We start from the raw sequence: 72,089 nt of genomic DNA, 5'->3' as shown, positions 1-72,089 counted from the left end.
AGGGAACTTGCTGTGATCACCACTGATTGTTGTATGTAAGTGCTGAATCACTAAATTCTATACCTGAAACTAATATTGCACTATATGTTAACTGAAACTTGAATTAAAAAAGCAAATTGGTAATTTTAGCCATTCTGACTGGTGTGAGGTGATATCTCATGGTGGTTTTGATTTGTATTTCCCTGATGCCGAGTGATATGGAGCACTTTTTCATGTGTCTGTTGGCCATCTGGATGTCTTCTTTGCAGAAATGTCTGTTCATGTCCTCTGCCCATTTCTTGATTGGATTATTTGTTCTTTGGGTGTTGAGTTTGCTAAGTTCTTTATAGATTTTGGACACTAGCCCTTTATCCGATATGTCATTTGCAAATATCTTCTCCCATTCTGTCAGTTGTCTTTTGATTTTGTTCACTGTTTCCTTTGCTGTGCAAAAGCTTTTGATCTTGATAAAATCCCAAAAGTTCATTTTTGCCCTTGCTTCCCTTGCCTTTGGTGATGTTCCTAGGAAGATGTTGCTACGGCTGACATCGAAGAGGTTGCTGCCTGTGTTTTCCTCGAGGATTTTGATGGATTCCTTTCTTACATTGAGATCCTTCATCCATTTTGAGTCTATTTTCGTGTGTGGTGTAAGGAAATGATCCAATTTCATTTTTCTGCATGTGGCTGTCCAATTTTCCCAACACCATTTATTGAAGAGGCTGTCTTTGTTCCATTGGACATTCTTTCCTGCTTTGTCGAAGATGAGTTGACCATAGAGTTGAGGGTCCATTTCTGGGCTCTCTATTCTGTTCCATTGATCTATGTGTCTGTTTTTGTGCCAGTACCATGCTGTCTTGATGATGACAGCTTTGTAATAGAGCTTGAAGTCCGGAATTGTGATGCCACCAACTTTGGCTTTCTTTTTCAATATTCCTTTGGCTATTCGAGGTCTTTTCTGGTTCCATATAAATTTTAGGATTATTTGTTCCATTTCTTTGAAAAAAATGGATGGTACTTTGATAGGAATTGCATTAAACAAGTCAGGAAATGACAGATGCTGGCGAGGATGCGGAGAAAGGGGAACCCTCCTACACTGTGGGTGGGAATGTAAGCTGGTGCAACCACTCTGGAAAACAGCATGGAGGTTCCTCAAAATGTTGAAAATAGAACTACCCTATGACCCAGCAATTGCACTGCTGGGTATTTACCCTAAAGATACAAACGTAGTGATCCGAAGGGGCACGTGCACCCGAATGTTTATAGCAGCAATGTCTACAATAGCCAAACTATGGAAAGAACCTAGATGTCCATCTACAGACGAATGGATAAAGAAGATGTGGTATATATACACAATGGAATACTATGCAGCCATCAAAAGAAATGAAATCTTGCCATTTGCGACGACGTGGATGGAACTAGAGGGTATCATGCTTAGCGAAATAAGTCAATCGGAGAAAGACAACTATCATATGATCTCCCTGATATGAGGGAGAGGAGATGCAACATGGGGGGTCGAGGGGGTAGGAGAAGAGTAAATGAAACAAGATGGGATTGGGAGGGAGACAAACCATAAGTGACTCTTAATCTCACAAAACAAACTGAGGGTTGATGGGGGGAGGGGGTTGGGGGAGGGGGTGGGGTTATGGATATCGGGGAGGGTATGTGCTATGGTGAGTGTTGTGAAGTGTGTAAACCTGGCGATTCGCAGACCTGTACCCCTGGGGATAAAAATATATGTTTATAAAGCTGTAAAAAAAAAAAAAAAAGAAAGAAAGAAAGAAAGGATGAATCCCCAAGTTTTGTAGCAACATGGACGGGACTGGAAGAGATTATGCTGAGTGAAATAAGTCAAGCAGAGAGAGTCAATTATCATATGGTTTCACTTATTTGTGGAGCATAACAAATAGCATGGAGGACAAGGGGAGATGGAGAGGAGAAGGGAGTTGAGGGAAATTGGAAGGGGAGGTGAACCATGAGAGACTATGGACTCTGAAAAACGATCTGAGAATTTTGAAGGGGTGGGGGGTGGGAGGTTGGGGGCACCAGGTGGTGGGTATTGTAGAGGGCACAGATTGCATGGAGCACTGGGTGTGGTGCAAAAATAATGAATACTGTTATGCTGAAAAAAAATAAAAATTAAAAAAAAAACATAAAAAAAAAAAAAAGCAAATTGGTATAATGCTAAACACATACACATCCATTGACTTCTACTGCATGCAACACATTAAAAGTGGTCACTGATACTCGTGTCCCTCTTTATCATAATTCTTCCCTTACTCTGCTTCACTGAATTTTCCACTGTTAAACTGATCACTTAAAACTTGGGTTGGTTGAATTGTTAGTAAGATTATTGGACACCCTCACTTGTACAGACTCATAAAATTTTTAAAATAGCACCTCAAATGATCTTAATTTTCTTTTGAATGCATTATACATGTATATATAATATATATTAGGTGTGTATGTGGATTTATACATATACCTTCAAAGAAAGATAGCATAGAATATCACTGTAAAAAATAATTAGCATCTGCATGATAAGCTTTATAGTTCATGGTCCTCTTTTCTATCTAAAAAACCAAAAATGTTCCCAAACTGTATTGTTCTTCTTCTAATGTTGGCAATAGGTGTATTTATAGTCCCTTACTGTTCAGAATGATATGTTTGAATCATCCTGAAGATAGTCATGTCTACCCCCATTTACTGTTCCCAAAGTTAATTAACTGGCATAAGCTTTTGTCATTAGATTGTATTTTCAAATTTTTAATCTATGAATTCTTCACTTTCAATCTTTCTATGTCTTTTTAAACCCTGAAATATCTCATTAAAATCAGTCCCTTAATTCTAATATTTCCAGTAGGAAATATATGAGGATTATAGTTCACTTTACATGTAATAAATCCCAGCTCCTATGGACATATATTCACTTTTAGGTCCCAAAAACCTTTTTCATTATATTTTATTTTATTTTCCATTTTTGTTGGAAATGATATAGTAATTGAATTCCTTTGTTCATTTAATAACTCTTATAGGTGAGCAAGAAACAGTGAATGTTGAATGTGCTATAGTGTATCATCATGAATCCCAATGTGTCATTTTCATTTCTTTATTCTGCATCTCATCCACAATTCAATGATTTTTTTTCCAAATTAAAAGGTATTTAAATATATCAAACCCTATTTACTTAATTGTTTAAAAATATGATTTATATTTTGTAAATCATTAAATATATTAGATAACATGAAGTATTTGGCAGCAATTTTATGGTCTTTCCATGAGAAACTAAAATCTAATAAAACTATTCACAAGCTTTTATAGATTTCTTGATCTAATAATGTAATCTAATAATTAAGAAATAATGAAACATATTTTCCTCTAGGTTGTATCCTTATTAATATTATCTCATTGATTGAACTATTTCTATATTTGAACTAGAATTCACTCAAAAATTTCACAAAAATATTACTATTTGCTATGGCAGTAGGTCCTCAAATGTTTTTTCAGGAGATGGTCTTAAATGGACCTAAAATTTATATTCCACAGGTAAATGTATTTAGCCAATACTGCATGATCCATATCTCCCTCTAGATTTATAATATATATTGTCTAGCCAGGGCTCTAAGAAATACTGGAGTAAAGAAACTTGTTTTGCTTTAAAAACCCCTCTCAAAATAGTAGGAGAATTAATGGATCAGCATTTTAATACTATAGCAGGCCACTATGATGGGAAATGCTAAACTAATAGGCCATCAGACAAAAGGCACTGAGAACCTAGATACCTTGTTTCCTGCGTGCACATCATGTGAACTAGAGAAAACTTATTTTTAGGGAAAAAAATTTTTAAAGGTATTGTTTACGTATCTGACAGAGAGAGAGAACACAAACAGGGGGAATAGCAGAGGGAGAGAGAGAAGCACAGAGCTCCCCACAGAGCAGGGAGACCATTGGAGGACTTGATCCCAGGACCCTGAGCTGAAGGCAGACACTTAACTGACTGAACCATCCAGGTGTCCTTTAGGGAAATTACTTTAAACAATATTATGTTTTTAGCAGAAAATGTGTAGTTTTAAGTATTTTTGTAATGTGATATAAAGGCCTGTGCTAAAGAGTAAATGAAGTTAAATAATAAAATATCTTAAGTATTTAGAGAAATAATGTCAGATTTAAGATTTAGCTAGAAATCCTTTCTAAGCTAGCAAATCCTCCATCAGTTGTCCCTAAGCTCTATAGATGAACTATGTCACAAATCTTTCCACTTAACTGGTAGAAGAACAACATTTTTCTAGTGACCATGGCCCTTGGTCCAGTTCTGAAAGAAGTCTTTTCCAGGGTGGATGAAATTGAAGGGTTCACAAAGTAGGGGACTGCAGATTAATTAGAGAAACTGTGTGAGGTACTGAACTGACAAAAATCTCCTTTAGAAAGAGTTGGTAATGACAGTAACTGCTACCATTTATTCAAGGTTAACCCTGTGCCAGTGTTTCAACCAGGTACTGATCAAGGGAAAAGGGGGGGAACTTCTAGTTGGGCTGATCTTGATAAAGTGTCACACTGTGTTTGCTTCACACCACCTAAAACATGGCTCTTATCTGTAACTAGTGCCCCCAAATGATAATCTGACATCAGATGAAATTATAATGACTCTGTAACTCAGCACCTGTTACTGTGTAAAGATACAATGGGGGAAGGGAGAAAGTAGCAATAAGAATTTTTAAACAGATTTTTTTTTTCCATGTTAAACAATTCTTACATCTTTTTCAAACCATGCACCACTTAGCTTTGGCATGTTGCATTCTGTTGCACTGCAGAAATGGTATCCAGTGTCACAACAGCATCACGGGAATTAAAAGAGTATTTATCTCTTTTACTCCCTGCCAAGAACCCAATTGGAAGCCTATGTTCTTGAACTAGTAAGTCAAAGAAACTTCTTCTAGGGAATCTTGTTACTCCTTCTATCTTCTCCCATTTGTATCACTGACCTTGGGCTATATTTGTCCCATGTTAATGGGATTTCTTTCAGGAAATTTTTCTGAAATAGAGTTGCTCCAAAATACTATGATTTTTATTACGCTCAAGGTTATTTTAAAGCTTTTTCAAACTTTATCAGATAGGCATTTACATCTTTAGTCGTAAGTCATTAATGTCTTTTTTTTTTTTCCTGGCAAACGTCTAAGTGAGACCACAGTTTTCACATTCTGAGAAAAGAATTCTGCCTTTCTGATTCTATAATAACATATTAAATATTATCAAATTTAATTTATATGCTATTTTTAGTGGGAGATGGAGAGAAACAAACCTGGATTCATAACTGTACAAACTATCAATTGGACACTGTAACCAGAATGCTAATTAAAATGTCCATGATACAATCCTAAAACCAGAGCAACTATCTGAGCATAATCTCAGTTATAACCTGACCTTGCCACTTTTTCATGGGGTGGCCATGGAAAGTTTATTTATCCTCTGCAGTTTGGGTTTTGTCATTTGTAAAATGACACTATGGATTGCCATGTATAAGAGTTAAAGTGGAGGTAGATTTGATGGGCTTTGAGAACTCTCAGAGCACTGAAACTTGAGGTATACAAACAAAGGTATTGGTTAGTATTAATTTTTTTCAAGTAATTAATCACTTTGGTTAGAACATTTTTATTTTATTTTGATCAGAACATTTAAAAGGGACTGGTCACACCTCTCCTAATTTATATAAGTTTTTAAAAGTGCCACTTTCCTATTCAAAAACTGAATGTTTTATATAAAACTAGCAAATACATTGTTTCCCTTGTTCCTTCTATTTTTTTCTGCATTCCTTTTGCTCCCTAGTATACAATAACTATTACAAGGCAATTTATAAACACTTTTTGGAACTGAAATTTCAAAAAGTGTTTCAAACAGCTACTTTGAAATTTTTTCTATCTCTTTGGGAATGAACAAGACTATAGAGAAGAAAATGTTAATGAGTCAAATGGGCATATTGAAAATTCTACTTCACTTTTCATCTTATTTATCCCATCTCATTATTAGATCTGTTATGGCCTGATAATTTCAAATTTCCAGTTTCAATAGAGAAAAAGCTAGACTAGAGAGAAGGAACAACTATCTTCTTTACACAGAAATAAAACACAGTCTTACCTAGCATCATGATTTTCAAGTATTCAGTGAAAATGTGAACAAAATGCACAACTTTTGCGATGTATCAATTACATATCTTAAACTGCTTTATCTAACGTAATAATCAAAGTGTTTATGTCTTCATTACTTTTTTCTAAGGAATCTGCTACCCTAGTTCTTAATTTTGCAATGTAAGGTAGCAACAGAAAGTTTCAGGAAGCAAAAGAAAAGAAAAAGTCAGAGCATTAAAACATCTGAACCAAACATCTGAACCAAAAAGGAAGTGGATAAACTGGTATCTCAATAATTTGCACATTGCACACCTTTTTTCTTAATTCTAAGTCACCAATAGCTCTAAGGTTGGAGTAAGCCCATGTGTGCAGGGTCAGTAGCTCTTTTTTCCCATGTAAGAATGTGGGTGATTTGCTGGAGTTTTGTTGTCAGTTTTTTTTTTTTTTTTTAATTGTTATGTGAGAGTGAGAGGCAAGATGGTGGAGGAGTAGAAGACTGAAATGACATCAGATCCCAGGAGTTCAGCTAGATAGTTATCAAACCATTCCAAACACCAACAAACTCAATAGGAGATAGAAGAGAAGAAGGGCAGCAATTCTAGGAATAGGAAATCAACCACTTTCTGAAAGGACATGTAGAGAAGTGAATCTGAAGCACAGGGGAGGGCTGTGGGGAGGGGCCACCTTCCAGCAAGTGAGAGAGCAGCAGAACACAAAATCAGACCTTTTAGGAGTCTGCTCCACTGAGGGACATCGTTCCAGAGGCTAGACGGGGGTGAAGCCCTTGTGAGGACAGTGTGGTCTCAGGTCCTATGGGATCACAGAAAGATCGGGGGTGTCTGAGTGTGGCAAAGCTGTCAGGTATTGGAGCAGGGAAGCTGGCTGTAGAGACAGACCCCAAGAGTGGGCTTTCAGATCAGGGTTACCTTACATCATGATATAAGGCACTGTCGGACCACTGCTCTTCAACCAAGCACCTCACAAGTGGCAGATCCAGAGAGACTCACTTTCCTCCTCTGGGAGGAGCAGTGCAGCAAGAATCTGCCGGGTTTGGAGACTCCAAACGGGGCTATGTGCCAGAGATAGAAACACTTGGTCACAGGCCAGGTGAGCTCAGAGTGCAGCTGGACATAAGGGACAGAGGAGTCATTGACTGCTTATCTCTGAAGGTGTACTAAGGAGTGGGGCCTGGAGCTCTCTGCTCCCCCCGGTCAGAGATTGGGAGGCTGCCATTTCATTCCCATCCTCCAAAACAGTATGGAAAGCATTCAGGGAACAAAAGCTCCTAGAGCAAACCCAGGCAGATTACTTAGCCTGGTACCTAGCAAGGGTGGTACAATTCCACCTCGGGGAAGGACATCTGAGAATCCTGGCAACAGGCCCTTCCTACAGAACGACAGCAAGAACATCCAGTCAAGACCAAGCTTACCAATCAAGGAGAACAGTGGATCTCCAGAGCTAGGGGAAAGCAATGCATATAATTCATGGCTTTTCCCCCATGATCCTTTAGTCTTGCAAAGTTGATTTTTTTTAATTCTATTTTTTTCTTATTCTATTTTTTTTAACTTTTCCTCTTTCCTCTTTTAACCTTTTTTAACAAGTTTATCTTAAAAATACCTTTCTAAAAAAATCATTTTAAACCTTCATTATTATAGTCATATTTTATCCCTTCATTATATTTAACCTTATTTTTGGTATACTTTTTTTTTTTTTTTCTAAAAAAATTTTGGGATAAGATTTCTTCTAATCCAAATATACACACACATTCATACCTAAGTTTTTCTTTCTTTAAATTTTTGGGAAGTAGTTTGTAGTTTCTTCTAAGAGACCAAAATTCACCCAAAATCAAGTAGGTGGCTCTATTCTATTCACCAGTCTAATATATATATATATATATACTTTTTTTAATTTTTTTTTATTTTTTCCCCATTCTTCTCCCCCAGGTTTTGGATCCCTTCTGATTTGGTTTGTGTACATTTTTCTGGGGTCTTTGCCACCCTTTTAGTATTTTATTCTGTTGTTCATTTACTCTTATCTGGATAAAATGGCAAAGCAGAAAAACTCACCACAAAAAAAAAGAAAAAGAGGCAGTATGGATGGCTAGGGACTTAATCAATATGGACATTGGTAATATGTCAGAATTAGAGTTCAGAAAAAATAAATAAATAAATAAAAGAACTAGAGTTCAGAATGACAATTCTTAAGGTGCTAGCTGGGCTTGAAACAGGCATAGAAGACATTATAGAAACACTTCTGGAGAAATGAAAGAACTAAAATCTAACCAAGCTGAAATCAAAACAGCTATTAATGAGGTGCAATAAAAAATGGAGGCTCTTACTACTAGGATAAATGAGGCAGAAGAGAGAATTAGTGATACAGAAGACCAAATGATGGAGAATAAAGAAGCTGAGTAAAAGAGAGACAAACAACTACTGAACCATGAGGGGAGAATTCAAGAGATAAGTGATACCATAAGATGAAACAATATTAGAATAATTGGGACCCCAGAAGAAGAAGAAGGAGAGAGAGGGGCAAAAGGTAAATTGGAGTGAATTATGTAGATAATTTCCCTAATATGGCAAAGGGAACAAGCATCAAAATCCAGGAGGCACAGAGAATCCCCCTCAAAATCAATGAAAATAGGGCCATACCTCATCATCTAATAGTAAAACTCAACAAGTCTTAGTGGAAAAGAGAAAATCCTGAAAGCAGCTCAGGACAAGAAGGCTGGAATATACAATGGTAGAAATATTAGCAGCAGACATATCCACAGAGACCTGGCAGGCCAGAAAGAACTGACATGATATATTCAGAGCACTAAAGGAGAAAAATATGCAGCCAAGAATACTATATCTAGTTAGGCTATCATTGAAAATAGAAGTGGAGATTAAAAGCTTCCAGGACAAACAAAAATTAAAAGAATTTGTAAACACCAAACCAACCCTACAGGAAATAGTGAAAGGGGTCCTCTATGCAAAGAGAGAGCCTAAAAGTAGTAGACCAGACAGGAATGGAGACAATATACAGGAACAGTCACCAAACAGGCAATACAATGGCACTAAATTCATATCTCTCAATACTTACCCTGAATGGAATAGGGCTAAATACCCCAGTCAAAAGACATGGGCATCAGAATGGATAAAAAAACAAAACCCATCAATATGCTGTCTACAAGAAACTAATTTTTGGCCCAACAACACCTCCAGATTTAAAGTGAGGGGGTGGAAAACAATTTACCATGCTATTGGACATCAAAAGAAAGCTGGGGTGGCAATTAAAAGATCAATTAGATTTTAAGCCAAAGACTATAATAAGAGATGAGGAAAGACACTATATCATACTTAAAGGGTCTGTCCAACAAGTAGATCTAACAATTTTAAATATCTACGTCCTTAACATGGGAGAGGCCAACTGTATAAACTAAAGAATAACAAAATAAAAGAAACACATCAACGATAATACAATAATAATAGAAGACTTTAACACTCCCCTCACTGAAATGGACAGATCATCAAGGCAAAAGATCAACAAGGAAATAAAGGTCTTAAGTGACACACTGGACCAGATGGACATCACAGATAAATTCAGACCATTCCATCCCAAAGCAACAAAATACACATTCTTCTCTAGTGCCCATGGAACATTCCCCAGGATAGATCACATCCTAAGTCACAAATCAGGTCTCAACTGGTACCAAAAGATTGGGATCATTCCCCGCATATTTTCAGACCACAATGCTCTGAAGCCAGAACTCAATTACAAGAAGAAAGTTGGAAAAAACCCAAATATGTGGAGGCTAAAGAGCATCCTACTAAAGAATAAATGAGTCAACCAGGAAATTAAAGAAAAATTGAAAAAATCATGGAAACAAATAAAAATGAAAATACAACTGTTCAATCTGTGGGACACAGCAAAAGTGGTCCTGAAAGGAAAGTATATAACGATACAAGCTTTTCTCAAGAAACAAGAAAGGACTCAAGTATACAACCTAACCCTACACCTAAAGGAACTGGAGAACAGCAAAGAAAGCCTAAACCCAGCAGGAGAAGAGAAATCATAAAAATCAGAGCAGAAATCTATGAAATAGAAACCAAAAGAAGAGTAGAACAGATCAACAAAACTAGGAGTTGGTTCTTTGGAAAAATTAAGATTGATAAATCTCTGGCTTGACTTATCAAAAAACAAAAGAGAAAGGACCCAAATTAATAAAGTCATGAATGAAAGAGAAGAGATCACAACCAACACCAAAGAAATACAAACAATTATAAGAACATATTATAAGCAACTATATGCCAGCAAACTTGACAATCTAGAAAAAAAAGGATAAATTCTAGAGAGGTACAAACTACCAAAACTGAACCAGGAAGAAATAGAAAACCTGAGAGACCCATAACTAGTAAGGAGATTGAAGCAGTCATCAAAAATCTCTCAACAAACAAGAGCACAGGGCCAGATGGATTCCCAGGGGAATTCTACCAGACATTTAAAGAATTAATGCCTATTCTCCTGAAACTGTTCCAAAAAATAGAAATGGAAGGAAAACTTCCAAACTCATTTTATGAGGCCAGCATCACCTTGATCCCAAAACCAGACAAGGATCCCATCAAAAAAGAGAACTACAGACCAATATCCTTGATGAACACAGATGTGAAAATTCTCACCAAAATACTAGCTAATAAGATCCAACAGCACATTAAAAGGATTATTCACCACGACCAAGTGGGATTTATTCCTGGGCTGCAAGGGTGGTTCCACATCCACAAATCAATCAATGTGACACAATACATTAATAAAAGAAAGTACAAGAACCATATGATCTTCTCAACAGACACTGAAAAAGCATTTGACAAAGTACAACATCCATTCTTGATCAAAACTCTTTAAAGCATAAGGAGAGAGGGTACATACCTCAATATCATCAAAACTATCTGTGAAAAACCCACAACAAATATCATTCTCAATGGGGAAAAACTGAGAGCTTTTCCCCTAAGGTCAGGAACACTACAAGGATGTCCACTATTACCACCACTATTCAACATAGTACTAGAAGTGCTAGCCTCAGCAATCAGACAACAAAAAGAAATAAGAGGCATCTTAGTCAGCAAGGAAGAAGTCAAACTCTCACTCTTTGCAGATGATATGAAATTTTATGTGGAAAACCCAAAAGACTCCACTCCAGAACTGCTACAACTCATACAGGAATTCAGTACAGTGTCAGGATATAAAATCAATGTGCAGAAATCAGTTGCATTTCTGTACACCAACAGTAAGACAGAAGAAGGAGAATTTAAGGGATCAATCACATTTAAAATTGCACCCAAAACCATAAGATACCTAGGAATAAACCTAACCAAAGAGGCAAAGAATCTGTACTCAGAAAGCTATAAAGTACTCATAAAAGAAATTGAAGAAGATGCAAAGAAATGGAAAAATGTTCTATGCCCATGGATTGGAAGAAAAAATATTGTGAAAATGTCTATGCTACCTAAAGCAATCTACACATTTAATGCAATCCCTATCAAAATACTAACAATCTTTTTCAAAGAAATGGAACAAATAATCCTCAAATGTATATGGAACCAGAAAAGACCTTGAATAGCCAAAGGAATGTTGAAAAAGAAAGCCAAAGTTGGTGGTATCACAATTCCAGACTTCAAGCTCTATTACAAAGCTGTCATCCTCAAGACAGTATAGTACTGGCACAAAAACAGACACATAGATCAGTGGAACAGATTAGAGAGCTCAGAAATAGACCCTCAACTCTATGGTCAACTCATCTTCGACAAAGCAGGAAAGAATGTCCAATGGAAAAAAGACAGTCTCTTCAATAAATGCTATGGTAAAATTGGACATCCACATGCAAAAGAATGAAACTGGACCATTTCCTTACACCACACACAAAAATAGACTCAAAATGGATGAAAGACCTCAATATGAGACAGGAATCCATCAAAATCCTTGAGGAGAACAGGATTTCAGCCAGCAACCTCTTCGACTTCAGCCACAGCAACTTCTTAACAGAAAATTCACAAGGCCAAGAGAAGCAAGGGCAAAAATGAACTATGGGATTTCATCAAGATCAAAAGCTCTTGCACAACAAAGGGAACAGTCAACAAAACCAAAAGACAACTGACAGAATGGGAGAAGATATTCGCAAATAACATAGCAGATAAAGGGCTAGTATCCAAAATCTATAAAGAATTTATCAAACTCAACACCCAAAGAACAAATAATCCAATCAAGAAATGGGCAGAAGACATGAACAGACATTTCTGCAGAGAAGACATCCAGATGGCCAAGAGACACATGAAAAAGTGCTCTACATTACTTGGCACCAGGGAAATACAAATCAAAACCACAATGAGATACCACCTCACAACAGTCAGACTGGCCAAAATTAATAAGTCAGGAAATGACAGATGTTGAAGAAAATGCAGAGAAAGGGGAACCTTCCTACACTCTTGGTGGGAAAACAAGCTGGTACAGCCATTCTGGAAAACAGCATGGAGATTCCTCAAAAAGTTGAAAATAGAGCTACCTTATGGCCCAGCAATTGCACTACTGGGTATTTACCCTAAAGATACAAATGTAGTGATTCAAAGGGGCACATGCACCCAAATGTTTATAGCAGCAATATCCACAATAGCCAAACTATGGGAAGAACCTAGATGTCCATCAATAGATGAATGGATAAAGAAGATGTGGTATATATATACAATGGAATACTATGTAGCCAGCAAAAGAAATGAAATCTTGCCATTTGCAATTACGTGGATGCAACTAGAGGGTATTAAGCTGAGCAAAATAAACTAATCAGAGAAAGACCATTATCATATGATCTCAATGATATGAGGAATTTGAGAGGCAGAGTGGGGGGCTTGGGGAGTAGGGAAGAAAAAATGAAACAAGATGGGATTAGGAGGGAGAGTGGTGGTCACAATATCATATATTTAGGATAATAATCATGATATACACAAAAATAAAACAAGAGTGCAAAGCAAACTTACAAAACAAACAGGGTTGCTGGGGAGATGGGGGGGTGTGGAGAGGGTAGTTGGATTATCAGCATTGGGGAGGGTATGTGATATGGTGAGTGCTATGAAGTGTGTAAGCCTGACAATTCACAGACTTGTACCCCTGGGGCAAATAATACACTATATGTTAATAAAAATAATTTTTTAAAAATGTTATATGGACAAGTCAAAGTGTTTGCAGGTACAATTTTGCTTGCCGAGTTGTAGATGTAGATGTAGATGTAGTTGTAGTTGTAGTTGTAGTTGTAATTGTCAAAATTAAAGACAACGAATGACTCATTATCTTTTGGAATAAGATAAATAAATGACATTTCCCAAGACACATTTCTCACCATACTTCTCACAACAGTATATTTACTTTCAAGCAGAGCACAGGAAAATTCTCAAGAAGATGCTGATCTTGGACAAGGCCAGTTCAGCACATTAGCTGAAAATGCTCCCAGGCTCACATACAGACCTAGAAAGGATGTGTCTAAAAACACCTGAGGTGAGGCACATGGATTGCTCAGTGGCTTAAGCAATTGACTCTTGATTTCAGCTCAGGTCATACTCTTAGGGTCCTGAGATCGAGTCCCATATCATGCTCTGCACCAAGCAGGGCGTCTCCTTGTGATTCTCCCTCTCCCTCTCTTTCTGTCTCCCCCCAATCCCCCCCAATCTCTCTCTCTCTCTCTCAAATAAATAAGTGAATTTTATAAATGAATCATGAATGAATGAATGAATGAATAGAAACACTTGAGATCTATACAAATGACCTATTCACAGCTGAGTGTACACAGGGACTCATACCGCACGTTTGTCTGGAGCCTGTTAATTCACTATGCACAGCTATGGAAAGGGGAAGAAAGCCTCTGATTTGTTTATAGGGATAGCACCATTCATTTTCAATTTCACTAAACTAAATCCAAGATTTATACACTCAACAGATATTTGTTAAATGTCTCCTATACATTAGGTTTTAAGATGTGCATTTGCTTTAGAGTGCATGTGTTCTATTCCAGATTTTTTCTCTAGATTCTACTATTTTTTTAAAGATTTTATTTATTTATTTGACAGAGAGAAAGAGAGCACAAGTAGACAGAGCAGCAGGCAGAGGGAGAGGGAGTAGTGGGCTCCCTTCTGAGCAGGGAGCCCAATATGGGGCTCTATCCCAGGACCCTGAGATCATGACCTGAGCTGAAAGCAGACACTTAATGGATTGAGCCACCCAGGCACCCCTAGATTCTACTATTTTGTGAGTTTTTATTACATTATCGCAGTCAAACCATTTTGAGCAGAAGAAAACTGCCCTACAAATGTCTTTCAGTTTTTCCAAGTCAAATTTATATAACCAACTTTAAATTGTTACATAATGACAAGTCAAGATGACTAATTGTGTCTGTTTCCCCCCAAATATGTGGCAGACTACTAGAATGGCACTCATTGCTATCCATAGGAACAGACCAGATCAGAAGTTTACCAGAAACAGGGATATTTCAGCCAGTAAGTGTCTTTAAATTGTTTATGAGGATTTCTCTTGAGTCCTTAATTGCTCAATTTTAAACTGCCTTCAGCATTTAGCTGGGGCACTTAAAACAGGGAATAGGCCTTGAAACAGTTTTGCTCTAGGCTTAGAAAAACCTAGGAGCAGGCACAGCTGGGAAACACATATTGAATCTATATGGCATTTCTAGGATGTTGTTTCTTATAACATAGTCTCATTCCCTCCCTTCTACTAACCTTCTACTGGCGAATATACTGAATCCTCCACTGCATCAAAGTGCTTGCATTAGAACCCCTATACAGACAGAACAGAACTTTTGAGGTTTGCTTCCACCATCTTTTATTGTACAGCTGCCGTCACTCCTACCAGCATCATCCAAACACCCTGAGAGCCCCTGAAACCAGGAATTTCATTTGTTCCTGTCTTCCAACCACGATATTTCTGAATGCCATACTTCAACTCTTTTCCTTCTGCTGATTTAACAAGTATTAGAATCTACTAACTGGCAGGTACTGTTTTTATATCTTAGAATATAAATATGAATAAAATATGGGCAGCAGTCTCAGAGAAGAGAAAGCTTTAGGACTGGTGGTCACAATATCATATATTTAGGATAATAATAATGATATATACAAAACTAAAACAAGAGTGTAAATAAGAGTAACCTGAAGAATCAGGGAAGGTTATATAGAAAAGGCTACACGTGACTCTGTTCTGAATAATACCATTTCCCAATACCCCTACCAGGGTAGGGGGAGGAAATTTCAGGGGGCATTAAATAAATAGGCATATAGATTACACAGTAATGTGTGCAAGGGTGCTAGGCACTTACAAAAGTGGAAATAGGAGTTGGTGGAGCTCAAAACTTGAAGTTTCTGACATTAATTGTCTCCCTCCCTCTGATATTCTGCCAACGCTCCTTGATCAATCTCAATCAATAGCCAAAGCTAATAGAAGTCCATACAGGTGAGCCTTCCAGGTTGAACGTATGTAAGGACAGGGTGAGTAATGGATGTAGAGGATGGAATTGAAGATAAATCAAGGAGTTTACCTCTTTGTCCTTCAGCTTCTCCCCTTCTCTTTCTTCCTCACATCTCACAAATATGGAATACACAAAATCTTCTCAGCTATCTTACCAGGTTGGCATGCCCTGAAACCTAAAACATTAGCTAATATTTTTATCTTTTCTTTTTTAATATCCAAGGAAAAAGATGAAAGGAAATCATTAAATAACATATTTAATTGTCCCAGTCCCTGTCTCAGTAGTTGGCCATTAAGTTGGCCATTACAAGCCTAAGCAGGTATCACTCTTGCTTTTGTCCCCCCTCAAATTCCATTCTCCCCCTTTGTTCTCTGCCAATACCTCATTTTCAAGAGTTATTTACCTGGTGAGATGACCTGACTCTTGATTCATGAAGAATACAAGTATTTATGTGGTCCTGACTTATTTTTGCCCTTTTTCCCATTGACATGATTATAAAAAATGTACTAAGAAAAACTCTAGTGAATCCTTCAGGTTCTGTACTCTCCTGGCTTACACTGTGAAAAACAACCCTATTTTCAACTGTCCTAAAAGCAGAATGAATGAACCTTTTCTCTGCCTGTTGTTCTGTAGACTGTGGCATTCAAATGGTAAAGGAAAAGTTTCAGCCTCCACTTTAATTAAACAAAAGGCTGTGTTCTATCATAAACACTAGTACTTCTTAGAGCACATAGTATAAGATTATGGGATGGAACCAAAAAACCCTTGTCTTAATTTGCCTGTGCTACTGTAACAAAATACCATAGATTGGGTGTCTTAACAAAAATTTTTCTCAGGTACGAAGGCTGGAAATCTGAGATCAGGGTGACAGCATAACCAGGTTCCAATGAGGTCTCTCTTCCTCCTTTATAGATGTCTGCCTTCTAACTGAGTGCCCACAAGACCTTGATACATGCACATGGAGAGAGGAGAGACATGACTGGAGGTGGTGGGGGTGGGGAAGGAAAGAGGGAAAAGAGGCTCTTGCTCTTCTTAGAAGTGCACCCATCCTATCAGATCAAAATCCCACCATTATGATTTAATTTAGTTTAACTATCTCCTAAAAGTCCTGTTTCCAAATACAATCATATTTGGGGTTTGGGTTTCAACATATTAACTTGGGGAAGGGACAAAATTCAGTATATAGCACCCTTTAATCTTAGTTTAGTAGGTATAATACAGCAATATAGATCCCATTTTACTTCTACTCATTGATTCCTAGACTAGTGACTTCTGATTATAAGGAAGAAGGCCCCAAGTCTTCCCTCTGGTTTCATACATATGATACATCCCATGGGAAAGCTCTCTAGTTTTCAGAACATTCTCTCTCAACTGGAATTTAACTGAGCCTTCAGTAGACCATTCCAATGATCCATACAGGAAATGCTACTTGTAGTAGGAGCTCTGGTAAAACCTGTAAATTTGCAGGCATGAGATACTGCTGTACTCACTGGGCTGCAGAGTGAGGTGTGTTTTTATTTTTTATTTTTGATAAAGGCAGTGATGTGTATACACCATGGCAATGGCAAAATCACTAAGATCACATAAGGTAGCACTGACAAGAATTCAGTTAAGTTAAAGCATATCACATAGCATATGACAATATATTTGTTTTTATGAAAATGAATTACTCTCTCCTCTATGATAGAAAGCCTCCACACTTCCATCGGGAGGTCGGCTGATATATCAGGGGAAATATGCTGTATCAGAGTCTTAGCATCAGCCTGTGCTGTCGGCAGATTGGGTATCAGGAAGTGGTGGTAGTCAGGTCAACTACTGTAGGAAGAAGTCCACACTGTTTATTCTCTTGACTACTGTATAACATCGTTTGTCACTTTGTATATGGACCTAGTGAACAAGTATGGGGAGAAAGCTTTTCCTTTTCTCTTTGTTGGCTTTCTAGGAACTTCAAAGGAGTTTATCCCATCTTACAATCTTTGGAGCACCTATTGCCACCATAGCTACTAAGTGGCACAGACATTTGATCACCAAACGTCACCATCCATTGGTACTTCCTCAATGATTCTTTGTTCATGATCATTTCTTAGAGCTGAAATGCCAACACTTGCCCATTACCATCCCCAGCCTGTAAGAAGGATATCAGTGTGCTTCTAAAATATATAAACAACCAAATCTCAGAATCTTAATTTTTAGACTTTCTTCCTGGGGCTACCCCTGGGTCCAATTCCTTTTTTTAGTCAGAAAACAGATGGCACTCCCTACTGGAGTAATTAAGAAAAACTTAATGTGGGGCACTGCCTGGGTGGCTCAGTCTGTTAAGCGTCTGCCTTAGGCCCAGGTCACAATCCCAGAGTCCCAGGATCCTGAGCCTCACATCAAGCTCGCTGCTCAGCCAGGAGTCTGCTTCTGCCTTTCCCCCTGCTCCTTCTCCCTCTCTAAATAAATAAATAAATAAAATATTTAGAAAAAAAAGCAAGAAGAAAAAAAGGAAAACTTAATATAGGGAACATTTTTTTCTTTAAATAAACCAACATAACAGGGGATTATGAAGCACTCTAGAACTACCAGACAGTGGTAAATTACCACCATCTTTGGGCTGCAAGTGGTAAGGTAAAGGAATAATAACTGAATTCTGGGCAGACCTGTAGCTATAGGAAAGGCTTCCCAATGGGAACATGACCCCTGCCAACCTTCAGCCTGGGAGCAGGAAGTTGGGGGACTCAAATTTCTGACCTTCCTATCCTCCCATTGATCTTCTACTGGTGACTCTCATTAGTTGAGACCAAACACATTATAAGAACATAGTTCATATGTTTTCTCACTATCCTTGATAATTATTTTTATGACATTCTCTCCTCAGAATCCACATTCATTCTCTTTTCCTCTTTCAGCTGATGACCTTTTACTTTACAGAGAAAACCAAAGCAATCAGAAGAGAATGTTCACAGATTGCCAACAACCTACCAACACCCTTTGCAGCATTTATACCTACATCATATTCTCCATTTCTGTTACCTGTAGATTGATTTCCATGTTTCTATCTAATCCCGTCCTTTTACAACTCCTACGCTAAATGCCATTCACCTTCCCAAGCATTTCCCTCCAGCTATATTCTCCCCCATTTCTTCCAAATCATCAGTGTTTCCTTTTTTATTGTAATGTTGCTCTCAACACATTGATATACTATTGTTTTCCTGTCATAAAACTTACTTTACTGCTCTCCCTTCCCTTTCTAGCTACTACCGTAGTTATTTTCTTGTTATATGAAAACACCATATAATTCTAATACTGCTTCCAGAAACTCTCCTACTGTTATCCCCAAAACCCACAGAAGACCAGCCTTTACCCTGAAACTGCTTTTCTTAGGGTCAAGAATGACCCAGATTGTTAAATCCAATGGTTATATTTCAACTATTTTAATTGCCTCATCAGCAATAGTTAACATAGTTGGTTACTCACTTCTCAAATAACTAACTTTGATACCAAGATGCTACACACTTTTGGTTTTCTAACTTCCTCTGTGCTCACTCCTTCTCAATATCCTGTACTGCTTTCTCATTTTCTCCCCAAACTCTCAATATTGAATTGCCCCAAGTTCAGTATTTTGCTCTCTTCTCTTCTATCTATACTAACTCCCTTGATGCCTGTATTTAGTTTAATGGCTTTAAATAATATTTATGTTAATGACTTCCAAAATAATATCGCCAATTCAGATCTTTCTTCTAAATCCCAAATATATATCTAACTGCCTTCATATTTCTACTGGGATGTTTCATGTTCTGATAATCTTTTCTCAAAATCTGTTCCACTAATAACCTTCCTCATCTGAGTTAAGGGCAACTCTCCAGTTGTTCAGAGAAAAACAACATGTCATCCTTGACACCTCTCTTGGTGTCATATCCAAAACACAAATACTTTCAGCTCTCCTTTCAAAATATGTCCAGATTCTATTTCTTCAATTATTATAACATTTGTTCTGGGATACCACCTCTTACCATGATCTCTTACTTTGGTTACTGCAACATTTTCCCTGACTTTATCCTTACTTTTCTACTTTTCTAAAGTCTTATCAGTAGGACAGCCAGAATGTTGTATTAAAAACAAACAAACAAACAAAAACACCAAATCAACAATAATTTAAAAAAAAAAAACCCTCCTTTCTTTGGACCCTCCTTTCACTGAGAGTAAAGCCAAAATTCACTACAATAGCTTAAAAGGCCCAAGAATATACCAAGTATGCTTCCGCCTCAGGACATTTGCTTTAGTTGTCCTTTACTTCTGGAATATTCTTTCTCCACACAGTGTTTTTGCTCATTCCCTTACCTCTCTCAAGTCTGGATCAGGTCTCATCTTTCAAAAATATTCATCCTAAGAACTTTATTTAATACTTCATCCTTCCCACCCCTCTCTTTCCTAAAACTTCCAATTCACCTTACTCTGTTTTTTCTTTTTATTCCATAACACTTAACATCTTCCATCATACTCTGAAATGTGTGTTATTTAATCATTCTTAATATGTTTGCATTTACTTAGGATGTTTCCTATTTATTATACATCTCCCTCTCTTAATATTTGAACACAGTGGGGGCGCCTGGGTGGCTCAGTGGGTTAAGCCACTGCCTTCGGCTCAGGTCATGATCTCAGGGTCCTGGGATCGAGCCCCAGATCGGGCTCTCTGCTCTGCGAGGAGCCTGCTTCCCTCTCTCTCTCTCTGCCTGCCTCTCTGTCTGCTTGTGATCTCTCTCTGTCAAATCAATAAATAAAATCTTTAAAAAAAAAAATATTTGAACACAGTGAAGCCTGAGATATTTGGTTCTGATTTGTTCACTGATAAATCCTAAGCATCTGGCACACAGTAGGAAGTCAATAAATACTGGATGAGTGACTACTTTATAAGACTTAGTGTTCAAGAGTTCAAACAATACCAGTGTGAGTAACAGTAGATGTCAACTCTAGACAGAGATTCTTCCTCTCACCTCATGCCATATGTAACATCTATCTGGCAGACTGCATCTGTTTAGAGGAAGCACCTAATAGGGCCAAAGAAAGTTCTCTAAATCCCAAATCCTCTTAAATTTGTCATTTTAACTCTTAAAAATGCTATGATTAGGGGCACCTGGGTGGCTCAGTGGGTTGAAGTCTCTGCCTTCAGCTCAGGTCATGATCCCAGGGTCCTGGGATCGAGCCCCACATCGGGCTCTCTGCTCAGCAAGGAGCCTGCTTCCCTTCCTCTCTCTTTGCCTGCCTCTCTGCCTACTTGTGATCTCTGTCTGTTAAATAAATAAATTTTAAAAAATGCTATGATTAAATCTACAGCCTTAATTCTTGTTTTACTTAGCCATGAGCTCTTTGGGAGGGGGGGGGAACCAAAAAAAGAGTACAAAATTGAGAGTAGCAGGTGTCCTTACAAGCTAGTCTTGAAGGCATAACCAAACTTCAAGTAAATAGATCATTTTTGCTATCTGGTTGGTTGGTTTTTTGTTTGTTTTGTGTGTGTGTGTGTGTGTGTGTGTTTGTTTGTTTGTTTGTTTTTACCACAATTGGTAGTGTAAGCCATTTCTAAACAGGAGAATAAGGTACTGTGATTCTCTTTAAGGTCCATCTACAAAATCTGCATTAAATAGCAAATTTAATGACTGACTAATGGAAAAAACTTGATTTTCCTAAAGTTATCAGTAGGTTGTATTGGGAATCTGGAACATAGATGAATGTATTTTCCTCATAGTTTCCATTGCCTTACCCTTAAAGGACTACTCATAGCTCTTAGGGTAAGGTTCAAGTTTAATGACATGTATTACAAAACAAAACAAAAAAATGAGGGGCACCTGGGTGGCTCAGTGGGTTAAAGCCTCTGCTTTCGGCTCAGGTCATGATCCCAGGGTCCTGGGATCGAGGCCCACATCGGGCTCTCTGCTCAGCAGGGAGCCTGCTTCCCCCTCTCTCTCTGCTGCCTCTCTGCCTACTTGTGATCTCTCTCTCTCAAATAAATAAATAAAATCTTAAAAAAAAAAATGAACAAAAAGACCAAAAAAAAAAAAAAAACAACCCAAATCCTTGCCCCCCTTTCCAGACTCATGTCCTGCTTCTTTCTCCTTTGCTTCCACATTGCTACCACAATGACTTTCCGAACATCATGTTCCTTTTTCCTTCATGGCCTTCAAGTGCCATTATCTATGCTTGGACTGCCCCACCACCATTCTTTATTTACTTAAATCTTACACATCCTTCTGATATCAATTCAAAAGACCCTTTCCTAGAAAACTCTTTTTGGAGCCACTGAATACGTAAGGTCCCATGTTACATTCAACTAAAACATCTTTTACATGTTTTTAATAATATTTTATATATTTTGAAAGTCTATATTTATTTGTGTATTTTTTTTTTTTTGGTCTTAATTTTCCCTTCCCTTAAAAGACTGGACTCTAGATTTTATGACAATCTCCTTTTCTTCATCACTGTTTTCATTTTGCTTAGCATATATTAAGCCCACAATGTAAATTAGAAAAAAAAAAAGAATGAATAAAATGTATTAACTGGATAACCAACTTATTCCCATACCCTACCTCCTTACTGTATTAGGTTCCTGGTATGGTTTCCACTGTTACTCTATTTTTCGACTAGTTGGTATTACACTTTATAGCCATTACATAACTAAGAACAACAAGAAAAATATATATATATCTGATTTCCTATGTTACTGGGAAAGCCTGTCATTTTGCTGCATAATACTACATCCAGAGCAGGTAGTTATTAAATGAAAGTGTTTGTTTCAACACTTCTTTCTTACGCTAGCAAATATTTCTTTTGATAAGCCTATTTCAGAAAAAATCTTTGGCCAGATTATATTTTAGAGTTGTTATAGGTCAGAAGCCTAGAATTAATATCTTAATTCTGCCCGAAGGAGTTTTATTAATTAATGAAACTCAACATAATGGAAAAAAACCTCCAGTCTAAAATTGTATATGCCAAATATCTTCAATATCATCTAATCCTTGAAAAAAGATCCAGTTCAGGTAAAGATATGTTAACTATTTCTAATTTCATGTGGCTTTTTCTTTAAGATCTGCCATACCACTTCCTACTACATCACATGACATTTCTAAAATAAAATTTATAATCAGATCCAGGAACAAAATCCTGTGTACTATTCTTAGGTCTTACCCTAAGTTAACGCTTTTTCTTCCTTTGTAGATTTTTGTTACTCCTTAAATCAAGTGATGTACTATAGCCAACTTAAGACTTGAAAGAAACAATTTTTAAATTTTCAAGAATTTGTGAGAAAGTTGTTAAGCCACTGGCATATTTTAATTGGCTATAGAAAGAGTATTTACCCTATGGTAATTGGTGGATGCTACGACTTTGGGGTTTTGTTCCCAGAAAGCCACTTGTTAAATACTTACTAGCACAACAATGCATGAATCCTTTGTGACAATGCCTTGACAACCTGATGAAATTATGTTACGATCTGTATGCCACAAAGTAAGCTCCTGATAAATAGTCACCTGGTATGCTTTCTTATCTTTGTATTCATATCTACCTACCATCACAGTTTTTTGAACCTAATATATTTTAATAACTATTTTATACTAAAGGATATATATGCATCTTTAGGTTATACCATGATATAATCCATGGATCATTCCCTAATAACCAAAGAATTCTGTAGTTTTCTAATGAATATATGGCATTCAAATTTTGGTTTAATTAATTAAGCCTTGAGAAGATAAAATCTCCTGATATTAGTACATGCCTTAATGTTTCAATGGGTGACACATATAAAAGTAAAACTGTAAACAAACTATGGGTTTAGAGGGTCCTGGATGGCTCAGTTAGTTGAACACTGGACTCATGATTTCGGCTCAGGGCATGATCTCATGGTCATGGGATCAAGCCCCGAGTCAGGCTGCGCGCAGTGGGGAATCTGCTTGAGATTCTCTCCTTCTGCCTCTGCCTCTCTCTCTCTCTCAAATAAATACATATATGAAAGTCTTTTAAAAATATGGGATTTAGAGAATGTTCTCACATCATAACAGACACAGACCATTTAAAGTATGGCATCTCTTTATAATAAATTAAACTTCTTGATTAAATTTTTAATCATTATAGATGCTATTTCAAAAGTGAAATTTTTAGATATGGGGAAGTCACAGAATGAAGTCTTCTTTGTTATCTTTGTTTACACTCCATAACACTGCAGTTCTGAAAGGATGTCAGTGACTACTAGGAATTCTTCTCCTCTTTGAAGTCTTTCTCTGCCTTCCTGTTTTCATTAAACATTCTTATGTTTTAGACGGGCAGGATAAGAACTAGTGAAATAAACTGTTATACTCCCTTTGTCCATTTTCTCCTGACCTACTATTCCTTTCCTTTTCTCACCTTTGAACTAATGGATTCACTGAGCATTTACATATATCCTGTTTGAATGAAAATATTAAGCAAACGAAAGGAAGGCTATAGAAAATATAAATGCAATCATCACACACAATTACTATAAACTCTATTCCTAGATTTGGGAATGAGACAATGATGCAACTATCCTCACTTCTATTCAACATTTTATTCACTCTGTAACCAACCAATAAGGCAGAGAAATTGACAAAGAAACATTAATTTTTAGATAAAAGAAAAGCACTGGATCGTCTGAAGACAAGATAATTGTTTATGTTAAAAATTCAGAAGACTCTAGGGACGCCTGGGTGGCTCAGTTGGTTAAGCAGCTGCCTTCGGCTCAGGTCATGATCCCAGCGTCCTGGGATCGAGTCCCACATCAGGCTCCTTGCTTGGCAGGGAGCCTGCTTCTCCCTCTGCCTCTGCCTGCCATTCTGTCTGCCTGTGCTCGCTCTCTCTCCCTCTCTCTCTGACAAAAAAAAAAAAAAAAAAAATCTTTAAAAATTCAGAAGACTCTAAAAATTCTTAGAATAAATGACTTCAACAAGGAGACGTGAATAGAGTCAGCACATAACTAAACTGTATTTCTATATGTTAAAAAAACATGTAAAATTGAAATTTAAAAAGGTTAATAACCTTAGCAACAAAATGTATCAAATGTTTAAATACATCTAACAAAAGAGGTGAACAAAATAGCTCTAGAATAAAAGCTCCAAAAAGCATATAAGAAATTAAAGAAGATATGTTTGTTCCAGCTCTGAGAAAAATGCTGGTGTTATTTTGATAGGGATTGCATTGAATGTGTAGCTTCCTTCGGGTAGTACAGACACTTTAGCAATATTTGTTCTTCCAACCCATTAAGATGAACTGTTTTGCTATTTCTCTGTGTCTTTCTCAATTTCTTTCATAAGTTTTCTATAGTTTTCAGAGTACAGACCTTTTTCCTCTTTAGTTAGGTTTATTCTAAGGTATCTCATGGCTTTTGGTACAATTGTAAATGGGATCAATTCCTTGATTTCTCTTTCTGCTGCTTCATTATTGGTGTATAGAAATGCAACTGACTTCTGTGCACTGATATTATATCCTGGACTTTGTTGAATTCCTCTATCAGTTCTAATAATTTTTTGGTGAAGACATAAACAGACATTCCTCCAAAGAAGACACACAGATGTCTAACAGACACATGAATAGATGCTCAACATCACTCCTCAGTAGGGAAATACAAATCAAAACTACAATGATATATCACCTCAGACCTGTCAGAATGGTTAAAATTAACAACTCAGGAAACAACAGCTGTTGGTTGGGATTCAGAGAAAGGCAAACCATCTTACACTGTTGGTGGGAATGCAAGCTTGTGCAGCCACACTGGAAAACAGTATGGAGGTTCCTTAAAAAGTTAAAAACAGAACTACCCCTATTATCCAGCAACTGCACTACTACGAGGTATTTATCCAAAAGATACCAATGTGATTTATTTATACATATAATATATATGTGTGTATATGCATGCATACACACATGATGGAATATTACTCAGCCATCAAAAAGAATGAATTCTTGCCATTTGTGATGGCATGGATAGAACTAGAGGGTATTATGCTAAGTGAAATCAGTCAGTCAAAGAAAGACAATTATCATATGATTTCACTCATATGTGGAATTTAATTAACTAAACAGATGAACATAGGGCATGAGAAAGAAAAATAAAATAGGATAAAAACAGAGAGGGAGGCAAACCATAAGAGACTCCTAACTATAGGGAAGCTAAAGGTTGCTGGCAGGGAGGTAGGTGAAGGGATGGGGTAATTGGGTGATGGGCATTAAGGAGAACACTTAATGTAATGAGCACTAGGTATTAAATGCAACTGCTGAATGACTAAATTCTACCCTGAAACTAACAATATACTCTATGTTAACTAACTTGATTTAAATAAAATTTAAAAAAAATTAAAGCAGATATGAATAAGTAGGTATACAGGTCCATAGATTGGAAATTCAAATTTATTAAAGTATCTCCTCTGCCCTAATTAATCTATAAATTTCATACAATTGCAATTAAAATACCAGCAAGGCTGTAAGTATATATGTGTGTGTAAATGGACAACTAGATTCCAAAATTCAGATGGAAATAAAAGTTGCAAAGCATAAGCCAAGGCAATCTTGAAGAAGTCAGACATAACTGAAAAGCTTACTCCATTTAACAATAGCCAAGACAAAGTTGTAGTAATGTGGACAATGTAATACTGATGCAAAAAGAGACAAATCCTCCATTTGAATAGAGCAGAGAGTTAAAAAATAGACCACACAAAAGTACTCAACTGACTTGTGACAAAGGTGACCCCAGTGCTTTAAGATATGAATGCTTTTCAGTAAATGATGTTAGGTCCATTCTATAAAAATGTATCTGGACTTCTACTTCATATATAACCAAAAATCAAATACAGATCAAATACAGATCAATATCTACATGTAAAGGATAAATCAATAAAACCTTTAGGGAAATAAATTAAAAAAAATTATGAGGTAATAAGGAAAGATTCTCAAGCGGGACACAAAAACAGCTTCTCATAAAAGAAAAAATGGTAATAAATTAGATGATCTTGAACTTAAGAAGTTCTGTTTATCAGAAGTCACTCTTTATAGTATGGAAAGAAGTTCACAGAATGAGAAAAGATATTCTCTATACACAACCGACAAAGGACTAGTGTCTGGAATATATCAAGTTACCTAACAAATCAGTAACAAAAAAAAATGCAGCTTATTTTAAAATACCAATAGATGGACGAAAGACTTAAGAGGGCATTTAACAAGAGAGGATATCCAAATTATCAATAAATATATGTAAAGATATTTATCTTCAATGTGTATCAGGAAAGTATAAACTGAAGTCATACCATGATACCATAAAGTAGAATACCGCCCATTAAAGTAAATATGATAGAAAATGTCAAGTGTTAGTAAAGATATGGAGTACTTAGAACTCTCATAACCTACCAGTGGGAGTACAAATTGATAAAACCACTTCATAAGTCTACATAGAAGAATCCACTAAAGCTACAAGCATGCATACCTGATGACCCAGTAACTATACTCCTAGGCTTATACTTAACACATCATGCTTGTTTGCCAAATATATGTATTAGAATATTCATAACAGCATTACCATAATCCCCCCCCAAACTCTTGATTACCCAAATTTCTATTATTGGGTAAAGTATGCTATATTCACAAAATGAAATGCCAGACTACACCAAGGAGAATGGATGATTTTCAACTACATACAACAGGATGGATAAATCTAACATGCAATGTGGAGCAAAAGAAGTCAGAGGGAATACATCCATAAATGTTCCATTAATATGAAGTACAAAAGCACACAAAACTAATTTATGCTGTTAGAACTCACGGTAGCAGTTACTCTCATAGAAATAGAGGCTGGAAGGAAGAGAAAGCAGCTTCGGTAGTATTGGTAATGACCTGGGGTATATGTGTGTTTGGTTTTACGTTTTACCTCAGAGCTGATTAGACTAGGCTATTTAGCTATAAAAATTCACTAAACTGTACACTCCTGTGATCCTTTCTGGCTGTTGATTATACTTCAATGAAAAGTTTTTTATAAGAGTAGAGAGAAAGAGGTTTTATTTTTTTCATCAGTATCCGTATTTTCAGGGTATAACATAACTCTCTTTTACCCTATTATGTATATTTTCTCTTGGAAAAATGAGGTTGTGCTTTTATTAACAGACAAAATTCCAATCCAAGCTGTGCCCCATTATATACATCTTGTATTATATAACAGAGGGAGGGAGTACAAGCTATTTAATTCTGATATTTCCATTTCTGGAATAAAAACCAGAAGGTTCAGATTTAAATATTTTTTATTAGAACCACCCATGTCAGGAAAACAGGCTCAACATGTGTGCCCCAAATCATTCCTGTCATCAGTCTTTTCAACATAATCAGAACATATAATCTTTCATTATTATAATAGAAGTGCTTTAATTTTTCCAGTATTGCAATCTTTAAAAATACTGTTAAATATTTAAAGCAAAGACCCATCTTGGAAAATGCTATGCATATTCTCTAATGGAAATTTTATACAGAGTTCCTCAGAACAACCAAGTAGACCTCCTTTTGAAAAAAGTAGGGGGGTAAAAACACACAATACTCAAAACACAGAAGCCATCTAAACATATCAGTAAACGGTGCATTATGAATAATAAGATTAGGATTTTCATAGTGATTTTCATTTAAAATTCCCAGGAACTCAGGTTCCTATTGACTACAAATATTCACTGTCATATACTGAAATCCCCTGTTTTTGAATTTTAAGGAAATTATTGTCCTGGTGTGTAAACTGGATCTTTGCCAAGTCAGATGAAAGATAATCATTGAGCTGCCTCCCTTTCATAATAAAAGGATATCATTATTTTCTGATTTTGTAAGTCCAAATGTTTTCTACATTTTACATGTAGATACTCATATACTCATTCACATGTACACTCAAACAGATACACATACACAAAATAACCCAAAATAACTAAATAAAATGAAACAGTTCTTCCAATTGTCTTGACATATTTGTTACTTCATTCATATTTCTAACTTAGATCTTACTCATAATTACATTCAATTGTCACTACTGGCTTTGGCTTGGTTGTAGAAAGCTGGAAAAAGTATAATTTCTACTATAATATTAACCAAAAAAACCTGGTTATTTTAAGGATTATGTCTTTTATTGAATCTATCAGGTACCTGAGGCTACATGACAATCAAATAACCCAAAATTTGAAAGATAGGACTCTCCAAGGTGAAAACGGATGAGAGCACTGGCTTACCTTTAGCAGAGGCCAAATGCCAGACATGCCAGCAATAAGAATTCAGCTGAAATTTTAAACAAACGGCTAAAGGCTGAGTGTGACAGTTCACAAGTATAGAAACTTGGGATGCAAACAGACACAAGAATTCATACCCACTTGAAGTTCCTTTTCCATAGACTTTACTATAGGATTACAAGAAAGACTGGTTAGGGGATAAGAGAGTAGAGGAAGTTCTGTTTGCAATGCAAGCCTGGGAGAGAGGAAAAAATAGCTAGTGTGGGAAAGATACAAATTCCTACAGGGATCCTTCTCTTGTATCTCCCATGGAATAAGAGCCTAAAGCTTCTAAGGGAACCATAACAAACACCATCACCCTCAGGACATATACAAGGAAAGGGAAGAGGAATAAAACATAAAATTTAATTTAATTTATAACAACAATTAATTAAATTTAATTTAATTTATAACAACAATCCTTCTACTCCTGGAATAGGGGCAGAAATACATCATGAGCCCAGACCATGATATCTCTACTAATGGCAGAAGAGCACTATCATTGAGAAATCTTCATTCCTGAAAACCTGAGGCATCATACTTTCCTAAGATTGGAATTGGACCAGAACAGGAGAGATTCCCTCCACTACTTGTGTCCACAGCCTAGCAAAAAAAGTTATGTAAAGAGTAATGGCAGTCTAGTCTTGGCTTAAAAAAAAAACATATATATATATTTCAGACCCTGAAATCAAGAGTCACACATTCTTCTGACTGATTATAAATACGTGTTTATATATATATATATTTATATACATATATATGTATTATACATATATGTATATATATGCAGTCCGTATGCATGCCTCATCTCCCTCTCCTCCTGGTAGGCTCTTTCCTTTCCCTGAACAGCTGTGTGGTGAAAGCTCCTCCTCTTCCTCTTCTGCCTCCTCCTCCAGGTCTCCTGGCCAGAGCCCCTCCTCTTCCTTCTCCTCCTCCTCTTCCTCTTCTTCTTCCTCTTCTTCCTATTCTTCCTCCACTAATTTTTCTGGCCAGAGCACTTCTTCCCCTAAGTTTAGTGGTTTGGGCTCCATCTCCACTCCTAGGCCTGCGAGCCTGAGGCGTGCTTTGCTGCCAGAGCTTGATGCCCTGAGCCCTCTCTCTCCAGGAGAGGAGGCTGAAACAGGGAGCATGCCTTCCTCCCCTATACCTCCAGTGGTGTGACAACCACAAAAAGAATTACCATGCATCCATTGACATAAACATATAATGCATATATACATATATGTATTATACATATATGTATAATACATATATATGTATATAAATATATATATATATATAAAACACGTATTTATAATCAGTCAGAAGAATGTGTGACTCTTGATTTCAGGGTCTGAATTCAAGCCTCACACTGGGTATAGAAATACTAAAAAGTAAAAAAAACATACAAAGAAAAAAACTTAAAAGACTATATGTATGGTGAAGTCTAGGAAAATAACCTAAATTTTTTTAACTATAAGTATACATGATAAGACAGAAGTGTCAATTAAAGGGATTTGTAAAAAATATTCCACCCAAAAATATTCAGTGAATGGCAAGAGTAAAAATGAAGCAAAAATATATGGAATAAGTAGAAATAAATAAGATAGAGACTTTAATCATTTCAGCATCAGTAAATGTGAGTGATATAAAGACACATTTATTTTAAAAGACAGATTACCCAACTAAATGACAAATTAAGGCCCACCTACAAGCTGCCTAAAAAACAAAACAGTGCAAAACATGTAAATCAGAAAGACATTGATAGATTAAAGGAAAGGAGAGGTAAAAGATATTCTTTCCAAAAGTAAGATGGAGTGGCTATATTTATATCAGAAAATGAAGACTTCTGAACAAGGACTATTGCACATGATACATAGGGAAACTGAATAATGACAGAGGCATCAGTTTACAGGACTGATAACAATCCTAAATGGCTATGTACCTAACGGATGAATATCAAATCAGACAAAGGAAAATTGATAGGGCTAAAAGGAGAAACACGCAAATCCACAATTACAGTTGAAGAATTTATCATACCTATTTCAGTGAATGACAAAACTGTGGTGAAAATCACTATGGGTTAAATGGACCTGAAAACAATATTAATAATTTGATCTAATTGTGATTTATGAAATATTCCACCAAATTGAAAAACACACAAATTCTTTCAATCATGTGTGTGACTTTTAACAAGATAGGTCATATTGGGAAACATAAAACAAACTTTAAAAATTTGGAAGAATTATACCATATAGCTTCTTAGCCCATAACAAGATAAACTAGGTATCAATGTGAAAAAGATATTTGCAAAGTCTCCATAGTCTTGGAAATTAAACAATACATTTCTAAATAACTCATGGTTGGACAGAAAAATTCCAATTAGAGAATATGTTTAACTGAATAACTAAATATATATGAAAAACTTCAAGGCTGCTGCTCAAGCAGTATTTAGATGGAAATTTATTGTATTATATGCTTATATTCAAAAAGAAGGAAGATTGCAAGGGAATTATCTAAGCTTATAGAATTAGAAAAAGGAGAGCAAGTTAAGTTCAAACCAAGAAGAAAAAAAAGCAATCAAATGTTAGTAAACTGTAGAACAGGAAAATAATAAAATCAACAAAATTAAAAGCAGGTTTTTGGTGGAGATTAATAAAATGTGATAAGCTTCTAGCTATACTGACCAAAAAGATACAGTGTGTGTGTGTGTTAAGGTGTGTGTGTGTTAAGGTGTGTGTGTATATGTGTGAGAGAGAGAGAAATGAGAAAGGAAAGAAAAAAAGAGAGAAAGGAGACACAAACTACCAATTTTAGAAAGAGGGGTCATCACTTCAGTACAGACCCTACAAACATTAAAAAGATAACAATGACATTCCACAGCAATTGTATACTCATGAAGTTAATAATTTATTGAAGATTTTATTTATTTATATGTCAGAGAGGAGAGAGAGGACACAAGCAGGGGTAGCATCAGGCAGAGGGAGACTTTCTGCTGAGCAAGGAGCCCAATGATGATGATGGTATGGAACTCAATCCCAGGACCCTGGGATCATGACCCAGGCCAAAGGCAGACGCTTAACCAAATAAGCTACCCAGGCACCCCAGGAAATCAAAATTGTAAAGTCCCATTTATAGTAGAAACAAAAATAGAAGAAATACTTGTACATAAATCTATTAAAATATATGTAAGACCTAGTCACTGGAAACTACAAAACACTAAAGAAAAAGAAAAGATCTAAAAAAAATGGAAAGATTTACCATGTTTATAAATTGGAAGACTCAATATTGTTGTCAATTCTTTGTAAACTATTTTAAAGACTAAATAAAATTCCAATTTAAATTTAAATTTTTTTTGTGTAGAAATTAATAAGGTGATTCTAAAATGTATATAAAAATGCAAAGGATCTAGAAAAAACAAAAAAAGAAAAGCAAAGTTTAAGAACTCACACTGAATGAATCCAAGACTTACTATAAACCTCTAGAAATCAAGATAGTATGTTATTCAAGAAATGACGGAAACATGATCATGAAACAGAGCTGAGGATCTAGAATAAACCCACACACATATGGGCAATTGAGTTTTGACAAAGGCACGGTGGCAATTCAATGGAGAAAGGACAGTCTTTTCAGTAAATGCTGATAGGCTGAGTGTATGTCCATAGGTAAAAGAGTGAATTGTTACTCTTATCTCATACCACACAAAACAATTCACTCAGAATCAATCATAGACCTAAATGCAATTCCCAAAACCATAAAACACCTAGAAAAAAACACAAAAGAAAATCATTGTGAGCCTGGGTTAGATGAAATTTATTGGATACAACACCAAAAGAATGAATCATAAAAGAAAAAAAAGTAATAAATTGGAACTTCATCAAAATTAAGGACATTGTTGGCCAGCTCTCAGCGGCCGTGGGGCAGCAGCATCCTCCTCCTCCTCCTCCTCCTCCTCACTTCCTTTTCTTTCCTTCCACTTCTTTCTGTTATCCTCCTCGTTTTCCTCCTTCCCCTACCCCATCTCCCTTTCTTCTCCGGAGGGCACCATCCTCAGGTCCGTGAGCGCAGGCAGCCACCACCGTGGGTGCATCCAGACCAGACTTTATTGATCTGATCGAAGGTATCTTGGGACTGCTGGCTGGAATTAAGAATTAAAAGAGATAATCCATGTAAAATATTGGCACTCAGTAAATTCTAAAAATATTAGTTATTGTTTTCTGAGAAACCCTTACCTTGCTGGGTAGAAACAGAAGTGTGAAATCTCACTCATGGACTGCTCACTCTGAGATTCCTGATCCACTAAAAAAAGGGGGGGGGAGGAGTCAAGATGGCGGAGAAGTAGCAGGCTGAGACTACTTCAGGTAGCAGGAGATCAGCTAGATAGCTTATCTAAAGATTGCAAACACCTAAAAATCCAACGGGAGATCGAAGAGAAGAAGAACAGCAATTCTAGAAACAGAAAATCAACCACTTTCTGTTAGGTAGGACTGGCGGAGAAGTGAATCCAAGCGACAGGAAGATAGACCGCGGGGGGAGGGGCCGGCTCCTGGCAAGCGGCGGAGCAACGGAGCACAAAATCAGGACTTTTAAGTCTGTTCCACTGAGGGACATTGCTCCAGAGGCTTAACCGGGGTGAAGCCCGTGCGGGGTCAGCATGGCCTCAGGTCCTGCAGGGTCACAGAAGGATCGGGGGTGTCTGAGTGTCACAGAGCTTGCAGGTATTAGAACAGGGAAGCTGGCTACAGAGACAGAGCCGAGGAGTGAGCTCTAAACTCGGGGTTACCTTGAACCGGGCACAGGCTCGGTCAGCTCAGAGCGCGGCCGGAGGCCAGGGTGACGGGAGTAATTGGGCGCTGTTCTCTGAGGGCGCACTGAGGAGTGGGGCCCCGGGCTCTCAGCTCCTCCAGGCCGGAGACTGGGAGGCCGCCATCTTCATTCCCATCCTCCAGAACTCTACGGAAAGCTCTCGGGGAACAAATGCTCCCGAAAGCAAACCCGAGTGGATTACTCAGCTGGGCCCCTGGTAAGGGTGGTGCAATTCCGCCTGGGGCAAAGACACTTGAGAATCGCTACAACAGGCCCCTCCCCCAGAAGAGCAACAAGAAATCCAGCCAGGACCAAGTTCACCTACCAAGGACTGCAGTTTCAATACCAAGGAGAGCAGGGGAATTCCAGAGAAGGAGAAAGCAAAGCATGGAACTCATGGCTTTCTCCCCATGATTCTTTAGACTTGCAGTTAATTTAATTTTTTTTCTTTCTCAATTTTTTTTTCTCTTCTTCTGCCAATTTTTTTTAACTTTTACCCTTTTCTTTTTCAACGTTTTTAAATTAGTTTATCTAATATATATTTTTTTTCTTTTTTATATTTTTTCTTTATTCGTTTCCTTTTTTTTAATTGTTTTTGTTTTTTGTTTTTTCTTTCTGAACCTCTTTCTGAACCTTTCTCCCCCTCACGATTTGTGATCTCTTCTGATTGGGCTAAAGCATATTTTCCTGGGGTTGCTGCCACCCTTTTAGTATTTTACTTGCTCCTTCATATACTCTTATCTGGACAAAATGACAAGGCGGAAAAATTCACCACAAAAAAAAAAAGAACAAGACGCAGTACCAAAGGCTAGGGACCTAATCAATACAGACATTGGTAATATGTCAGATCTAGAGTTCAGAATCACGATTCTCAAGGTTCTAGCCGGGCTCGAAAAAGGCATGGAAGATATTAGAGAAACCCTCTTGGGAGATATAAAAGCCCTTTCTGGAGAAATAAAAGAACTAAAATCTAACCAAGTTGAAATCAAAAAAGCTATTAATGAGGTGCAATCAAAAATGGAGGCTCTCACTGCTAGGATAAATGAGGCAGAAGAAAGAATTAGCGATATAGAAGACCAAATGACAGAGAATAAAGAAGCTGAGCAAAAGAGGGACAAACAGCTACTGGACCACGAGGGGAGAATTCGAGAGATAAGTGACACCATAAGAAAAAACAACATTAGAATAATTGGGATTCCAGAAGAAGAAGAAAGAGAGAGGGGAGCAGAAGGTATATTGGAGAGAATTATTGGAGAAAATTTCCCCAATATGGCAAAGGGAACAAGCATCAAAATCCAGGAGGTTCAGAGAACCCCCCTCAAAATCAATAAGAATAGGTCCACACCCCGTCACCTAATAGTAAAATTTACAAGTCTTAGTGACAAAGAAAAGATCCTGAAAGCAGCCCGGGAAAAGAAGTCTGTAACGTACAATGGTAAAAATATTAGATTGGCAGCACACTTATCCACAGAGACCTGGCAGGCCAGAAAGAGCTGGCATGATATATTCAGAGCACCAAGCGAGAAAAACATGCAGCCAAGAATACTATATCCAGCTAGGCTATCATTGAAAATAGAAGGAGAGATTAAAAGCTTCCAGGACAAACAAAAACTGAAAGAGTTTGCAAACACCAAACCAGCTCTACAGGAAATATTGAAAGGGGTCCTCTAAGCAAAGAGAGACCCTAAAAGTAGTAGATCAGAAAGAAACAGAAACAATATACAATAACAGTCACCTTACAGGCAATACAATGGCACTAAATTCATATCTCTCAATAGTTACCCTGAATGTTAATGGGCTAAATGCCCCAATCAAAAGACACAGGGTATCAGAATGGATAAAAAAAACAAAACCCATCTATATGTTGCCTACAAGAAACTCATCTTAAACCCAAAGACACCTCCAGGTTTAAAGTGAGGGGGTGGAAAAGAATTTACCATGCTAATGGACATCAGAAGAAAGCAGGAGTGGCAATCCTTATATCAGATCAATTAGATTTTAAGCCAAAGACTATAATAAGAGATGAGGAAGGACACTATATCATACTCAAAGGAACTGTCCAACAAGAAGATGTAAAAATTTTAAATATCTATGCCCCTAACGTGGGAGCAGCCAATTATATAAACCAATTAATAACAAAATCAAAGAAACACATCGACAATAATACAATAATAGTAGGGGATTTTAACACTCCCCTCACTGAAATGGACAGATCATCCAAGCAGAAGAACAACAAGGAAATAAAGGCCTTAAATGACACACTGGACCAGATGGACATCACAGATATATTCAGGACATTTCATCCCAAAGCAACAGAATACACATTCTTCTCTAGTGCACATGGAACATTCTCCAGAGTAGATCACATCCTCGGTCCTAAATCAGGTCTCAACCGGTATCAAAAGATTGGGATCATTCCCTGCATATTTTCAGACCACAATGCTCTGAAGCTAGAACTCAATCGCAAGAGGAAATTTGGAAAGAACCCAAATCCATGGAGACTAAACAGCATCCTTCTAAAGAATGAATGGGTCAACCAGGAAATTAAAGAAGAATTGAAAAAATTCATGGAAACAAATGGTAATGAAAACACAATGGTTCAAATCTGTGGGACACAACAAAGGCAGTCCTGAGAGGAAAATATATAGCGGTACAAGCCTTTCTCAAGAAACAAGAAAGGTCTCAGGTACACAACCTAACCCTACACCTAAAGGAGCTGGAGAAAGAACAAGAAAGAAACCCTAAACCCAGCAGGAGAAGAGAAATCATAAAGATCAGAGCAGAAATCAATGAAATAGAAACCAAAAAAACAATAGAACAAATCAACGAAACTAGGAGCTGGTTCTTTGAAAGAATTAATATGATTGATAAACCCCTGGCCAGACTGATCAAAAAGAAAAGAGAAAGGATCCAAATAAATAAAATCATGAATGAAAGAGGAGAGATCACAACGAACACCAAAGAAATACAGACAATTATAAGAACATACTATGAGCAATTCTATGCCAACAAATTTGATAATCTGGAAGAAATGGATGCATTCCTAGAGACATATAAACTACCACAACTGAACCAGGAAGAAATAGAAAGCCTGAACAGACCCATAAGCAGTAAGGAGATTGAAACAGTCATCAAAAATCTCCAAACAAACAAAAGCCCAGGGCCAGAAGGCTTCCCGGGGGAATTCTACCAAACATTTAAAGAAGAACTAATTCCTATTCTCCTGAAACTGTTCCAAAAAATAGAAATGGAAGGAAAACTTCCAAACTCATTTTATGAGGCCAGCATCACCTTGATCCCAAAACCAGACAAGGATCCCATCAAAAAGAGAACTACAGACCAATATCCTTGATGAACACAGATGCAAAAATTCTCGCCAAAATACTAGCCAATAGGATTCAACAGTACATTAAAAGGATTATTCACCACGACCAAGTGGGATTTATTCCAGGGCTGCAAGGTTGGTTCAACATCCACAAATCAATCAATGTGATACAACACATTAATAAAAGAAAGAACAAGAACCATATGATACTCTCAATAGATGCTGAAAAAGCATTTGACAAAGTACAGCATCCCTTCCTGATCAAAACTCTTCAAAGTGTAGGGATAGAGGGCACATACCTCAATATTATCAAAGCCATCTATGAAAAAGCCACCGCAAATATCATTCTCAATGGAGAAAAACTGAAAGCTTTTCCGCTAAGGTCAGGAACACGGCAGGGATGTCCGTTATCACCACTGCTATTCAACATAGTACTAGAAGTCCTAGCCTCAGCAATCAGACAACAAAAGGAAATTAAAGGCATCCAAATCGGCAAAGAAGAAGTCAAACTATCACTCTTTGCAGATGATATGATACTATATGTGGAAAACCCAAAAGACTCCACTCCAAAACTGCCAGAACTTGTACAGGAATTCAGTAAAGTGTCAGGATATAAAATCAATGCACAGAAATCAGTTGCATTTCTCTACACCAACAACAAGACAGAAGAAAGAGAAATTAAGGAGTCCATCCCATTTACAATTGCACCCCAAACTATAAGATACCTAGGAATAAACCTAACCAAAGAGACTAAGAATCTATACACAGAAAACTATAAAGTACTCATGAAAGAAATTGAGGAAGGCACAAAGAAATGGAAAAATGTTCCATGCTCCTGGATTGGAAGAATAACTACTGTGAAAATGTCTATGCTACCTAAAGCAATCTACACATTTAATGCAATTCCTATCAAAGTACCATCCATTTTTTTCACAGAAATGGAACAAATAATCCTACAATTTATATGGAACCAGAAAAGACCTCGAATAGCCAAAGGAATATTGAAAAAGAAAGCCAAAGTTGGTGGCATCACAATTCTGGACTTCAAGCTCTATTACAAAGCTGTCATCATCAAGACAGCATGGTACTGGCACAAAAACAGACACATAGATCAATGGAACAGAATAGAGAGTCCAGAAATAGACCCCTAACTCTATGGTCAACTCATCTTCGACAAAGCAGGAAAGAATGTCCAATGGAAAAAAGACAGCCTCTTCAATAAATGGTGTTGGGAAAATTGGACAGCCACATGCAGAAAAATGAATTTGGATCATTTCCTTACACCACACACGAAAATAGACTCAAAATGGATCAGGGATCTCAATGTGAGAAAGGAATCCATCAAAATCCTTGAGGAGAACACAGGCAGCAACCTCTTCGACCACAGCCGCTGCAACATCTTCCTAGGAACATCACCAAAGGCAAGGGAAGCAAGGGCAAAAATGAACTATTGGGATTTTATCAAGACCAAAAGCTTTTGCACAGCAAAGGAAACAGTGAACAAAACCAAAAGACAACTGACAGAATGGGAGAAGATATTTGCAAATGACATATCAGATAAAGGGCTAGTGTCCAAAATCTATAAAGAACTTAGCAAACTCAACACCCAAAGAACAAATAATCCAATCAAGAAATGGGCAGAAGACATGAACAGACATTTCTGCAAAGAAGACATCCAGAGGGCCAACAAACGCATGCAAAAGTGCTCCATATCACTCGACATCAGGGAAATACAAATCAAAACCACAATGAGATATCACCTCACACCAGTCAGAATGGCTAAAATTAACAAGTCAGGGAATGACAGATGCTGGCGAGGATGCGGAGAAAGGGGAACCCTCCTACACTGTTGGTGGGAATGCAAGCTGGTGCAACCACTCTGGAAAACAGCATGGAGGTTCCTCAAAATGTTGAAAATAGAACTACCCTATGACCCAGCAATTGCACTGCTGGGTATTTACCCTAAAGATACAAACGTAGTGATCCGAAGGGGCACATGCACCCGAATGTTTATAGCAGCAATGTCTACAATAGCCAAACTATGGAAAAAACCTAGATGTCCATCAACAGACGAATGGATAAAGAAGATGTGGTATATATACACAATGGAATACTATGCAGCCATCAAAAGAATTGAAATCTTGCCATTTGTGATGACGTGGATGGAACTAGAGGGTATCATGCTTAGCGAAATAAGTCAATCGGAGAAAGACAACTATCATATGATCTCCCTGATATGAGGGAGAGGAGATGCAACATGGGGGGTTAAGGGGGTAGGAGAAGAATAATGAAACAAGATGGGATTGGGAGGGAGACAAACCATAAGTGACTCTTAATCACACAAAACAAACTGAGGGTTGATGGGGGGAGGGGGTTGGGAGAGGGGGGTGGGTTTATGGATATTGGGGTGGGTATGTGCTATGGTGAGTGCTGTGAAATGTGTAAACCTGGCGATTCGCAGACCTGTACCCCTGGGGATAAAAATATATGTTTATAAAAAATAAAATTAAAAAAAAAAAAACAACAAAGAAAAAACCTGTAAGGTGGTGGGAAAGCACTTTAGGGTCAAAATCTGAATATAAATTTGCATATTTTTTGTCTTTCATTAGTTACTTAACACTTCCTGGTTTCAGATTTAGTACCTTTAAAATGAGAATAATGGTATTATTCATCCAGAATGTGTCTGAGGGTGAGATAATCAAATAAGCTATATTATTAATAAGAAATAAATTCAGTAAGATATTATCGACATCCTCATCATCATCCCTACCAATTTTCTCCTTCTTCTTCTCTTCATCTTCCTCCCCCTCCTCCTCCTCCTTTGTCTTCCTTTTCTTCTTCTTCATCATCATCGTCATCATCATTATCATCATCACATTTAAGTAATATTGAGGGACTATGTTTATAACAGTAGACTAAGTCTTACCTGGTTTCAGAAGATCACAGTTGATTTTCAGAATGGAAGATGTTAAAGTGTATTACATAAGCAAAAATGTTTAACTCATTAAAATGCTGGTGACAAAAAATAAAATGCAAGTGACATTGGTTAAAAAAAAAAAAAAAGGGAACGTGAGCTTGGCATGTTCGGAAACCAAAGCACAACCAGCATGTCAGGAGGAGAGTGGAAAAGGAGAGAGTAGTAGGTGATGAAATTGGCAAAGTATAGAGAGGAGGCCAGATCCGAAAGAGATTCTTGAATGTGGTGGTGAGAAGGTTGTGTTTTATTCAAGGTACACTAGGAAGTTATGGGAAGGTTTTAAACAGGGGATTGATATGACCTGACTCAAATTTTTACAAGATTTCTCATGCTGTTGTGTGGGAATGGGTCCGATAAGGTGTGCACAGAAGCAGGTCAGTTCAGGGCAGACTGAAGTTCAGCCAAAGAGATCATGTGTGGTGGAAATAGATGAGACAGATGCAAGGAGAAGTAGAAGGATCTGAATATGGTTCAGATGGCAAACTCGGGAGGGTTTGCTGATATAGAAAAAGAGGAAGTTAAAGTATGTTTTTAAGCAACCAGATGGAAGATTGCTGTTCTTGAATAGGGAGAACTGGAGAAGAGAGGACTTGGTGGAGAGAGCATAGTGGACTATAGAGGAAACCTCTCTTCCATTATTTCTAACATATGGATGAGGTTACACCCAGGTAGTAGTTGGAGGTTCTGGGAATGGAGAAATTAGTTCTTGATTTCAAGATCTGGGACTTCTGATTTGCCGATTCTTTAAAAGCTACAGTTATTTGTTTAGTAACCTTGTGGTTATTATAGTTGTGTTTTCCGAATCATTTCTTTGCAGTGATCTTTTTACCAAGAGGCCAGACCTATATGTCTACACTAAAATGACCTAACTTCCTTGGTCATCCTTAAGTTTGCTCATCCTTCTGACCCTCAAGTACCTACCCAGCTGCTACCCATGACTTGTGGTTGCAGAAGATTGATTATTTTATTCTTTAATGAGTATTCTCTACCTTGTCTCTTCATTCCCACTGCTTTTGTGTCCCTTGTCTGGGAAGGCTTCTGGTTCTCTGAAAGCTTCTGTCCTTCATGATGGGTCCCCTTTCTGGAATCTAAACCCAATAGTCAATTTTCTATCACTCTTACTCCATTTCTATAAAAGCAATACAGTTATTATTGGTCTCTTAGGATTCTGATGAAACTGAGATGTTTAAATGAGCCTTCAATATATGCAGATTATTATATTCAATATTGTTGCTGTCAAAACAGATTTTGCTGTCCATTTTTTTTTCAAAATAGGGCAATTAAAACATAATGCTATTAAGGGCCTCACTTAGAAGGAAGTAATCATGGATTTGTATTTACCTTGATGTAAGATTACTTTGGTTACCTCACCTTAGCAAAAGGGAATTTAAAGAAGAATATTTAGGACTCTTTAAGAATTGACAGCACCTGGGAGACAGGTCTCAGGGAAGATGATGTAAAGTAGAAAGCTCAGTAACCATCCTGAAGCATATTGGGTCTCTTCTGAAACTGCTGCTGCGCCATAATAAATATTTCAAGGGCATTTGCTTGTCCTGTTTGGGCTAGGTCAACTTCCAAAACTCTGGATGAGAGAACTTCTTGGCTAAGTTCTTCTGAGGTACAGGACAGAGAGATACAAGTCTTTTGGTTACCTTCAACAGTATAGGCAAAGGGCAAGTCATTGCTACTAAGAAAGAGTGTTATTGACAATGAGTGTGGAACAGATACTAGATTACTGAAAATGTAAGTACTACTGTAACTTCTTAGAGACAAGTGCCTTCTCATCTAATAAATGAATAGTCCTTTGGAAATTTACATATATATGTAAATGTATACAGATGTAAGTATACATATACATTTACCTATGTATGTTTTATATATAGTGTATATGTTACATTTATATATGTTATATATAAATCCTGGACTTTGAAGTTTGAAAGACAGGAGTTTGAGTCTTAGGTCTTATAATTATTACTAGTAAACATTATTGCACTATTGTAAGATTTTAATGGAATCACACCAGTAAAATACTAATACAGTATTTGGAAAAGTTTCAATAAACATAGGTAATGTTTCTCAGTGTTATCATTAATGTAAATATGACACAAGCTGTTTTTCTCCTCAATCTAAGAAAAGTGAAATATACATAATTTGTTTTAGATCACAGAACAGCTTAGCCCCAACATTAAAAAACAGACAAAAAAAATCAAGACCACTCATTATGAATCTACTATCCTTGTTGACATATTTGTTTAAATATTTAGAACTCATTTTTTAATAAATACACTTATTTTTTAAAGAACAAAATATCTGAAATACAATTCAAAACATGGCTTATAGGCAATAGTTCATTTCACTGTAATAATTCCTTCTCCTCTAATACAGTCAGTATTATAAAATACTGTTCTCACAGTCTCCCAAGCTAATCAATGTTCAGAAAGATGCACCCACCATTATTAATCAACAAAAGTTTCTGTCAATCTCAGCCCTCAAATGTTAAATTGTATTCTCTCCAGCAAGCCACAAAGCCCTTTTTGATATTAAAATATCTTTAATCTCATCATGGTCTATTGCACAGTCCATTCCTTTAAGCTATTAATCTCATTATATAACCTCCCTGGCCAAGTCACTCACTTTAAAAGGACTTCCCTTTTGCCATCATTGTAAAGACCAAAGGAAAAGAAGATAGCTCTTTCCAGGCCTCAAAAGGGAAGGAAGTGATCTATTCTTTATTACACTTTATTATGTCCTTTTGAAAATCTTATCATGTATTAGCAGTAATATTCATGACACTGGAGTACACTTACAATAGTCAGCTCTCATGGTTATCAAAAAGCTTCACTTTAGCATTTAATCAACTCTAAAAGCCATTCATTGCTTTGGAAATTCCCAGTGCAATGAACATTATCCATAAGCTTTTTTTTTTTTTTTTTTTTCATAGAGAAGCAAGATGGCATAGAGGTTGGAATATAACTCTAGTAGGGACTTACCTGATTTTTAAAAGGGCATTTTAATTTCGTAATACCTTCTCCAAGGAGTCTGCTGAGTAGTCATTCAATCTACCAAATTCAGAAAAAATTTAAAAGCATGTCTTGCTCTCTGTATTAAGTGCTCCTTTCAGGAAACAAGCTGGTGTACGGGGGTTAGCTTCCAGAAAGCACCGTGAGAAGGATGGAATTAGGTAGTTGTAGTGGAAGTCTCTTCCTCGTGTGGTGGATATTCAGATGAAAAGTTCTGTCAAATCTAAACTACTTCTTTCTATGGCAATAGCACCACTGTTCTTCCTAATGGGATAGCTTCTTAGAAGCATGCTCATTAAATCTAGGTTAAGAGATTTGAATTTCTGAAAGAGAATGAAGCCCTTGAACTTCTACTTCCATCCCTCTTATCTTGAAAAATATTATCTCTGGGGGCCTTGAGGAGCAATTAAGCTATTACCATCATCTCATTATTATTACTGTATTATTATTAGCCTGATATAAGTAGGGGCTCAATCAATGTTTCTGATAAAATAAAAGCTGTTTGTCAGCTCAGTGCTAACAACACTGGAGGAAAAGGATCCTCTGGTCTCTAAGCAACTCAGCCAAAATCCAGGGATTTGTATTTTTAATTTTTTTTTTTTGTATTTATCATACGTGATATCTAGGATGCATTTGACACTTGATTAAATCTATGCTTAACTCTTTTATTTCCTATGTGCTACTACATTTGTGGCCACTCACTACCTATTTTGCTAGCTCCTAGTCCTTCTGAAATTTATTTTATGGACGCTCACCAACCTCACAGCTTCAAAAACAACAAAAATGAGAAAAACTGTTCTTTCTCGGCATATGTCAAATATTGGTTTTATGCCTGAACTCCAGTCTGACATTCTAACATTATTTTGAACCTCATGCTGGGAATTCCTACAAGAACGCCCCATTATCACTTCATGCGCAACATGACATGTGCATGTACACAGCCATTTATTTCATGTATGTGTATTTATCTCTTTTTTTATCATAAGATCCTTGAGAGAAGGGATAATGTCTCTTGCTCCATTTATTCCATTATAGTTCCTTATTATTTTAACATTATAGTTGTTGTTTAAAGATATGGTATAGGGGCGCCTGGGTGGCTGAGTTGGTTAGGCGGCTGACTCTTGATTTTGTCTCACGTCATGATCTCAGGGTTCTGGGATTGAGTCCCTGGTTGGGCTCCATGATGAGTGGGGAGTCTGCTTGAGAATTCTCTCTCCCTCTTCCTTTGCTCTTTCCCACTTCGTGTGCATGCATGTTCTCTCTCTCTCTGAAATAAGTAAATAAATCTTTAAAAAAAGATAAGATATAAAGACTCACGATGAGCGAAGTTACTTGGTTTAAAATAAACTTCTGTGGTGTGCTTTGAGGTTGTTTTTTTTTAAATTTTCCTTTACAATAATCTTTATCATTGTCTTCTAAGAGCTAATACAGATAAATACATAGGTAACTGCCAAAGATCTGAATTTTATTACAATGTGCTTGATTATCTTATTCAGTGCTACAACAGAGTGACAGCATGGTCACTCTGGCAATTTTTATTACCTATTTTAGAGCTGAAGAAATGAAGGCTCAGAACTATTAAGCTACTTGCCCAAGATGGCACAGCTAATGAGCAACAAGGTCAAGGGTCAAAGCCAAGTCTGGCTGACTCCAGAATTTTACAACCTGGCAAGTTCTCAGGGAGACAGACAGCAAGGCTTAAGAGGGAGTGTGGTATGGTAAATGCATAGACACAGACCTAAAGGGAACACATCAGATGGACTAATAATATTCATGGAATATGGACAGTGTGTTCATCAGAACTGGTAACAGATGCGACAGAGGGGCTTCCTTGATATGTTGACATTGGATGTGGTTCAAGTGCTGGCCTTTGCTGGAGGATAGACACATTAAAGTGGCTCAGGCTGAATTTCTCCAGCACTATGGGATGCGTATTCAGAGTCAAAATTAATATTTAGAGAAAATAAAGACATGCATTGTTTTTACATATATGGTTAAATTTGGAAGGGTGAAGTTTTATATTTTCCCCTTTATTACAACTTTAAATCATAAAAGTTAATTTTTTTAAAGATTTTATTTATTTATTTGACAGAGAAAGAGATCACAAGTAGGCAGAGAGGCAGGCAGAGAAAGAAGAGGAAGCAGGTTCCCTGCTGAGCAGAGACCCAGATGCAGGGCTCCATTCCAGGACCCTGGGATCGTGACTTGAGCCGAAGGCAGAGGTTTTAACCCACTGAGCCACCCAGGTGCCCCAAAAGTTAATTTTCATATAGTCTCTAAATTTGCAGCAGTATTGCAAAATTAATTTATTGTTTGTGTTAAAATTTGCAAATGCAAAGCCTTAATTTAAAATAAAAGATGAAAAATGTTCTTCTTGTCTTACCATTTTGTATGTCTGGGATAGTGGCTGACAAGCAAAAATCAGGAGCTGTGTTCTCTAAAGAAGGTAGACATGCAAGCCTTAACCTCATTTGAATTTGAGTGATTTGATGGTTGAATTTCCCAACAGTAAAGTTGCACCTAAAATTGATCACCTTCAGTATCATCAACAGATGTCCCTAAAACCGTTAGCAACTAATGGATTGTTTAAAGGACCTTAATAGCTCATTTGTCTAGTCAAAACCCCATCAACTCAACCTTTGAAAACCGTACTTTACTGTCATTAGAAAATTGAGTCCATTGTCCTTTAATTTTGAAATGACATGTATTTCAAATCAATTAAAGGCAGAAAGACCAATTATCTGGTGAATCTGTGACAACCAGAGTGTTTTGAATAGCTGATGAAAAAGATAGCTACAATACAGCAGGCTGTGTACTGATGAGTCAGGTAGAGGGAACAAGGGGGAAAAAAAAAGATGTATGTAATCTTAATATAAGGATGTTAGTTCCCAAAGGGCTATTAAGTAAGAAGTGTGTCTTCTTCCAATGGCTCCCAGTGGTTTTAAATAATGAAACCTTATATTTAAAGGCTTCTATCTTTTCTAGACCTCTTTGAAGGGTTTGGAAATAGTCATCGCTTAAAAGTTCTTCATTGTATCTTCCTATTAAACACTTTTGTATATTTTTTCTCATCTTCCAACAGCCATGGTTATAATCTACAATTTGTCGTGTAATTGAAACAGAACAAATTTTATGTATAAAAATTGTTCTTAGCAAAAAAAAAATGAGGTGTTCTCCCCTCATGTTCCTATATTATCTATGATGATAACATCTGATCCAAATTATGGTCTGATAAATGCACACAGCCATGCAGATTTTCAGCATGCAATTTTTCAAAAGGCTATAGTTTCGGGATGTTAATGTACTTTTAATTGTCATAGCATTGGTGAAAACATAGCCAAAATTAGCATGTTACAAATAATGGCTTTGGTATTACTCATGAAAACAGTTACATAAATAAAAAATATGTGATGAGGAAGCCTATCTGGACATATACGATACGCCAATGACTTTAGACAGTCTTTATTTTTATTTTCATTCATACTGACCTCATTTAACATATTCTATTGGGGCCAAAAACCCACAAACTTTTTGCTTTTATTCTGTAAGGGAATGCTTTACTGAATAAAGGGGTTTTCCCCATTTTAAAAAATTACTTTTAAAAAAATATATGTTAAAGTACAATTTAGAAACAGGGCAATCCCTTTTAATGTAGAGTTACGCAGCTTTTGGCAAATGCATATGGTTGCATAACATTCTTAAATAAGATCAAAGATAGAGAACACTTTCATTACACCACAAATTTTCTTCAAGTCACTTTCTAGTTAACCCTCACTCTCACCCTCAGTCTCCAGCAGCACAGATCGTGATCTGTCAGTTAAGTTTTTTCCCACTGGCGTTATCAATGGAATTATTCAGTATTTAGCATCTGGAGTCTGACTTCTTTCACAATGCATAATGCACTTTAGAATCCTCTCTGTTGTGTGTATCAGTACTTCATTCCTCTTTATTGCTGAATAGCATTCCTTTTTATGGACGCTTGTTCATCCATTCCTCAGTGGAGGGACAGTTAGGTTATTTCCATGTAGGGGCAGTTATGAAATCAGCTGCTTGAAATATTCAAATAGAGGTTTTTGTGGGAGCATAGGCTTTAATTTTTCTAGGGCCTATACCTAGAAGAAAGATTGTTGGGTCATATGGTAAGTGTATGTTTAATTTTAAGAGACTGCCAAGCTGTTTCCAAAGTAGCTGCACAGTCTGTCATTTCATGCAAGCAACGTGTGAGAGTTCCAGTAGCTCTGCTTCTTTGCCATGGCTGGGTGTTGTCTGATAGGTCTACCGTGCTATCTAGTTGGAGTTTCCTTTTGCATTTCCCTAATGGCTAATGATGTTGGCCTTTTTTCATGAGCTAAACTGTCATTCTTTAGTGGGGTATGGTTAAATCTTTCTTAAAGACATCTTTTTTCTTTTTCTTCCTTTTTTCTGTTTTGGTTGTTAGTTTTCTTACTGATACATATATATACTAATATATATATCTATATAGATATATATATGAAAAACTTCAGGGCTGCTGCTCAAGCAGTATTTCATGTATATATAATATTATATATTAGTATGTGTATATATATGTACATATTCTCTACATATATGTGCTTTATGTTATGTACTTTGAGTATATTTCTTTCAGTCTGTCACATTCCTTTTTTTCTTAACAGTGTCTTTCAAAGAGACAATGTCCTAAATTTTTTTTTTTTAGAATTTAATCACATTTATTGGATTAGTTTTTTTTTTTTAATTTTATTTTTTATAAACACATAATATATTTTTATCCCCAGGGGTACAGGTCTGTGAATCGCCAGGTTTACACACTTCATAGCACTCACCATAACACATACCCTCCCTAATGTCCATAAACCCACCCCCCTCTCCCAACCCCCTCCCCCCATCAACCCTCAGTTTGTTTTGTGAGATTAAGAGTCACTTATGGTTTGTCTCCCTCCCAATCCCATCTTGTTTCATTTACTCTTCTCCTACCCCCTCGACCCCCCATGTTGCATCTCCTCTCCCTCATATCAGGGAGATCATATGATAGTTGTCTTTCTCCGATTGACTTATTTCGCTAAGCATGATACCCTCTAGTTCCATCCACGTCATCACAAATGGCAAGATTTCATTTCTTTTGATGGCTGCATAGTATTCCATTGTGTATATATACCATGTCTTCTTTATCCATTCGTCTGTTGATGGACATCTAGGTTTTTTCCATAGTTTGGCTATTGTAGACATTGCTGCTATAAACATTCGGGTGCACGTGCCCCTTCGGATCACTAGGTTCATATCTTTAGGGTAAATACCCAGCAGTGCAATTGCTAGGTCATAGGGAAGTTCTATTTTCAACATTTTGAGGAACCTCCATGCTGTTTTCCAGAGTGGTTGCACCAGCTTGCATTCCCACCAACAGTGTAGGAGGGTTCCCCTTTCTCCGCATCCTCGCCAGCATCTGTCATTCCCTGACTTGTTAATTTTAGCCATTCTAACTGGTGTGAGGTGATATCTCATTGTGGTTTTGATTTGTATTTCCCTGATGTCGAGTGATATGGAGCACTTTTTCATGTGTCTGTTGGCCCTCTGGAGGTCTTCTTTGCAGAAATGTCTGTTCATGTCTTCTGCCCATTTCTTGATTGGATTATTTGTTCTTTGGGTGTTGAGTTTGCTAAGTTCTTTATAGATTTTGGACACTAGCCCTTTATCTGATATGTCATTTGCAAATATCTTCTCCCATTCTGTCAGTTGTCTTTTGGTTTTGTTAACTGTTTCCTTTACTGTGCAATAGCTTTTGATCTTGATAAAATCCCAATAGTTCATTTTTGCCCTTGCTTCCCTTGCCTTTGGTGATGTTCTTAGGAAGATGTTGTTGCGGCTGAGGTCGAAGAGGTTGCTGCCTGTGTTCCCCTCAAGGATTTTGATGGATTCCTTTCTCACATTGAGGTCCCTGATCCATTTTGAGTCTATTTTCGTGTGTGGTATAAGGAAATGATCCAATTTCATTTTTCTGCATGAGGCTGTCGAATTTTCCCAACACCATTTATTGAAGAGGCTGTCTTTTTTCCATTGGACATTCTTTCCTGCTTTGTCGAAGATGAGTTGACCATAGAGTTGAGGGTCTATTTCTGGGCTCTCTATCTGTTCCATTGATATGTGTCTGTTTTTGTGCCAGTACCATGCTGTCTTGATGATGACAGCTTTGTAATAGAGCTTGAAGTCCGGAATTGTGATGCCACCAACTTTGGCTTTCTTTTTCAATATTCCTTTGGCTATTCGAGGTCTTTTCTGGTTCCATATAAATTGTAGGATTATTTGTTCCATTTCTGTGAAAAAAATGGATGGTACTTTGATAGGAATTGCATTAAATGTGTAGATTGCTTTAGGTAGTATAGACATTTCTTTTTTAAAGATTTTATTTATTTATTTGACAGAGAACACAAGTAGGCAGAGAGGCAGGCAGAGAGAGAGGAGGAAGCAGGCTCCTGCTGAGCAGAGAGCCCAATGCGGGGCTCGATCCCAGGACCCTGAGATCATGACCTGAGCCAAAGGCAGTGGCTTTAACCCACTGAGCCACCCAGGTGCCCCAGCATAGACATTTTCATATTATTTATTCTCCCAATCCAGGAGCATGGAACATTTTTCCATTTCTTTGTGCCTTCCTCAATTTCTTTCATGAGTACTTTATAGTTTTCTGTGTATAGATTCTTAGTCTCTTTGGTTAGGTTTATTCCTAGGTATCTTATAGTTTGGGGTGCAATTGTAAATGGGATGGACTCCTTAATTTCTCTTTCTTCTGTCTTGTTGTTGGTGTAGAGAAATGCAACTGATTTCTGTGCATTGATTTTATATCCTGACACTTTACTGAATTCCTGTACAAGTTCTGGCAGTTTTGGAGTGGAGTCTTTTGGGTTTTCCACATATAGTATCATATCATCTGCAAAGAGTGATAGTTTGACTTCTTCTTTGCCGATTTGGATGCCTTTAATTTCCTTTTGTTGTCTGATTGCTGAGGCTAGGACTTCTAGTACTATGTTGAATAGCAGTGGTGATAACGGACATCCCTGCCGTGTTCCTGACCTTAGCGGAAAAGCTTTCAGTTTTTCTCCATTGAGAATGATATTTGCGGTGGCTTTTTCATAGATGGCTTTGATAATATTGAGGTATGTGCCCTCTATCCCTACACTTTGAAGAGTTTTGATCAGGAAGGGATGCTGTACTTTGTCAAATGCTTTTTCAGCATCTATTGAGAGTATCATATGGTTCTTGTTCTTTCTTTTATTAATGTGTTGTATCACATTGATTGATTTGTGGATGTTGAACCAACCTTGCAGCCCTGGAATAAATCCCACTTGGTCGTGGTGAATAATCCTTTTAATGTACTGTTGAATCCTATTGGCTAGTATTTTGGCGAGAATTTTTGCATCTGTGTTCATCAAGGATATTGGTCTGTAGTTCTCTTTTTTGATGGGATCCTTGTCTGGTTTTGGGATCAAGGTGATGCTGGCCTCATAAAATGAGTTTGGAAGTTTTCCTTCCATTTCTATTTTTTGGAACAGTTTCAGGAGAATAGGAATTAGTTCTTCTTTAAATGTTTGGTAGAATTCCCCCGGGAAGCCTTCTGGCCCTGGGCTTTTGTTTGTTTGGAGATTTTTGATGACTGTTTCAATCTCCTTACTGCTTATGGGTCTGTTCAGGCTTTCTATTTCTTCCTGGTTCAGTTGTGGTAGTTTATATGTCTCTAGGAATGCATCCATTTCTTCCAGATTATCAAATTTGTTGGCATAGAATTGCTCATAGTATGTTCTTATAATTGTCTGTATTTCTTTGGTGTTCGTTGTGATCTCTCCTCTTTCATTCATGATTTTATTTATTTGGATCCTTTCTCTTTTCTTTTTGATCAGTCTGGCCAGGGGTTTATCAATCATATTAATTCTTTCAAAGAACCAGCTCCTAGTTTCGTTGATTTGTTCTATTGTTTTTTTGGTTTCTATTTCATTGATTTCTGCTCTGATCTTTATGATTTCTCTTCTCCTGCTGGGTTTAGGGTTTCTTTCTTGTTCTTTCTCCAGCTCCTTTAGGTGTAGGGTTAGGTTGTGTACCTGAGACCTTTCTTGTTTCTTGAGAAAGGCTTGTACCGCTATATATTTTCCTCTCAGGACTGCCTTTGTTGTGTCCCACAGATTTGAACCATTGTGTTTTCATTACCATTTGTTTCCATGAATTTTTTCAATTCTTCTTTAATTTCCTGGTTGACCCATTCATTCTTTAGAAGGATGCTGTTTAGTCTCCATGGATTTGGGTTCTTTCCAAATTTCCTCTTGCGATTGAGTTCTAGCTTCAGAGCATTGTGGTCTGAAAATATGCAGGGAATGATCCCAATCTTTTGATACCGGTTGAGACCTGATTTAGGACCGAGGATGTGATCTACTCTGGAGAATGTTCCATGTGCACTAGAGAAGAATGTGTATTCTGTTGCTTTGGGATGAAATGTCCTGAATATATCTGTGATGTCCATCTGGTCCAGTGTGTCATTTAAGGCCTTTATTTCCTTGTTGTTCTTCTGCTTGGATGATCTGTCCATTTCAGTGAGGGGAGTGTTAAAATCCCCTACTATTATTGTATTATTGTCGATGTGTTTCTTTGATTTTGTTATTAATTGGTTTATATAATTGGCTGCTCCCACGTTAGGGGCATAGATATTTAAAATTTTTACATCTTCTTGTTGGACAGTTCCTTTGAGTATGATATAGTGTCCTTCCTCATCTCTTATTATAGTCTTTGGCTTAAAATCTAATTGATCTGATATAAGGATTGCCACTCCTGCTTTCTTCTGATGTCCATTAGCATGGTAAATTCTTTTCCACCCCCTCACTTTAAACCTGGAGGTGTCTTTGGGTTTAAGATGAGTTTCTTGTAGGCAACATATAGATGGGTTTTGTTTTTTTTATCCATTCTGATACCCTGTGTCTTTTGATTGGGGCATTTAGCCCATTAACATTCAGGGTAACTATTGAGAGATATGAATTTAGTGCCATTGTATTGCCTGTAAGGTGACTGTTATTGTATATTGTTTCTGTTTCTTTCTGATCTACTACTTTTAGGGTCTCTCTTTGCTTAGAGGACCCCTTTCAATATTTCCTGTAGAGCTGGTTTGGTGTTTGCAAACTCTTTCAGTTTTTGTTTGTCCTGGAAGCTTTTAATCTCTCCTTCTATTTTCAATGATAGCCTAGCTGGATATAGTATTCTTGGCTGCATGTTTTTCTCGCTTGGTGCTCTGAATATATCATGCCAGCTCTTTCTGGCCTGCCAGGTCTCTGTGGATAAGTGTGCTGCCAATCTAATATTTTTACCATTGTACGTTACAGACTTCTTTTCCCGGGCTGCTTTCAGGATCTTTTCTTTGTCACTAAGACTTGTAAATTTTACTATTAGGTGACGGGGTGTGGACCTATTCTTATTGATTTTGAGGGGGGTTCTCTGAACCTCCTGGATTTTGATGCTTGTTCCCTTTGCCATATTGGGGAAATTTTCTCCAATAATTCTCTCCAATATACCTTCTGCTCCCCTCTCTCTTTCTTCTTCTTCTGGAATCCCAATTATTCTAATGTTGTTTTTTCTTATGGTGTCACTTATCTCTCGAATTCTCCCCTCGTGGTCCAGTAGCTGTTTGTCCCTCTTTTGCTCAGCTTCTTTATTCTCTGTCATTTGGTCTTCTATATCGCTAATTCTTTCTTCTGCCTCATTTATCCTAGCAGTGAGAGCCTCCATTTTTTGATTGCACCTCATTAATAGCTTTTTTGATTTCAACTTGGTTAGATTTTAGTTCTTTTATTTCTCCAGAAAGGGCTTTTATATCTCCCAAGAGGGTTTCTCTAATATCTTCCATGCCTTTTTCGAGCCCGGCTAGAACCTTGAGAATCGTGATTCTGAACTCTAGATCTGACATATTACCAATGTCTGTATTGATTAGGTCCCTAGCCTTTGGTACTGCGTCTTGTTCTTTTTTTTTTTTGTGGTGAATTTTTCCGCCTTGTCATTTTGTCCAGATAAGAGTATATGAAGGAGCAAGTAAAATACTAAAAGGGTGGCAGCAACCCCAGGAAAATATACTTTAGCCAAATCAGAAGAGATCCCAAATCGTGAGGGGGAGAGAGGGGATAAAAAGGGGTTTAGAAGAAGAAAAAAAAAGAAAGAAACTATTAAAAAGAGAAAGCCTATAAAAAATATAAAAAGGAATATATATATATATATATATATATATATATATATATATATTAGATAAACTATTTAAAAAACGTTAAAAAAGAAAATGGTAAAAGTTAAAAAAATTTAGCAGAAGAAGAGAAAAAAAATTGAAAAAGAAAAAAAAATTAAATTAACTGCAAGGCTAAAGAATCATTGGGAGAAAGCCATGAGTTCCATGCTTTGCTTTCTTCTCCTCTGGAATTCCGCCGCTCTCCTTGGTATTGAAACTGCACTCCTTGGTAGGTGAACTTGGTCCTGGCTGGGTTTCTCATTGATCTTCTGGGGGAGGGGCCTGTTGTTGTGATTCTCAAGCGTCTTTGCCCCAGGTGGAGTTGCACCGCCCTTACCCGGGGCCGGGCTGAGTAATCCCTCGGGTTTGCTGGGTTTGCTTTCGGGAGCTTTTGTTCCCTGAGCACTTTCCGTAGAGTTCTGGAAGACGGGAATGAAGATGGCGGCCTCCCAGTCTCCCGCCCAGAGGAGCCGAGAGCCCGGGGCCCCACTCCTCAGTGCGCCCTCAGAGAACAGCGCCCAATTACTCCCATCACCCTGGCCTCTGGCCCCGCTCCGAGCTGACCAAGCCTGCGACCGGTTCAAGGTAACCCCGAGCTGAGAGTCCCTCCTCGGCTCTGTCTCTGTAGCCGGCTTCCCCGTTCTAATACCGGTAAGCTCTGCGACACTCAGACACTCCTGATCCTTCTGTGACCCTGTGGGACCTGAGGCTGCGCTGACCCCGCCTGGGCTTCACCCCAGTTAAGCCTCTGGAGCAATGTCCCTCAGCGGAACAGACTTTTAAAAGTCCTGATTTTGTGCTCCGTTGCTCTGCTGCTCGCCGGGAGCCAGCCCTTCCCCCCGCGGTCTATCTTCCCGTCACTTTGGATTCACTTCTCCGCCAGTCCTACCTTTCAGATAGTGGTTGATTTTCTGTTTCTAGAATTGCTGTTCTTCTTCTCTTCAATCTCCCGTTGGATTTGAAGGTGTTTGCAATCTTTAGATAAGCTATTTAGCTGATCTCCCACTACCTGAAGTAGTCTCAGCCTGCTACTTCTCCGCCATCTTGACTCCTCCCTCACGTTCCCTTTTTTAGGACTTTTCCTGCATAGCTTTTATTTTTTTTTTAATTATTATTATCTATGAATGGATAGCATACTTTTGGGACTTTTAGCTAAGCTTCAAAATCATATCTTCAGAGACGTCTACCCTGAAAACTTCTAGTAGAGTAGCTACACACTAGCATATTAACATAATAAAATCTCCCTGTAGCACAAATGCTCATGTGATATTTTGGCCTGTAATAATTCTTCTTTATCTGTCAAGACATAAGCTTCATCAAAACATTGTTCATGGTTCATCCTGTCTACCACTGACTCCAGCACCTAGATTATCTCCTAACATATTGCTGGTGCTCTATAAATATTTGTCAAGTCAATCAATAAACAAAGGAAGGGAAGGCGAAATGAAAACCCCAATATTTATTAGTAGCAATGTCCAGGTAGCTAAATAACTCTGGGTGACAGAAGTGCAAGGCAATCTCTATCCTCATATTCTTGTCAGAGATTATCTGAGATATACATGAGCTCTTCATAAATATACATTTTCAATTAATATTTAGATTTTTTTGCCCAAAACTTTAGGACTACTTCCTGATTATCAAAAAGACACTTCTTTTTCCAGATGCAAACCCTACATAGCAGTAAGCGGAGTAGAAGTTATCAGTTTAGTGAAGGAAATTACATTTCTCCCATTTTTCTCAATAAATGTAGGGATTGGGGCAGGGTGAACACAAAGTAAAACGCCTTTCTCCAGGAAGCACACCGCTTGCTGGTTGAGGGTACTTGTGCTGCTGTCTGAGGGAGTTAAAAACTGTAGCCTCACAATGTTTATCTTTGTCTTCACCCCACAGATGATTTAGTCGACTAGTTGCCAACAGTGTGAGGGAAAAGACAAAAAAGCCAAGAATTTTGCCTGCCGACCCCCTGACCCTGACGACATGTTTCTATAGATTCCACACATTGGCTCAGAATCTGAGCTTCAGCTACTACCAAGGCTGTATTCCTGCTCCACAGAAATGTTCAGTCTCATGCTTCGTGTCAGCACCTCCTTTAGCTTTTTTCTCTTTTGCAATTAATTTTTGTAATATTCCCTTTTGTTACCTTAGATCCTTTTACTATTATGCTCTTATAAACTCTTAGTAATTCTATTTTTGGGTTTTGGTTTTGGTTTTTTGGGTATTTTTTTTTTGGGCATGTTTTTTGTTTACTTATTTGATTATTTACTTATTTGGTTGTTTTATGTGTTTCACTGTATCTAACAATTCTTTGTTTAGTTTGTCTTTTCTTGGCAATATATCTTCCTATTGCCGTTTCTTTCTTTATTCTTAGATTTATGCATAATTGTATCTAATTATCTTTCTAAAAATTTTACCAGTTTAAATCTTATGATGTTTAGTTTTATTTTTAGTTGCTTTATAGTCTCTCATTCTTAACTATTTTCTCTTTTATTACAATTGATATTACTTGCCTTTACTTTTTTAACATTTCATGTTTAAAACGTATTGTCAAATTTCCTTATCTTGTGATTATGTATTTACATTAGGTTTCTTTTAATTACTTTCAAATGTATTTGAATTGCAAAGTTATACAAATACTGTTCAGTTAAGGAGACTACTTGGCTTTGGGTAAACTGGTTCATTTTTTTTTTCCTTTCATTTAACCTTTAATGGGCACTCCTAGCCCCATGAAACTAAATCTCCATTAAACAAAACTGAGTATCTGATTCTACAGCATTAAGCTGGATAATCACAAACCAGAATTTTGCAAAGTCCATTGCCAATGTTAACCTTGATGATTTAAAATAAAGTAAGTAATGTATTCACATTCTAAAAATTTCTTTCTCCCTCAGAATTACCTGGGGATTGAGTACAGTGAGATTGGATGTTAATCATGCTATCTCCTGGGCGATTGGATGTTAATAATGCTATCTCCTAGGCCTTATCCCATAATGTCTAGAATGTAGAATATTTGGCACATAGGCCTCGAGCTTTCCCTTAACAAGCTACCTGAGTGATTTCTAAGTGCACTTGACTTTGACAACCAGTATCCTAAATGAGTCTACCCCTTTATATAAAAATATCAATGTGAAATCTATCACTTCTATCCTACCATTGGATACTGGACAGATCATTTAAACAAGAACAATAAAATATACTTGGAAAGTAACTCTCCAGATTGAACTGGGTTATTAAACAATTAAACAGTTCTTTTAAGTTTCCAAACACTTTGCCTGAAAAGCAGGCAGGAAAGAGGAGGGTCTTTAGATATTCTCCAGGAGCCTGTCTTATACAAACTTATATCCAAAGTCACTAATACCTAACCACTGCAGTTCCAGAAAGCATCAGGTTCTCTAGTAATCCCTCTGTAGATCTGTGCTTATGCATACAATTATCAATAGCACCATAGCTAAGGTAAACTTGTATCACAAGGTAGTACTTGTTCACATATTGTCTCCTGATGTAGACTGTGGGTTCTTCTAGGGCAAGGTTTATATTTGTGTTCTTACAGTTTGCACTTATAGCAGCGACTAGCAGAAAGTAGATGCTTACAAAAAATTTTTGAATGAATAAATATTTGTTTACATAACTAGAAATTTATTTCTGCAGATCTTAACATGAACCTCCAATAGGATGAATAGAGCATGCATTATTTCTTAAAATTTTTCTCCAAATCTAAAAACTGTTTAAAGAGCTAACAGCAAATTGATATCCTTCTTACCTTTACATAATCGTGAGGGGGGGTAGAATAATTCAAAGGACGGAAGAATCAGAAATAGCAATATGGAAACTCCATTTAAAGACAACTTGGATAGAATTTCTTTGTGGATAATTTCTGCGACAGTTTAAATTATTGTTCAAAACCACATCCACACTCCTTGAAACATAGAAACTATTTCTCCATCCTAGCATCCTAGTGATGCTGGCCTTGACTATGTAACTGCCATTGGCCAGTGCACTTTTAGTGGATGTAACACGTAAGAAAGCTTTAAACATGCATGTGTGTTTTGTTCATGTTTGTGTTTCAGTACTTAACTTTACCCAAGGTAGCTGCTGCATTCTTATGCTTGGGTTCCAGAGCAAGCCAAAATGGAAGAAAACTGAACTGAACCGTAGCCTGGATGTGAGTACAGCTGATACAGAGCCCATCTAGATCAGCCAAACCATCATCAACCTATAGACTTGTGCCACTGAGAATATATACTTTTTGCAAGAACTGATTTTTGGGGTCATTTGTTAAAAGCATGTTGTGGCAATAGGTTTTTTGCACAATTCCTCTAGGGTAAATTAAATAAATTAATCAACATATTTCTTTTTGTTTGTACACAGAGTCATCATGATATAATGTGGAAAGACATCAATCTCTTTTCTAATTTAAGTACAATTATTTTCAACCACTGATAATAATCCAGACCTCTCCAATAACCTTCACCTTTTTTAATCTGTCCAGTACCCTTTTGTTTACTAGAGGAATTATTCATTAGGTGTTGGGGGTAAAAATGAGTTTGAAGGTCACCAACAAATACTATTTAGACTTTTCCTTTTCTTCTCATATTAATCCAGATTCCTATACTCAGCAAAATTTATTTCTTCTGCATGAAGCCTTCCCACAAAAAACTTTCCTTTATTAAAATTACAATAGCACAAATGATGTAAGACTGATGATAGACCTGCACCCCTGACCTGAAACAAATAATACACTATATAATACACTATATATATATAACTAATAAATTAACATATGTTAATTTAAGAAAGGAAAGAAAAAAATTACAATAGCACATTTGGAAATTTCTTTATGTTTAGTAGTTAATCATATACCCTCTTCCCTTCCAGGAATACTGGATAAACTTTACTCCTCTAAATATATTGTTAACTTGGCAGTCATCATCTCATTTCATTACATCTTTCCATAGTACCTAAAACAATCTGAAGCACAAAGCAGTCATTTCAGAAACAGAGTAACGATATACCACAATTTTCCTGGCACATTCCCACTTACGTTTTATGTTCCAAAATACGATTAATTGTCCTATTCATTCTTAAAGGATCCCAGCTCAAACAATGAATTTTGGAGCCAACCTATTAATAAATAACTGTCGAATGACAAAACTGCCCCTTAAAGTCATGCTTGTACTACCTGCCATCAAAATAAAATTAAACTTGTAGATCGTAAATCAACAACTGTTCATGAAAATGACTTGTTATTTTTGGCCTAATAACTGAAGAAAAGTGATGGCTAACATCAGTTTGCCTTCTCCTTTTAAAAGACAGTGTCTGATCTATTTGTGTCTGTTTTTTTTTTTTTCCTTATAACATGATATGCTGATGCTATAAATCTTTGTATAGCAGGAACTCATGACATATATTTTTTTAAGATTTTATTTATTTATTTGAGAGAGAGAATGAGAGAGAGAGAGCATGAGAGGAGAGAGGACAGTGGGAGAAACACTTTCTGGCGATCAGAGAGCCCCATGTGGGACTCGATCCCAGACTCCAGGATCATGACCTGAGCAGAAGGCAGTTGCTTAACCAACTGAGCCACCCAGGAGCCCCGATGACATATTTTGATTCTATTTATACTTTATTTATATTTCAAAGGCATAGGCCCAAGTTTGAGTCTTCGGCAAAGTGTACAAAATAAAATACTTGTGGTTAAGCACTCGTCAATGCTTTTGGAGTCCAACGCGTCAGTGAAAAGTACTGTAAGCAGTGATGTATTAAAATCAAAAGAAACCATATAATAAAACCAAAATTTCTTTCTTTCCCTAGAATTTATTTTACTTAAGCTTTTCATTGACTTAAGGCTGTGGTTTCAATGTACTATGGTATTGAGCTAGCATAGGGTTTGGAGTCATAAGACTTGCGATGAAAAGCCACTTTGGCTATTTACTAAACAGGTGACCTTGAAAAGCTCTGGCAATGTCATTTTTTTAATTTGTAAAGTGGAGAAGGTCATGTCCTCTTTATTAAACTACTCTGAGCAGTTAATAAAAAATGCATAATATTAAACACAGTGCTTGACAGAAATGATTGTTCGAAAATGTATTATTGATATGAGTCAACACTTTCTCAATGACTAAATCCCATCCCCCATTTCTAAGAATTACTGAAAGATTGTAGAGTTATTTCAAGAGTTTCTCTAGTGGTGCTTTCATTTCAGACTTTCCCTCTCCAATGGGCAGTCCTACTAATGATGTAACTTTATTTATTTTTCATTTAAAAAAAAAAAGACAAAAAACTTTGCATTTATTTCTATTTTCATCAGGAAAAAACATTCCCTGGTCGAAGCTGTTTAATGGTCTTAGAAGTCTGTATGGATAAATGGGAACTGCAGCAAGGGAGGGGGCGAAGGTCCTCTGTTATGGCTAGCTCTTGACCAGAAAGCACATCATATCTTGCTTTTATGTGCTGCTCTTGCAATACTGTTGCTAGAGGGGAAGGATGTAACTGTAGATCAGGATAGTCTATGACAGACTGTCTGAGGGGAATTGAGTGCTGAGCTCATAGTTATATAACCTAATGCATTTAGTAAAACCTAGAAATATCCCAGCAAGCCTGCTGCATGCAGGGCAGGCAGAAACAGACATGCCACATCCTTCTAGACCAGGAACACGGCCACTTCACAGTGCTTGGACAGAGCAATTTGAAGCCACTTATCCATTTGCTCCCATACTTTGAAGTAAAAGCAAATGACCAAGACCTCAACAATTTTGAAAGAAGATGGGCATGCCTTTGTTTCTTCACCCTTAGTCCAACAGGAAATGTGACACAGAAGCAACCATGCTGTCCCAAAAGTTAAGCAGCAGTTTGTTCCGTTTGGGATGTACGTGTTTATTTAAAACAACTAGAGGAGTGTTCCTACATATAATGAAAAAAATAGTAAGAAATCTATTAACTGAACTGGCCTGAGAATAAATTTTTATTTTTGACAAAATGATTTCGATGTGAAGTCATTGTAGTTTGAGCATATCTACCTAGAGTTTACCAAAAAATTCCAGCTAATTCAAAATGTAACTTATTCTTTGCCTAACTCTGGGTGTTTCAGTCTGGAGTTGCAGCAATGGTGAGATTTAAAGACATCTAACATTAATTTGAGTGTTCTTAAAATGTGAGTTTTTAAAAAGATTTTTTAAAAATCCAGCAATATGTTAGAATTTAAAAAATAGTTATGAAGTCTTATGGAAAAAAATAAATTTGGTGTAGAGGACACCTTTCATCACAAAATAGCTAAAGGAAAAAGAAATTAGTTTCAAACGAAGTCAAATGCTCTTGCAGGTCAAATGAAATATATGTTGGATACTTTTTTTTTCTCTTATACAAGGGAGAGGTTAATGATCAGATCTGAAATATCCTTAAGAAGCACAGCTTACTCTTATGCTATTATTAAATACTTAAATTTCTCCATAAATCTTAAGGACATCAGTTGTCAGGATATCTGTGCTCAATGGGTTTTCAGTTTTTGTTCCCTTTAATAGCTTAGAAAAGAAGATATGAACTATGAGAATTGTTAAAGCAACAAAAAAGTCTCTCTGTGTTTTCTTTTGAGGGGAAAGGTAATTTGTTAAGAAACCTCCTTGACAGGATGATGGAACATACTTCTTTTGTTTTTTTCCCACCGCGTAGAGCCATGAGAATCAAAGGAAGCTAAGCTTACTGTAACACATTGACTGACAATTAGATTATAAAACCCCAGGAAATAGGATCTCATAATGGTACCTAATGGGATTCTGAAATAAAGTCTACTGCTCTCAGGTATCATCAGGTAGTGAAATTAAAAGAAAAGCACAGAAACTCAATTATTGCTAGAATCGGCTCGTTAAGTCAGTGGCTGTCACAACTGGAAGATTCTTTAACTCCATGGCAATATTGCATATTTTCGGTGTCCTGCACTATTAGAGATTATCATGCCTCATAAAATTAATAAATGGGAATCAGATTTTGGCATCTTTTATGCATGAAAATCTTTTGAGGTTTGTTTTCTACATATCTTTCTCACAAAACAGAGTCATCTTATTAAGCTATCTAGCCAATGGAATATGATACAGGAGTAAACATCTTGAGTATGAGGACTCAATCATCGTACTGCTAACTATTAGAACTTCATCTTTGTAAAGTATTCATAGAAGAATCTATTTTTGTCTCTCATACCAAGTAGCACTGAATGAGACAATACTCAAGATATTGGTGAAACAGCATGGAAAGCAATTTTATAAATAAAACTTAAGCAGTCAAGAATAACAAGAACCTAAATGCAAATAATAAAAACCATGGCTTATTTCATCATTATACTTAATGCTATGACAGAAATATATATTATTGCCTGACTTCTGTTATTTGATTAAAAATTCACCCATAGCATTTCATTCTCAAAATTTCCCATAGTCTATTAATAATAATGAGCCAAAAATTAATTAGAAGAATAAAAAAGGTATTATTTGGAATATGAATCAATCACTAGAGATTTCAGTTAGGAGGTTTTTTTTTAAGTAAAAGTAACTTTATTAATCACAATATCCTAATAATTTATACACATTTTTTTTTTGGAAGCTGGCAAAACCTAATGCCAAAAGAAAAGATGGTTCTTCTTCCAAAAAAAAAAGAAAAAAATACAAAAACAAAACAACAACAACAAATACAGCAGGACTACTGACAAGCATAAAAGGATGTGTGCCTTGAGATCCCCAAAGTAGGGTTTCAGCTCTACTATCTGTTTAGGCTTGGATTGCTCATCCCAAGTTGAACTCTCCTTAGCTGCAGAAGGAGCTACTTTGGGCAAACTCTTTCAAAAGATGTCCTTATTCTCTTTCACAGAAGCAAGTGTATGAAAAAAAGAGAAGATAAAGAAAAACTCAGTGGATTTAGGGGAACCAAGTTGCACCCATGACACATGCCCTAACTTTAAAATATAGATCATTTGAGCCTATTTAATTTCCAAGTTATTATTAATTTCTTATTCAAGAGACCAAAAAATTAATGAGCTTTTGCTGAATTCTGGGAAGCAGAGGATTCAAAAAGATATGTTGCTCTAGACATGAGAATAGAAAACTAAAAGAATTAATTGAGTCATTTTGACTTGATTATAAAAAGCCAGGCATGCTTTTGAGAGAACAAGACCAGCAATATACACTATACAATTAAGAATATTAACTTGTCTATGTGGGAGAATTTTGTTATTTTCAAAATACTGGGTGATTATAATAGCACATAGAACGAAAGCAGGAAAAACTGTAAACCTGTTACATATCAGAAACAGCCAAGTTCTTCTTCCTAGCAGAATAAAGGCATAAGAAAGCAAACAGCACAATAAAAAGGGATTACTACTGAAGTTAATTAAACTGGCATTTGGTTTCTAACATCATTACATTGATAACAAGAAGCAGAACTATTTGATGAGTATAAATCAACTGAAAAGAAGCATGGGATGAGGAGAAAGGGAGGAGAGTAATAAAAGTCATGAAAAAACTGCAACCTGAGTACCATCTTCTACTTTCCACCTGGACGACGACAATAGCAAAGGCAATAGCCTTAACAGTAAGCATGTGGCTTTGGTCTCAGAGTGGAGTTTGAGCTCTGCCTTTGTTCATTACACTCTACATGGTCATTCTAAACCTCATTTTCTTCATTTGCAAAATGAACTTAAAAATACTGATTTCATGCCATTGTTTTTATATTTTAATTTTTTTTAATCAACATATAGTGTATTATTTGCCCCTGGGAGTACAGGTCTGTGAATCGTCAGGCTTACACACTTCACAGCACTCACCATAGCACATATCCTCCCCAATGTCCATAATCCAACCACCCTCTCCATACCCCCTTCTTCCTGGCAACCCTCAGTTTGTTTTGTGAGTTTAAGAGTCTCTTATGGTTTGTCTCCCTCCCGATCCCATCTTGTTTCATTTTTTTCCTTTCCTAACCCCCAAACCCCCACTTTGCCTCTCAAATTCCTCATATCAAGGAGATCATATGATAATTGTCTTTCTCTGATTGACTTATTTCGCTCAGCATAATACCATCTAGTTCCATCCATGTCGTTGCAAATGGCAAGATTTAATTTCTTTTGTTCATTTCTTTTGATGGCTGCATAGTATTCCATTATATATATACACACACACACACATACCACATCTTCTTTATCCACTCATTTGTTGATTGACATCTAGGTTCTTTCCATAGTTTGGCTATTGTGGACATTGCTGCTATAAACATTCAGGTACACGTGCCCCTTCAGATCCCTACATTTGTATCCTTAGGGTAAATACCCAATAGTGTGATTTCTGGGTTGTAGGGTAGCTCTATTTTCAAATTTTTGAGGAACCTCCAGGCTGTTTTCCAGCCTGTCATGCCATTGTTTTGAAGATAAAATTAGATGGTTCATTTAAAGTAGTTAGCATAATACCTAGCCCATACATATATTAATTAGAAACGATTTTGATCTTAATATGTCATGCACACACATAAAATTGAAGACAATATGGCTGCTGCTAGAGTCTGTGGGGTCTGTGTGATCTTCCCTAAGATATTCTACATGGAAATTATCTAAATTCTGAAATCACCAAGTTCCACTCACAAAGCTATTAAATCCTGGGCGCTGGAGCAGGGCTCTTTTCTTCCCAAGGGGCATGCTCAGGGAAATCTAGGAGGCTGCATATGCATAGATGGACAGCATTTTTTAAATTCGTGGAGAAGCTCCATATTGTCTCAACTCTGACATTATCCTTCTCACCCATAGAAGTGCAGTAACGCTTCTTAGCTTTATACACACCTCTGCATCATAGTTCATAGGAGTCACCCCATTTCTGATTTATGAATTACCATCGGTGTTTGTGTACTGCTTTTATTTCCTAGTATAACAGAGTTAAGATTTTAGTTTCCCTTTAAATCATCTATTTGTGTTGTTATCAATCCAGCATTTATTTGATCACCTTGCTCTGCATTTAGTTTTTCATGCCTCTATCTGTTCTTCACTCTTTTTTTTTTTTTTTTTGACAGAGAGAGAGATCACAAGTAGACGGAGAGGCAGGCAGAGAGAGAGAGAGAGAGAGGGAAGCAGGCTTCCTGCTGAGCAGAGAGCCCGATGTGGGACTTGATCCCAGGACCCTGAGATCATGACCTGAGCGGAAGGCAGCGGCTTAACCCACTGAGCCACCCAGGCGCCCCTGTTCTTCACTCTTAACAGTTAAAATAAAATCTGGGTATTCATGGAACAGGGACAAAGTGATCAAGATGTAATCATAAGGCTTTAAGAAGTTTGGGCTTTTGATACAACAAAGCCAGTTATGGTTTACTGTTTGTGTGAAGAAAGTTAAAAGGTCTTATATTTTACCCTACTTGCAGGTTCAAGAGTTAACCTGTCATAGTTTCATAGATGCGAGTGAAAGACAAGATTCCTAGGTCAGAGACAAAAGACCTTTCATTATTCACAGCAATAGCAGTAGCAAGATTGAAAGCATTTTTGGGTTGGTTATCTGAGCTCCAGTACTCACAGGGAGATAAAAGGAGGGATAGATGGTACTTGTACATATAGTGGGTTTCATTATAGGAGAAGAACAGTAAGTGTAGGGAACCCAAATGTTTCGTACTGGACAGAAAGAATGCCTTCCCTTCTTTTGCTCCAGAAGAAGGTACTATCTCTAGCATCTAAAAGGGCAAAGAGTTCCTCTCCTTGCAAGGTGTGAGGAACAAGAGACACTTATGGATAATTATTTTCCAATGACACAGAAACCGGAAGACTTATCCAAGGGAACCATTAGCTGTAGAGATCATTTCTATTATTTTTAGTAAAATGTGATTTTATTTTTTTTAAAGATTTTATTTATTTATTTGACAGACAGAGATCACAAGTAGGCAGAGAGGCAGGCAGAGAGAGAGGGGGAAGCAGGCTCCCTGCTGAGCAGAGAGCCCGATGCGGGGCTCGATCCCAGGACCCTAGGATCATGACCTGAGCCGAAGGCAGAGGCTTAACCCACTGAGCCACCCAGGCGCCCCAGTAAAATGTGATTTTAATAAGGGATTGGCAATCTTTCTGAAAATAAATCCAAAGTGTCATGTGTCTTTCAAGGAATGGTACTCAAAACAATTGTGCTCAAGACAAGAAGTGAAGAATCTGAATTTTTAAGCAAACTTCACTCTTCCTCCCTTCATCTTCTGTTCCCTTTATATGGACAATAAAAAATACTTGGCATGTAAATTTCGGTACAGATGTCATGGGTTGATTACTCTTAGCTATTCTTCTTTTAAAAAAATCACCTTTAAAAGATGCCAGTTTTAATATAGCTAGAGTGGCTTCATTTAAAAACTAATAGTAAGAAGATTAGGTTTTGAAATGAAGAGAAAAAAAAGTAATTTTTCAGTTAACCTCCACAGAGAAAAGATGATAAGCAAAAATAAATAAATGAGATAATTATAACTAAAGAAGTTAATTAAAATTAAATGGTTTTTACAAATACAGAAGTGAAAGACAAGAAAGGAAGAAGAAATACATTCTCTAGTAATAAGTAGAGGAATAGAATTAATGACGTTGTAGCACAAATGAGTTATTGGATTTCTTCCTTTTATCAGACATCAACAGAAAAATAAATGAAGAAAAGAAATGTAAACAGTTAAGAGATAATGAAGAATGTAAAGAAATGCCATCACTCTTTTCTTTACCAGGGAAGTATGGGTAAACTTGAAAATCATTTATTATAAGCAGACCTGGCAATACTTGAATCCATGAGCACTCAGCATTGATAACCATGCTTAACTACTGTCTTTTAAATAATCATGAAGAAGTTAATAGGCATCAAATGATCAGGAAGGATAAGTTAATGCAGTAGAAAACATTAAAAAGGGAGGTGAACAATTAAAATGACAAGTGGAACATTCCTTTAGTTAGAACTGACCAAAAAGAAAGAAATGTTTGATGACAGAGAAGTATCCTGAAGAAAGTGACCACTCAACAGGGAGTCTGAAATAGCCCCAAATAAAAACTAGTATTTTTTAAATGAAAATAATAAATCAATACTGGCACAGGCCGAATATACCTTAAGCTTTTGATAGAGTTTAAATTATAAAATGCTTAAGCATGATCTCACAATCAATGAGAAAGGGCTCATAATCAAAGACAAATTTTAAAAATCACATTTAGGGGGCACCTGGGTAGCTCAGTGGGTTAAGCCTCTGCCTTCGGCTCAGGTCATGATTTCAGGGCCCTAGGATCGAGCCCCGAATCAGGCTCTCTGCTTGGCAGGGAGCCTCCTTCCTCCTCTCTCTGTCTGCCTCTCTGCCTACTTGTGATCTGTCTCTGCCAAAGAAATAAATAAAAAAAAAAATCACATTTAGTAGTACTGATGGCATGAAGAAAGCTAACCCCACAAGGAACAAAGCTTTTAACATAGAAAGAAGGCAACTACAACAATATTCATTTATTTCAACCAACTTGGTTAAGAATCTCTCAGTCTGGAGCTGGTTTGGGCTGCAGGGGGAGGGCCAACTGTTAAATATCCGGCAATTTGAAAGACAGATGCAAAAATATTGTTAGTTTGAGATTAGTCATGGTGGGAGTATTTATAATATGGGAATCAGCAAATGATACAAATCAGGTTGATTTTATTTCCCAGCAATTTTTCTCTTTCTCACTAGCCACCAGTGCAAACATTACAGAGAAAATTTATTATGCTGTGGGCAGATACTGCAATATTAACAAATAACAAAGTTAAGGCTAAACTTATCAAGTCCTTCTATTCTTCCTTTCTCTCCACAAAAATAAGATTTTAAATTGAAAAGGATAAACTTACTTTGTTAAACAGGGAATCATAGTCTAAAATTATAAGGTTCAGTCTATCTGGGTTTTTAAATATGTTTTTCTTGATTATACAAACCACAAATTCTCATTGTTATGAAACAGTAAAAAAAAAAAACAAAAAACTTTAACATTAAAGAATATCAATAATCCTATAGCCAAGGAATAAACATTACTATTTTAATGAATTATATTCAAGTCTTAAAAAAAAAGATGTGTAGTTATATATATTCTGCTTGGCAACTTGCTTTTTGTATACATAACATTTTAGTTACTTGGTATTTTATTGTGATCATCCCTTTATTGTAAGCATAGTAACTATTCCTTGATTGTTGGTTCTTTAGACTATTTCGTTTTCTTGTTTGTTTGTTTGTTTGTTTTTTATGTTATGTTAGTCACCATACAGTATGTCATAGATTATAATGTTTGGATGTAATTATAAATAAAACACCAGTGAACATCTCTGAATGTCAATCATTGCATCCCTATTTCCATAAGATAGAAGTTCAATTCCTGACACTAAGTGAATGAACATTGTTCTTCAGGCCCTGTATTTCTTTTTTTTTTTTTTTAAAGATTTATTTTATTTATTTATTTGACAGACAGAGATCACAAGTTGGCGAGAGGCAGGCAGAGAGAGAGGAGGAAGCAGGCTCCTCACAGAGGAGAGAGCCCGATGCGGGGCTCGATCCCAGGACTCTGGGATCATGACCTGAGCTGAAGGCAGCAGTTTAATCCACTGAGCCACCCAGGCGCCCCCAGGCCCTGTATTTCAACATGCTTCATCAGTGTGCATGAATCCTCATCTCCCTACACCTGCCTGGCATGGATTATTGTCATCTTTAGGAAATGGGGTCAGAGTCAGCATCTGAAAGGTCTCCTCAGTCTGAGGCCAGGAGTACTCTACCACTAAAGGCGGTCCTTCCCCAGGAATAACACATCATGTACCCAGGTCCCAAACTGTCCATCTAAAGTCCATTAGAAGATAAGCTTGAAATTTCCCCCAGATGCTTCTAATGATCCAGAATTTATTTCTCTTCAATAGCATGATACTTGCAGGCCAGATGGTCTCCAGATGAGGCAGGCTCTCCAGCCTTAGTACTGGGGTCCCTCTCTAGCTTAGCATGTACTGAACAAATGCTGGGCAGTGTTCGAAAAGAGAAGAAACAAAGAAAGCCGGGGTTGGTATGTACCTTTTCTAAGTAACTTAAAGGGTCAATGTTTACTGGTCAGCACAGACATTTCCCAAGCCCTCCCTTTACATTCTCATTCAAAGTTTGCAATTTGACCAGGACCCAGGATTTGGCTGAACTCGCACAGCGGACAAAACTGGTACATTGTTTTAATTTGCAAATCTTACTACTAAAAGTAAGGTTAAGTATATTAAATAAATTTAATTAATAGCAATTTGTACTTCCTCCTCTGGGAGCTGCCCATTGATATCTTTTCCTGTTTTTCTTCCTGGGAGGAAGGAACAACTAAGTAAAATTCTCACTTGAAATCTAGTTAGTCCCCAGGTCCTGTGGATTTTGCCTTTTCCTTATTCTCAAACCTGTCTCCTCATGCCAGTCCCATACTTCCCATCTCTCTGAGACTGTGGGTTCCTATCACTGCTTGCGAGCTTGCTACCTATCGCTACCAGAGTAATTGTTCTGAGGTAATTTAAAACTGATTATGTTTTCCCCTTATTTTTAACACACTGTTGGCTCCCTCTGACTTTCCTACTCTATTCTGGCTTTTAGTCTTTAGCCTCATCCCCACCCCCTCCCCCCATCACCCCCAGAGCCACCCATGCATTTTATGCTACAAAATTCTCAAGCCCTATTTAGTGCTGTTAAAGAGGTCAGTTTTGCTTTCCCCTCTATGGGTCTTTCTTTCTTTTTAAAGTACATAGAACCACTGGGCTCCTGGGTGGCTCAGTCAGTTAAGTGGCCTATTTTTGACTTCAGCTCAGGTCATGACCTCAGGGTCCTGGAAAGGAGCCCTGTATTAATCTCCCCGCTCAGCAGGGTGTTGGCCTCAGGATTCTTTTTCTCTCGGCTCCTCCCCTGCTTGCTCACTCTCTCTCTCTCTAATAAATAAGTAAATCTTTTTTAAAAAAATAAATTATCTAGAAAAATAAAGTACACAGAACCAAGCACAATACTACAGTGAAAATAATCTGAAGAAACATATCTACCATTTCATTATTGATCCCTCTTAACTCACAATGACTTACATTGATCTGATTATAAGCTAAACCCTTACATATTTTTACTGAAGCTGCTATAATAGGTTTTTCATCCTGTATTTGTATAATTGGCTTTAGGATCCCTTTGTAGGATTTTTTATTCCTTCTTGGTAAATTTCACCTAATAAAATACAGGCTTAAAAAAAAAAAAGACTTGGTAACACATCCAGTAATTTAAATCTAATAACTAATAATCTACTAAGGCCTACAGGGTGCTATATTACTCATAGAAAATAGAAATAGTAATATAATCCCCTAGAACAATGTTTGTCCAAGGACCATGTATTATTTGACCACAACAAGATGAATACAGAAATAGAGAGCAATTTTCATATTTTATATTTTTATTAAAACATAAAATTTAATATATATTAATATTTATATATTAAATATAAAAATAAAATTATATTTTTAAATTTTTATAAAAATTTAACATGCATATTATCTCTGATCCAATGTAGAATATAATAACAAAAAGATGGGGCTTGCAAGAAAAAATAATAGAGCCTGCTATGATTTGTTTTTAGATCCTGGTTATAACATCTGTTTGATATCTGTGTCAATTACAAACTTGGTGATAATGCCCTCTGAATATTCATCAACTACATTAATGAAAAATGGTGACCCAGACAAGTCAAATAATACCCATGGTAAATCACTAGAAATCACTTTCTACACTGATGTTAATTCATTATTATTTTCTTATAGATATTATGTCTAGCTAGTTACTAGATCTGATTATACCCCCCCTCCCCAAGTTTTTGAATAGTATATTATGAAAAACAGTCAAATACTGGACTGAAATTACATTTCCACATATGCTAGATCTTCCAGATTTCCTAATACTGTCACCTAGTTATCTCTTGTGTAATACAGTGATGCTGAGTTTGATAGGAGATCTTTGATATTATTTTTCTGGGTATTCACATGCTATACTTTGAATAATTTAGTCCTCATTGTTTGTAAACTCCAATCTCTTTAAATTCTTGTTGTGTTATGATAGATACATTCACTTCAAGATTCACTATAAAACTGTTTTAGCTGCGTGTGTGTGTGCATGTTTCCTGCTCATCCACTTTATAACCTCCATCGGAATAGGGATTGTGCCTTTGTTGATGCTCAACTAAAGATTTCCAGACAAAACTAAAAAGTTGTAGACTCAGAATAGATAGTAAATACACATTTCCTATGTGGATGTGTTTATCATAATAAAACATTTGTCTTTCCCATTGGACTACAGGAAGATGGAATTATCTACCACCTCATGCTATATTTCTAGGCATTGTTAGCCAGAATCTCACTGAGAATCCTGTACCATTAACAGTCCTGGAAAATGCCCTTGTGGCTACATCAACTTTTTCAAGAAGTGAAGAAACACTTATTTTTAGTCTTGGGTGAGAAAGAAAAAAGAGAAGAAAAGGCAAACCAATGAATCATTTCAATATTGTTGGAGAGGAAGATGTGATATAAAAGAACACTGAAAACTATATTGAGTTTTCAAATAAAATACATGCCCCACAATGGTTGAAAGAGGGAGAAGGACCATATTTTCCAAAATGTTTACAGGTTAAACCGTCACCTCGGCTTCATGACAACAAACTATTTATTTAATAATTTAGTAGTCCATTTTGAGCAAGTTAGCAAAGCTTATTATGGAATTTTGAAAGTATTAACATCTTTAGGACCAAGTGTAGGAATTATTTTGCACCTGACAGACATTAGATAAATTCAACATTTAGATATCAGGTTTGTGTCACATCAAATGCCTACAGTTGATGTTTTTAACAAATCAGGCAGTATCTGAACCATAATAGCAGTTCCTGGGATATAGTGTATATTGCAGAATTTACTATAACATATTAATTAGGGGAGCTTATATTTGCTGAAGAAAATGAAATGTTTATAGTTCTTTATTACCTTAAAATATTGTGTTTATCAAAATTTGACCCAAGGTAGTCTGTTACACTGGGGAACTGACTAGCCCTGAGCTTGTTATGAAATTAATAATACCTAGAATTATTACTCTAATGCAGAAGAAGAATTGGTTTAATTTCTAAAGAGAAATTAAATATTATTATGCAATGAATACACTCCAAGCTAGCATTAATGAAGCATAACATGATTCAAGAATGTTTTATGTAGACAGTTGTTTAAAAATTTTAAATGGTTTAATAAAGGACAGGACTTAAAAAAAAAAATCTACCTGAAAATATTTACAGGATGTCTCATAAATATTAAAAAAAGAATGATTGCCACTCTTTGCTAATATGTTTTATATGTCTGCATTCTAGTACTTTTTACATCACAGTATTTGAAATTATTTTTAGTTATTTTTTCCAAAGAAAAATCCTGTCCATTATCCTCATTTCAGTTCCCTCCCATTATCCACTCCTTGTCACTATTTGCTTCATTGATGACAGAGGAAACTTTGTGAATTGCAAATTTGATCATGTAACTCTTCCTTGAAAAGTTCCACAACTCATGAACTACATGATCAAGTCCAATTAGTTAGCATTCACAGCTATCTTAGGTAGCCCTAGCATTTTTCTCTTCTGAGCTAGAGCTATTTCTCCCTGATGCCATCTGTTGAACAGAAACACAATGCACTACCCTGAAGCTCTTTAGTGTGCTTGGAACTTGTGTATCCACATGCTTTTGTACATGTTGTTACCTTTGCCCTGAATGTCATTTCTCATCTCCACCTTGTAGCAAAGTCCAAGTCCTTCTTCAAACTACAAGTCTCCACCTCAAAAGTGAAGCCTCCTTTGACTTCTCTCACTTGAAAGTGGAATTAGTAACTTACTTCTCATCATTCTGAGCTACCACAA

The sequence above is a fragment of the Lutra lutra genome, chromosome 4 (assembly GCF_902655055.1).
Source record: "Lutra lutra chromosome 4, mLutLut1.2, whole genome shotgun sequence".
Classification (NCBI taxonomy): Eukaryota; Metazoa; Chordata; class Mammalia; order Carnivora; family Mustelidae; genus Lutra; species Lutra lutra.
Note: the sequence above shows the minus strand (reverse complement) of the source record.